General features: G+C 39.9%; 3 protein-coding genes and 2 pseudogenes across 3 annotated transcripts; all 5 read left to right on the plus strand.

Moving 5' to 3' along the window:
* Window positions 1-938: 938 nt before the first annotated feature.
* On the plus strand, window positions 939-1,982 carry LOC130885683 (vomeronasal type-1 receptor 4-like). The gene has a single exon (XM_057787381.1). The coding sequence runs from the start codon at window positions 1,044-1,046 to the stop codon at window positions 1,980-1,982; it is 939 nt and encodes a 312-aa protein (XP_057643364.1). The 5' UTR covers window positions 939-1,043.
* A 14,410-nt stretch (window positions 1,983-16,392) lies between these two features.
* On the plus strand, window positions 16,393-17,509 carry LOC130885660 (vomeronasal type-1 receptor 4-like; annotated as a pseudogene).
* A 10,974-nt stretch (window positions 17,510-28,483) lies between these two features.
* LOC130885666 (vomeronasal type-1 receptor 4-like) lies at window positions 28,484-29,422 on the plus strand. The gene has a single exon (XM_057787365.1). The coding sequence runs from the start codon at window positions 28,484-28,486 to the stop codon at window positions 29,420-29,422; it is 939 nt and encodes a 312-aa protein (XP_057643348.1).
* Window positions 29,423-40,314: 10,892 nt separating this feature from the next.
* LOC130885505 (vomeronasal type-1 receptor 4-like) lies at window positions 40,315-41,390 on the plus strand (annotated as a pseudogene).
* An 11,343-nt stretch (window positions 41,391-52,733) lies between these two features.
* On the plus strand, window positions 52,734-53,660 carry LOC130885667 (vomeronasal type-1 receptor 4-like). The gene has a single exon (XM_057787366.1). The coding sequence runs from the start codon at window positions 52,734-52,736 to the stop codon at window positions 53,658-53,660; it is 927 nt and encodes a 308-aa protein (XP_057643349.1).
* The last annotated feature ends 18,429 nt before the right edge of the window (window positions 53,661-72,089 follow it).

The raw sequence follows: 72,089 nt of genomic DNA on the forward strand, positions 1-72,089 counted from the left end.
CAAATGGCACCATGAACTATTAGATAGTGGAACACCTGCTCACACCAGTTACCCCAAGTTACTGTGCTACATGCAGTTGACACTGAGGAATCATGACTCAAAATGCACTCATGTCATGACAGTATATAATCCCTCATTAATCCCATTAATAATCAGGATCCCCTGGTTCAGAGCTGTTCCATATTCCCTTAGATGTCCCGAGGTAACTCAGTGGGGTACAGATGCCGTGAGTTATCTGCTAGGATTACAGTTCTCTGCTGGCCTCTGTTCTAGGAAGCAATACAAGGTTCTGCTAGTCACCATCCCTAGCTTCAGTCTGGCAGTTACATGAAAAATTTTCAGGTTATATTTTAATAATTCAGTTTTAACTGTAGCACCCTATCTAAAGAAGTTGTGCGATTGAACTTGACCTTGAGAACTACATTTTAAAAAGACCAATAAATATTCATATTGAGTGAAATTATAGAATGGTCAACATACAAATTTTAAAAATATTAGGATGTAGAAATTGAAGTTATAAATCTTTGAAGCCAAATGCAAATCTAGACATTGTTACAGTAATTAAGATACAAATAAGAAAGAAACCTGTGTGTTTGGAAATTCAGTGGGGGAAATATGATGAAATAGAGAAAGAAGAAGAAAGAATTTGGTTGAGGAAATTTGCAGTACAATTCAGTTGTGTTGAAAGTTAAATTATTAATCCACGCATGTACATAGACAGACAGACAGGCACACACACGAATACACATTTTAACAAGTCAATTTTGCTAGTATAGAACTCAAACATATCTCCTTTAAAACTTTAGGGTTTCATTCCAGTTACCAAGCTCCCCTGTCAGAGCACACACATAACTCAGAGTCCACAGGGAAGAGGAGGAGCTCAGGGCCACAGTCTACAGCAGCACATGTGTCCATCACTGACTCGTATACCAGAAAATGCTATTATGCAAAATGTTTTTCAGATAAATGTCTAGCATTATTGATGCCTTCCTGGAAAACTCTTTGTATCCTGAATACAAGATTTTCTACCCAGAAAGGAAGAAATGCTTTTAAAATTTATTAAGCAAATAATTTTCCTCTTCATGACTATGTTTGGCACTCTGGGGAACATTTCTGTTTCTGTGAATTATATGTTCAGTTGGTGCGGAGGGCCTGAGAAGAAACCCATACACCTTATTCTCATCCACTTGGCTTTTACAAACATCATAATCCTTCTTGCAAAAGGATTGCCAAAGACAATGGCAGCTTTTGGTTTGAGAAACTTTCTAGATGACAGAGGATGCAAGATCCTCATTTACCTGACAAGGGTGGCCCGTGGAGTTTCCATCTGCACCAGCGGTCTCCTCACTGTGGTCCAGGCCATCATCATCAGTCCCAGAGCATCTGGGTGGAAAAGGCTCAGACCAAAGTCTGCATGGCACATCCTTCCATTCTTTTCATCCCTTTGGATACTCAATGCTTTAATAGGTATGAACCTAATCCATTCCATCACAAATACAAGCCTGAATATATCACAGTTTATGAGTGAAGACAACTATTGTTATTTTATGCTAGAAAATCAGAAAACAAAATGGATTGCTCTCCCTCTCATGGTCCTGAGAGATGCTGTGTTTCAGGGAGCCATGGGAGGGGCCAGTGGCTACATGGTACTTCTTCTCCACAAGCACCACCAGCATGTCCTACACCTCCAGAACTCCAAACTTCTCTACAGAACTCCCACTGAGCTGAGAGCTGCTCAGAGTGTCCTCCTTCTGATGGTCTGTTTTGTTTTCTTCTATTGGGCTGAATGTGTTTTTTCTCTACTTTTAAGTCTTTCTTTAGCGGACAAATCCTTGATGTTAAATATTCAAGAATTTATAATCCTTGGTTATGCAACTTTTAGCCCTGCTGTGTTGATTCACAGGGATAGACTTCTCCCTGAGTGTTGGCATCCTCAGTGGGAGAAATTGAGAAAATGTTTCTCTCCTTTATTCGTTCAATGAATTTTATAACATCCTAGTTTTATAATACTTTATGTAAGACAAAAATCTCACAAAGCATTTTAAGCGTGTGTTTATTCTCACACATTCTTCCTAGTAACTCACAGCCTTGAGCTGAGAGAGAGATCTCAGTAAACTACAGTGATATGTGAATCCTTAATCTCCACTTTTCCTCTCTTTTGAAGGGATTTTTAAAAAAAAAATTTTTTGTATTTGTACTGTGTATGGATAATTTACCTTCATTATGTCCTTGTAACACATACATGCTTGGTGCCTATAACAAGTAGAAGAGATAATCAAAAGCCTGTGACTGACTGGAGTTAGAGAGGTTGCTCTGAACTACAGTGTGGTTGCTAGGAATTGATCCTGGGTCCTCTGGAAGACAAGCTAGTGCTCTCAACTACTGAGTCATGTCTCCAGCATAGAGAAAATGGTCTTAATTATATTTCATAAAGCTAATTTTACTATTACCAAGATGGGGAGCACACAGATGAATTTATGTAAAAGGAGACTGAAAATTGTTTTACTGGCTGCCCTGAATAAATAATCACAGAGAAAATATATCAATTGCAACACTTTTTCCCTGATGGCTCAGATAGATTTCTAGCTAGCTCTTACATCTTAAATTAACTAATTTCTATTAATCACCACCAAGGTATGGCCTTCCAGTACAGTTCCGGTGCCTTTCTCCTCCAGCAGCTACATGGCAACTGCCTTACTCCGCCTTCTTATTCCCTTCCTTAAGTATAGTTTTCCCACCTAGCTCTATTGTTCCCTGCCATAGGACAAAACAGTTTTTTATTAACCAATGGTAATAAACCATATTCACAGCATACAAAGGGGAATCCCACATCAAATTTGATTTATTTTATCAATTTTATAGTGATTTATTTAATCATGTTATTCAAAAAAATCCATATCCTGTACCTGATGCTGCACTAAAAACTGCACTCATATTCCCAAATATAGATTATAAATGTTCTTTTACATTTAAAGGGGAATATGATACAAATATGAATAATTTGCATTGGTATGGATTTTAAGGTCAATTTTGTTATATGTATATGTATTTGTGCACTTGATTAAGGTTTTGTGATTGTGTAGTTCACTTAAAAATGTAATGTATATAGGTTGTTAATGGATAATCATCTATAGTAGTCAAATTTGTAGTCATGTTAGATTTTCTAGATATATAGAGATATATTTCAGTTTGATAGAGATTCTTCATATCTTTCAAAGACTGAAGAATATGGCATTTAATGTTTTAATAACTTAGGAATTTTCATGATAATGAGACACATCTGCTCCTGGCAGCACCAATCTACTTCATGAAGAAGATGGGCATCAAAGAGGCTCCTTATGGAGTTTGATAGCCATTTGGGCAAGAAACTGCTCTTTCAAAGACTGTTGCATAAACTGGACACAGAAAACCCACAGAGAGAGAACTGCTAAACTTGCCTACAGGTGAGATGGTCTTTCAGGGTTCCTGATTCATGAAAGAGTCTGCGAGACATTCTACAGGACACAACAAAAAGTGACTAAACCGTCTTTAAATTTTCCTGCTTCATGAAAATGTCTGCTGGATACTATGGGCCTGTAAGCCAAAGATGGATGACCCAATGGTACAGAGGAACTTTGGATGACTGTACAGGCAGCGAGATGTCTCTGTTATTTCAAGAGTTTTGGATTTCTTGTTTACTTAGGTAATATTATATCCTTCTGGAGTCTTTGATGGAGTTAAAGAATGGTTAGTTATAGTTTTCCTTAGTTATGATAAAGGATAAAATAGATATAAATATTGTAACTGTAATTCTTGCTTGATAACTTTTGTTATATGTAATTTTACTATGTTAAAGTTAAAGCCTTTCTTTTTTGTTTAAACAGAAAAAGGGGGAATGATGTGGGATTCTTGTTTTGTGTTGACTTCATTGGTTAAATAAAGAAACTGCTTGGCCTTTGATAGGACAGAAAATTAGGTAGGTGGAGTAAAGAGAACAGAATGCTGGGAGAAATAAGCCAAGTCAGGCATTTGCCATGATTCTCGCACTCCAGACAGACGCAGGTTAAGATCTTTCCTGGTAAGCCAGCTTGTGGTACTACACAGAATAATAAAAATGGGTTAGATCAATATGTAAGAGCTAGCCAATAAGAGGCTAGAACTAATGGTCCAGGCAGTGTTTAAAATAATACAGTTTCTGTGTAATTATTTCAGGGCATAAGCTAGCCAGACGACCGGAGCTGGGGTGGCAGGGAAGAGGTCCATTGCTCCTTACAACAGTTAACTATGATGCAGTTTTGAGATTCTTCAAAGTATCTGATTGCTTCCGTCTGTAGAAAACATTTTACAGAATTGTGAAAAATGCTACAAACTACATCCACTTCCTGGAATCCCAATGCACAAATCACAGAACTTAAATGCACTGAAATGTTTCTTTGGTTTTATATTCATGAAGGTTCTCTGCAGGAATTAAGATTTTTCATATGGGATAAACGGGATAAGGAATACACGGTTAAGTTTCATTTTATCTCCATCTACAGATTCTATGTTGATTAAAAAATGTGGATTGTCATTTTGCAAGATTAATATGCAGTGTGATTGAAACAGACTGAGGCTTGTTTGCAGCTGCCCTTTGTTAATGCCTGGTTGCTCTCCACAACATTATCCAGCTGTTTGTCATCAAAGAGCTGCAAAAGGATCTGATTCTACATCCATTTAAGTGAAGGATTCACTATTTCCTTTCTTAAAATAGATCCACAAAATAAGATAGTGACATGGTTCTACGAATCTGTTAGACACATTCTTAAAAATTGTAATTGATATAATCATTGAACATGAAAGTGTAGACTCACTAATCACCAGTTTTATGCCATATTTAAAAGAATGCTCTGTCCTATCTGACTAAACACCTGTAACATATTGGGTACATCATGGCTCTACTTCACAATGATGTATACCTTTTTATATTTTGCTTGGTTGCGCTGTATATACAAAACATTAAAGTAAGTGATGTGTATTTTATTCTGTTACAGATTATTAAATATCTTGTTCTTCTAGTATTAGGATTTATTTTATGTATGTGTCTCTGTGAGTGTGTGTCACGTTTGTACAGTTCCCCACACAGACCAGAAGAGGACACTGACCACAGGGAGCTAGGGCTACAGGCAGTCATGAGTCCTAGATGTGAGCGCTGGGTAAGGAACCAGGGTCCTCTGCAAGAGGAGCAGGTCTCCTAACCGTCCCTGCAGCTCCTTCTCACATTTCCCATGTAATATGACGTGTTTGTAGGGAACATCCACTACTTCTCTGAGTCTCACCCTCTTCTGTTACAGACATTTTCTCATAACAGAGAACCAGACTAATGAAAACTTTCTCAGACACTTTGTGTAATTTGACTCAAAATGAAGTGATGTAAGAACACGGAGAAGGAGAGAAGAAAGATGTGTTACATCTCAATGATGAAAAGTTCAAGGTTAAGAATAGATACAGGTCTTAAGAGATGCCTCAATGGTAAAAGCATCTGCCAACAGGTCAGACAATCTGTATCTCTAATGAATAAAACTGACTCCCACATGTTGTCCTCTAACCTGCAGATGTGTGCTGTGACACACCATAAGCATATAAAATAAACCGTAGAATACTTTTAGCTCCTTTATCAAAAATTAGGTGTTCATATGTTTGTGGGTTAAAATCAGGGTCTTCTACTCGGTTCCATTGATCGACTTCTCGGTTTTTATGCCAATACCAAGCTGTTTTCAATACTGAAGCTCTGTAATAGAGTTTGAAGTCAGGGATGGTAATGCCTCCAGATGATCCTTTATTATATAAGATTGTTTTGGCTATCCTGGGTTTTTTGTTTTCCCATATAAAGTTGATTAATGTCCTCTCAAGATCTGTGAAGAATTTTGATGGGATTTTAATGGGGATTGCATTGAACCTATAAATTGCCCTTGGTAGAATTGCCATTTTTACTATGTTGATCCTCCCAATCCAAGTACAAGGGAGATCCTTCCATTTTCTGGTATCCTCCTCAATTTCTTTCTTCAAAGACTTGTCAAATAGATCCTTCACTTCCTTGGTTAGAGTTACCCCAAGATATTTTATGCTATTTGTGGCTATCGTGAAGGGTGATGCTTCTCTGATTTCCCTCTCTGCTTCTTTATCCTTTGTGTATAGGAGGGCAACTGATTTTTTTGGAATTGATCTTGTATCCTGCCACTATACTAAAGGTGTTTATCAGCTGTAGGAGTTCTTTGCTGGAGTTTTTGGGGTCGCTTATGTACACTATCATATCGTCTGCAAATAATGAGAGTCTAACTTCTTCCTTTCCAATTTGAATCCCTTTGATCCCCTTATGCTGTCTTATTGCTATCGCAATTTTAACCCAATTTAAAAAATGGGGCACTGAACTGAACAGAGAATTCTCAACAGAAGAAATTCAAATGGCCAAAAGACACTTAAGATCATGCTCAACCTCCTTAGCAATAAGGGAAATGCAAATTAAAACAACTTTGAGATACCATCTTACACCTGTCAGAATGGCTAAAATCAAAAACACCAATGATAGCCTCTGCTGGAGAGGTTGTAGAGTAAGGGGCACACTCATCCATTGCTGTTGGGAATGCATACTTGTGCAACCACTTTGGAAATCAGTGTGGCGGTTTCTCAGGAAATTTGGGATCAACCTACCCCAAGATCCAGTAATACCACTCTTGGGAATATACCCAAGAGATGCCCTATCGTATGACAAAAGTATCTGTTCAACTATTTTCATAGCAGCATTGTTTGTAATAGCCAGAACCTGGAAACAACCTAGATGCCCTTCAACGGAGGAATAGATGAAGAAAGTGTGGAATATATACATATTAGAGTACTAGTCAGCGGTAAAAAACGATGACTTCTCGAATTTTGCGTGCAAATGGATGGAAATAGAAAACACTATTCTGAGTGAGGTGTCCCAGACCCAAAAAGAGGAACATGGGATGTACTCACTCATAATTGGTTTCTAACCATAAATAAAGGACATTGAGCATATAATTTGTGATCCTAGAGAAGCTAAATAAGAAAGTGAACCCAAAGAAAATCGTATAGTCATCCGCCTGGATAGGGGAAGCAGACAATATTGCCGGGCAAAAACTGGGAACTTGCGGGTGAGGTGGCATGGGGCTAAGGGGAAATGGGGTGAGAAACGTGAGAAGGGGAGGATGGAAGGAGCTTGGGGGATTGGGATGGTTGGGATATAGGAAGGGTGGATACGGGAGCAGCAAAGTATATATCCTAACTAAGGGAGCCATCTTAGGGTTGGCAAGAGACTTGACTCTAGAGGGGCTCACTGGTGTCCAGGGAGATGTCCCCAGCTAGTACCTTGGGCAACTGAGGAGAGGGAACCTGAAATGACCCTATCCTATACTGATGAATATCTTACATATCACCTTAGAACCTTCATCTGGCGATGGATCGAGATAGAGACAGAGACTCAATTTGGAGCAACGGTCTGAGCTCTTAAGGTCCAAATGAGGAGCAGAAGGAGGGAGAACATGAGCAAGGAAGTCAGGACCACGAGGGGTGCACCCACCCACTGTGACAGTGGAACTGATCTATTGGGAGCCCACCAAGACCAGCTGGACTGGGACTGAAAAAGCATGGGTTGAAACTGGACTCTCTGAACATGGCAGACAATGAAGACTGATGAGAAGCCAAGGACAATGGCACTAGGTTTCAATCGTAATACATGAACTGGCTTTGTGGGAGCTTAGCCTGTTTGAACACTCACCTTCCTGGACCAGATAGAAGTGGGAGGACCTTGGTGTTCCCGCAGGGCAGGGAATTTGGCCTGCTCTTCAGTATGGAAAGGGAGGGGGAATGGTGTAGGGGGAGGAGAAGAGGAGTGGGGATAGGGGGAAGGGAGTGGGGGGAGGGGGCAATATGTGGGAGGAGGGGGAGGGAAATGGGAAACGGGTACAGATGGAAATTTTAATTAAAAAATAATAAAAATAATAATAATAATAAAATTAAAAAAAACTAGCAAAAATAAAAAAATAAAAAAATAAAATAAACCGTAAAATAATTTTAACAATTTATAAAACAATAGACAGGAGATACATACTTGTTGACACAGCATGCCCAAGGATGATCTGGACTCTGAGTAGTACATATAGTTGCAATTTACAATTTTCCCTCAGAAGTCAGATTAGATAAAAAACAAATTGATCAGAAGATAAATTAGATAATTTAGAACTTTTCATTCATAATGAAAATAGATAAAATCTAAATAAGTCAAGGGTTGTAAAGGCAATCTGGAAATGTGACTCAGTTATGTTCTTTAAGTGGTGTACAAGAGATTTGACAATTGGAATTAGATTAGTATAAACATCATCCCAAACTTTCTAATTTCTTTTTAATAAGACAGAATTTCTTGTTGTGGCCCTGGTTATTCTTGAACTTACTTGTAGACCAGGCTGGGCTCAAGCTCACTGAGGTCTGTCTGTCTCTGCATCCCAAGTGCTGGGAATAAAATTGGTAAAGTGGTAGTCTTTCTTTCTTTCTTTCTTTCTTTCTTTCTTTCTTTCTTTCTTTCATTCTTTCTTTCTTTCTTTCTTTCTTTCTATCTCTTTCTCTCTTTTTTATTTTTTGGATGCATTGCTTATCACTAACATGGACCTGTGGAACATAATGTGAAATAGAATAGCTCAGCTACATGTAGACAAGTACCACATAATTTTACTAATAAGTGGAACCTAAATGAAAAGAGAATAGAGTGTTCAGTATGTGGTGTGCAGTCTACAGTCCTCAGAAAGTCCCTCTGAAAGACCCTCTAAATGGGTGTCACATCTGAGGGATCCCCCTTTACCCAAGACAGAAACCAGGCCACTGGATGCAAAAGCAAGAGGAAGTTTATTGGGTACACAGGCACCTGTGGGCATATCAGTCAGCACAGCTGAGAATGGTCAGCCTGCTGAATGAGCTCATTGGGCTGAGAATACATCATGTATATATAGGGGGTTCAGGGGTTACATAAAAGACGGCATAGCAACAAGCATTTCATTAGTTCCTATATATTGGGTGGGCTAGGGTCAAGTTTAGGACAGGGTTGTTTATCCATTTGCAGTTTTATGGAAAACCATAAAATCTAGATATAGCTAAGTTCAGCTCTCTGGGTATTTTGACAGGCTGTCGCATTGGTTAGCTGTCTTCCTGTCGGCCCAGTTTCTACAGAGCTAGCTGATCGCAGATATCCTGTACAGCTGAGCTGAGCCCCTCTGGTTCTGTAAAATTTGTTTTTCTAAGCTTATGTAGGTGACCTAATTTGAACTTTACTGCAGGCTGGGACGGGGGTCTTTCACCTCCACTTGTGAACCTGAGTGTGGCTGGTTTGTCTATATAATCAGGAATATATAACTGTGGCTACTCAGAGCTTTACAATCTTTACCCTCAGATTCTCCTTGTCACGTGACTTTCCCTAGGACAACATTAAAAGCATCTGTTCACCCAAGATATGGTAAAAACTGTGCAAAGAACTGGTTCTACCCAGGCTCAGTTGAGTGAAGCAGTTTACTTGCATCCCCTGGGCCCATCGTTATTTATAGGCACATGGAAGATATAAAGCTGCATATAGAGAGTCTGGCTCCAACATGTATCATAACCAAAAACCATCCATACAAGAAAAGATCCAAACAATGAAGATCCTAACAATAGTTATTCACACAGAAGTCTACTTTTATTAATGAACACTATTGTGCTTGTGATGGAAAATTATGATGAGTGCTTTAGATGGAAGAAAGAAGGCATGTCATCAAGGAGGGATATGGGGAAGGGATTTTAAGTGGTAAAACCACAAGAAGATCTTCAATATCTACCCAAGCAAGCAAAAACTGGTCTTTCCTGACAAGTTTAAGTGGTTAATGTGTTCAAAACATTCTTTGGGTATCTGGATAAGCAACATACAAAAGCCAAAAAGGCAATTATTCATATAACAACAAGGAATATTGTCACATTTTTGAGTAAGGGGTCACTGAGTCATGGTTACTGGCAACGTATCTTCCCAGTACTGGAGTCAGACACAAAAGGCTATGGGTACCAAGATAGGTGCCTAGATAAAATGGAGTTTCTCTAGTGATCATATTGGCACAGGCTGACCTGGCATCAGTTAGCAGCACAGGCTGATCTTGAGCTGTTGCAGCATCCCAAATGCTGTGATTACAGACCCTTTCCACCACACTTCCATTTTCTTTAATGATGAAATGTATTATGACATTAAAATAAATATTATAACAATACATCTCCTTTTCTTAAGAAGTTTGGCATCTCACAGTCTCAAGAGTAGCTCGGGGAAGCAGGCAGGAAACAGGCAGGTGCAAAGTAGATTTACACCATCTTCCCATTCCACCATTGTTATCATGTGACTTTTAGATTTGTGTGAACACTGGGAAAGTACAGGCAGTAATGCTTCTGTCAGATATGAATATTTCATTTTATCCCCAAAATCAGAGCATGAGAACAACACAAGAAAGTGGAGGTGGAGATGAGATGACCCTTATCTGTGGTGAGTTTGATGGCAGATTGAAGATGACAGTGAGACAAGCAAACATCATAGCCAGCACATTTGATCAACAATTGTGTGACATTGCTAAGTTCCAAAACTAAGAAAACTAGTGTTGATGCTATTGGACAATTATGAACAGGTTAGACATTAGAGTACCACCACAAGAAAGTCTGGAAAACAGAATCTCTCAAATGATGGCATCATGGGTCTGGAGACTGCTCCTTTGTTTCCTGACCTCCCAGATCTGAATAATCACACAGAAACTATATTAGTTACAGAACTATTTGGCCTATTAGCTCAGGCTTCTTTTTGACTAACTCTTACATCTTAAATAAACACATTTCTATTAATCTGTGTATCACCACAAGGATGTGACATATCAGTAGGGTTCTTGGGTATCTTGTTCCTTTGGCAGCTCCATGGTATCTGCCTGACTCCACCTACTCTTCCTCCATATCCCTTCTAACCTGGCTATTTTCTGACCTGCCATTGTCCAAAGCACTATAAAATAAAAGCAACATATATACAGAAGGACATCCCACATCTGGCTTCCCTCTCACCCTGATCTTACACTCCCAATTTTCTCAGGAGACCTTGACTATTTCCTCTTCACAGGGGTATCTATGTATATTTCTCTTAGGGTTCTCTTTGTTACTTACATTCTCTGGGTTCATGGACAAAAGGCGTCTTATTTTTTGCTTTACAGCTAGTAATCATCAATAAATGGGTACAGTGCTCAACTTTCTGGGTCTGGGTTACCTCCCTCAGGATGTTTTTTTTTCTAGTTGCATCCATTTGCATGCAAATTCCTCAGGATGTTTTTTTCTAGTTGCATTCATTTGCATGCAAATTTCAAAATGTAATTTATTTTCCCCACTGAGTAGTACTTCATTATATAAATGCACCGTATTTTATTTATCCAGTTCATTGAGAGGCATGAAGGTTGCTTCCAGGTTCTGGCTATTACAAACAATGCTACTATGAATACAGATGAACAAATGTCCTTGTGGTGTGTTTCAGCATCCTTTGAGTATATGCCCAAGAGTGGTATTGCTGGGTCTTGCAGGAGGTCAATTCCCAATTTTCTGAGAAACCGCCATACTGATTTCCAGAGTGCCTGTATAAATTTGCATTACCACCAGCAGTGTATGAGTGTTTCGCCTTACTCTACATCCTCTCCAGCATAGGCTATTATTGGTGCTTCTGATCTTAGTCATTCTGACAGGTGTAACATGGTATCTCAGAGTAGTTTTGGTTTGCATTTCCCCAGTAGCTAACAATGTTGAACATTTCCTTAAATATCTTTTGGTCATTGATTCTTCTGTTGAGAATTCTCTGTTTAGTTCAGTACCCCCCCCCATTTTTGTAAATTGTGTTATTTAGAATTTAATGTCTAATTTCCTGAGTTCTTTATGTATTTTGGAGATCAGTCCTCTGTCCGATGTGTGGTTGGTGAAGACCTTTTCCCATTCAGCAGGCTGCCTTTTTGTCTTATTGATTGTGTCCTTTGCTTTACAGAAGTTTCTCAGTTATAGGAGGTCCCATTTATTTATTGTTGCTCTCAGTGTCTGTGCTACTGGGGTATATTTACGAAGTGGTCTCCTGTGCCCATGCATTGCAGAATAATTCCCACTTTCTCTTCTGTGAGGTTCAGTGTGGTTGGATTTATATTAGGGTCTTTAATTCATTTGGACCTGAGTTTTGCGTATGGGTATAGGTGTGGATCTATTTGCATTCTTCTACATGCTGACATACAGTTATGCAAGCACCATATGTTGAAGATATCTTCTATTTATTGTATAATTTTAGCTTCTTAGTCAAAAATCAGGTGTTCATAGGTGTGTTGATTCATATCCAGATCTTCAATTCGAGTCCATTGATCACCTCTATAATAGAGCTTGATATTAGGGATGATGATGCCTCCAGAAGTTCCTTTTTTATATAGGACTATATATATATATATATATATATATATATATGATTGTTCCTGGGTTTTCTGTTTTTCCATATGAAATTGAGTATTGTTTCCAGTCCTAAGAAAACCTGTGTTGGGATTTTGATAGGAATTGCATTGACTCTGTAGATTGCTTTTGGTAGGATTGGCATTTTTATTATGTTGGTCCTACTTATCCAAAAATATGTGAGAACTTTCCATTTTCTGGTATCTTTTTCAATTTCCATATTCAAAGACTTACAGTTCTTGTCAAATAGGTCTTTCATTTGTTTGGTTAGTGTTACTCCAACATTTTATGTTACTTGTGACTATTGTGAATGGTGATGTTTCTCTGATTTCGTTCTCAGCTTCTTTATCATTTGTGTATATGAGGGCTACTGAATTTTTTTAGTTGATCTTGTATCCTGCCACATGATACCATAGTTTTCAGTCTCAGTTCTGAACCCACCTTTATTTGTATCATGTTGAATTTGGGATAGGAAGGGCCTCAAGGGAACTAGCTTGAAAAGTACACAGAGGGACCACTCTAGGACACACCTAAGTTAAAGTAGTGCCCTTAAAGTTTTCTAAGTAAAGATTGCTTTTAGAATAAGGCCAATATTGGGAAGGTTTTTATATTTCAAGTCCCACATGATATTTAAAGTATTTAATGGGCAGGAATGAATGAGTCATTTACAGCAAAGTTCTTCACTACAGATGGGCACAGGTAGAACAAGGGACTCTAAATCGTCCTGGTCTGGGTTGGGGACTTGATCTGACAGCAGAATCTCCAGTGCTTAGCATCATTTATTCTAATTCTGTAGAATGAGGGGTTTGAGAAAGAACAGCAAGAGACCTGGTCTATGTGTCAGAAGTAGATTCTGCCCAGGTCACTGCTTGGCACTTTGGGAAGACAAAAGACAGTCAGGAGACGCAGCACAGGGAGCACCATACACAAAAACTTAGTTGTTCATTTTCTCAACTCACATTCTTCCTCTCAAAATAATTAATCTCTAATTAAGCTTGAAATAAGTTCTGAGCAAAACAGATGTAGTAATTGTGGAAAGAGGGAAGCTGTACTTCAGGGACCGGGGCTCTGCAGAGGCCTTCCTTCCCCTGACACCGTGACAACATGAAATGTGAAGTCTGCAATTCCTGATAGAAGCCAAGAGCCCACAAATCCTGAAGTACAAATATGACCTGACAAGTGTCACCTTCCCAGAGCTGCTCCAGATCCTGTCTGCACCACAGAGGTTCAGGTGAGTACATGGAGGTAAGATCTTCCATCCCCTCAGCTGTGCTATGGGGAGTTCCATTAAAGCAGAAGACTCTCTCTGGCTAATCCAGGGAGCAGATGCCACGCTTTGTGGTCCTCAGGACCTCCACTTTCCTTCTGTCCCTGGTGCCAGAAAGATCAAAGGAGACTAGTTCCTGGAGATACTGAAATGGAAAAGAAATGCTGAGGCATCACTATCCATCCTCAGGCAAGAGTATCATGTCAGACCTCTACATGGGTCTTTGACTAATTACCTTTCTAAATGGATTATTAAGATACATAAGATTTTCAGATGTCTGTCAGACCCTGGAGATCATCATGATATATTAATTTAGCTTCAGGACTAGAGAGATTGGAGCAAGGGAATTGCCATTCAGGGCTAGCCTGGTTTACAGAGAGACTGTCAAAAATAACTAGATAGATGAAAGACAAAAAAAATTCTTCTTTTAGGTTTTATAAGTTTTCCAGCATTGTGACTTCACCAGTGGCACTCGTGTTTGTAACACTTGTACTTTTTACTTTTGATGCATTTTTACTTTTCTAATATTGGCATAGGTTACAATAGCCTTCTAACTCCCAGTTTTACGGGTTCCTGTCTAAATCCATCCTTAAAGACTCTTAATTTTCTCACATACTATTATAATATTTGTCTTAAATTCAGTCATTATTTGCCTGGCTGGGTGAAGAATACAACACTCAGTGTAACAGTTATCGTTACCATCTTGAGAACTCTGCTATTTAGGATCCAGGCTGTGGAGGAGTACATCCTGAAACAGCTCATCTTAAGTTTATCCTATGCTAAGCAGCAAAGAGCAGCAATCTCTTTAGTTTTGTCTGTTTGCCTGCTTGTTTCTTTTAGAGATAAACAGAATGGATGGGTGTAACTTACTTCATCAATCTAAACACAAGTCCATCCCGTCTTTTAAATTCATTTCCTTTAGCATTTCACAAATGAAGTGGAAGATGAGACACCTCTTCATCCACTGACAGTGACTTCAGTAGAAAGGAATCAATTATTAGAAGATCAGAGCCTGGTCTCAAATATGACTTAAAGTTTGGAAAGGGAAAGAGAGGAGTAGAAAAGTAGGAATCCCCATGAGCAAGGATTAAAGAAACAGAAAAAATGTTCATATCTTCCCTCAGTATTTGGGTGAACTGATATCAGGGATTCTGGCAGATCCAATCACTGAAAAAACACTTATTTTTTATTTTAAATATGTCAGTGAATGTTGATGTGTTTTCTTTTAATATCTGGAACACATTTCATTTGTACAGATATTTAGATGGTACTGTGATGTCTAGGGCTCACTGAAACAGGCAATACTTGCATCATTGCTAGAGGAACAGTTGAAAGCAATAACTGACATTTCTAGAGTCATGAGACCACCTGATCACAAATCTCAGAACAAGGCTAGGTTGATGAAGGTCACCAGTAAGATCATCTGGACACAGACATGTAAAGTTATCCTGTGAGTTTAACAGGAAGGAGGGCAGTGAATAGAAACATTGCAAGTACTCAGAACACACAAACCGATGCGGTCACTGTAATATTCTGATTTTCATATCCTAGAAAAGATGCCCAAAGCTTACAGCAAATCCCTGAGAAATGAGAATGGAGCTCCAGAACTTTAAGTATTGCATCTTACCTGAGTCCAAGTTCTGGAATCACCTGGTACTGGTAAATAAAAAGCAGCCTGCCTGCAAACAGGTTGGAGGAAAAACAGGCTGCAAAACCAGCTGACAAAATTGCTGCTCAAAAGGCCCCGGTGATGCAAATGTGAACACAAACTCTTACATAGTTGAACCCCTGCTCACACCAGTTGCCCCCACGTACTGTCATACGTGCAGTTGAAATTGAGGACTCATGATCACAAAAAGCACTCATCTCATGGCAGTATATACTCCCTCATTAATCCCATTTAGGTTTACCTCATCAGGATCCCCTGGTTCAAAGCTGTTCCATGTTCCCTTATGTGTCCTGAGGTAACTCAGTGGGCTACAGATGCCCTGAGTCATCTGCTAGGATCACAGTTCTCTGCTTCCCTTTGTTCTAGGAAGCAACACAAGTTTCTGCTAGACACCATCCTTAGCTGCAGCCTGGCAGTTACATGAAAAATTTCAGGTTATATTTTGATGGTTCAGCTTTAACTGTAGGGCTCTTTCTGCAATGGTTTACAATTGAACTTGACATTGAGAACTACTTATTAAAAATAACTAGTAAACATTTATATGGAATGAAATAACAGAATGATCAACATAAAATTTAAAAAATATTAGGATGTAGAAATTGAAGTAATAAATCATTGAAATAAAATGCAAATCTAGAAATTGTTAAACTAAGTAAGATGAAAATAAGAAAGTAGCCTTTGTCTTTGAAACTGGGTGGAGAAATATGATGAAGTAGAGAAAAATAGGAAGAAATTTGATTGCAGAAAGATGGAATTCAATTCACCTATTCTGAGAATTAATTAGAATAATTCACGCCCACATAAAAATGGACACACACATTCAAACAAGTCAATTTTGCTAGTATAAAGTTCAAATATATCTCTTTTAAAACTTTAGAGTTTTATTCCAGTTACCAAGCTCACCTGTCAGAGCACACACATAACTCAGAGTCCACAGGGAAGAGGAGGAGCTCAGGGCCCCAGTCTACAGCAGCACATGTGTCCATCACTGACTCTCGTATCCCAGAAAATGCTATTATGTGAAATATTTTTCAGATAAATGTCTGGCATTACTGATGCTTTCTGGAAAGACTCTGTGTATCCTGAATACAAGATTTTCTACCAAGGAAAGAAAAAATGCTTTCAAAATTTATTAAGCAAATAGTTTTCCTCTTCATGACTGTGTTTGGCACTCTGGGAAACATTTCTGTTTCTGTGAATTATATATTCAGTTGGTGGCGAGGCCCTGAGCACAAACCCATACACCTTATTCTCATCCACTTGGCTTTTACAAACATCATAATCCTTCTTGCAAAAGGATTGCCAAAGACAATGGCAGATTTTGGTTTGAGAAACTTCCTAGATGACATAGGATGCAAGATCACCATTTACCTGTCAAGGGTGGCCCGTGGGGTCTCCATCTGCACCAGCGGTCTCCTCACTGTGGTCCAGGCCATCATCATCAGTCCCAGAGCATCTGGGTGGAGGAGGCTTAGACCAAAGTCTGCTTGGCACATCCTTCCATTCTTTTCATTCTTTTGGATACTCAATTCTTTAATAGGTATGAACCTAATCCATTCCATCACAAGTGTCAGCTTGAATATATCACAGCTTAAGAATAAAGATGACTATTGTTATTTTATGCAAGAAAATAAGAATACAAAATGGACTGTTCTTTCATTTATGGTCCTGAGAGATGCTGTGTTTCAGGCAGCTATGGGAGCGGCCAGTGGCTACATGGTACTTCTTCTCCACAAGCACCACCAGCATGTCCTCTACCTCCAGAACACCAAGCTTCTCTATAGAACTCCCCCTGAGCTGAGAGCTGCTCAGAGTGTCCTCCTTCTGATGCTCTGTTTTGTTTTCTTCTATTGGACTGACTGTGCTTTTTCTCTAATTATAAGTATCTATTTAGCAGACGAATCTGTGGTTGGAAATATTCAAAAATTTCTGGCCCTTGGTTATGCAACTTTTAGCCCTGTTGTGTTGATTCGCAGGGATGGACTTCTGCCTGAGTGTTGGCATGCTCAGTGGGAGAAATTGAGAAACCATCTCTTTCATTTTTCTGTTCAATGAGTGTGAATGAGTTCTCAGTTCTGCAATTTTGTGGGTAAGACAAAATTCTCACAGAGCAGGTTAGGCATGGGGTTATTCTCACACACTCTTCCTGGTGGCCACAGCCTTGACCTGAGAGAGAGAGAGACAGAGAGAGAGAGAGAGAGAGAGAGAGAGAGAGAGAGAGAGAGAGAGAGAGAGATCTTAGAAAAATATGGTGATAAAAGAAATCTTATTCTCTAATTTTCCTGTCTTTTCAAGTGATTTTTTTTAATTCCTATATTTTTGTGTATGGATAATTTACCTGCATTATGTTCTCGTAGTACATCCATGCCTGGTTCCTGTCAAGGGTAGAACAGGTCATTAAATGCCCTGTGACTTACTGGAGTTGGAATGGTTGCTGTCAACCAAAGTGTGGTTGCTAGGAATTAAACATGAGTTTTCTGGAAGACAAGTTAGAACTCTCCGTTACTGAACTGTCTCCAGCACAGAGAAAATGGCCGTAATCATATTTTATAAAATTGGTTTTACTGTCACCAAGACTGGTCAGTTTTATCAATTTCATAGTGATTTAGTCATGTTATCCAAAGAAATCTATATCTTGTACCTGATGCTGTACTTGCTAAATGTTAGTTTAGCTATGATGCGATTTGGGGTTCTCCAAAGTGTCTGCATGTTTCCATCTGTAGAAACTGTTTTACAGAATTGTGAAAAATGGCATGAACTACACCCACTTCCTGGACTCCCAGTGCACCAGTCACAGAACTCAACTGTACTGGAATGTGTCTGTGGTCTTATATTCATGAAGGTTCTCTGCAAGGATGAAGATTGTCCATATGGGATAAACTGGATAAGGAATACACAGTAAAGTTTTATTTTGTCCATCTATAGTTTCTACGTTGATTTAAAAAATGTGGATTTTCCTTTTTGCAAGATTAATATGCAGTGTGACTGAAACAGACTGAGGCTTGTTAGCAGCTGCCCTTTGTTAATGCCCGGTTGCTCCCCACAACACTATCCAGCTGTTTGTCATCAAAGAGCCGCAAAAGGATCTCATTCTACATCCATTAAGTGAAGGATTCGCTACCTGATTTCTTAACTTAGATCCACACAATAAGATACCGACATGGTTCTAAGAATATTATAGACCCATTCTTAAAAATATTTATTGATATAATCATTGATCATGAAAGTATTGAATTGCTAGAGGTGGGTTTATGCCTTATTTAAAAAAACTGCTCTTTCATATCTGACTAAACTGTAACACTTTGGATTCCTCATGGCTTTACTTTACAATGATGTATAAGTTTTATATTTTGCTTGGTTGCAGTGTATATACAAATTATTTAAAGAAGTGATGTGTATTGTATTGTGATACAGATTATTAAATACCTTGTTCTTTTAGTATTAAGATTTATTTTATGTATGTGTCTCTGTGAGTGTGTCACGTTTGTACAGTTCCCCACACAGACCAGAAGAGGACACTGACCACAGGGAGCTAGGGCTACAGGCAGTCATGAGTCCTAGATGTGAGCGCTGGGTAAGGAACCAGGGTCCTCTGCAAGAGGAGCAGGTCTCCTAACCGTCCCTGCAGCTCCTTCTCACATTTCCCATGTAATATGACGTGTTTGTAGGGAACATCCACTACTTCTCTGAGTCTCACCGTCTTCTGTTACAGACATTTCCTCATAACAGAGAACCAGACTAATGAAAACTTTCTCAGACACTTTGTGTAATTTGACTCAAAATGAAGTGATGTAAGAACACGGAGAAGGAGTGAAGAAGGATGTGTTACATCTCAATGATGAAAAGTTCAAGGTTAAGTATAGATACAGGTCTTAAGAGATGCCTCTATGGTAAAAGCACCTGCCAACAGGTCAGACAATCTGTATCTCTAATGAATAAAACTGACTCCCACATGTTGTCCTCTAACCTCTAGATGTGTGCTGTGACACACCATGAGCATATAAAATAAACCATAAAATAATTTTAACAATTTATAAAACAATAGACAGGAGATACATACTTGTTGACACAGCATGCCCAAGGATGATCTGGACTTTGAGTAGCACATTGAGTTGCAATTTTCAATTTTTTCTCAGAAGTTAGATTAGATAAAAAACAAATTGATCAGAAGATAAATAACATAAATTAGAACTTTTCATTCATAATGAAAATAGATAAAAATCTAAATAAGTCAACGGTTGTAAAGGCAATCTGGAAATGTGACTCAGTTATGTTCTTTAAGTGGTGTACAAGAGATTTGACAATTGGAATTAGATTAGTATAAACATCATCCCAAACTTTCTAATTTCTTTTTAATAAGACAGAATTTCTGGTTGTAGCCCTGGTTATTCTTAAACTTACTTGTAGACCAGGCTGGGCTCAAGCTCACTGAGGTCTGTCTGTCTCTGCATCCCAAGTGCTGGGAATAAAATTGGTAAAGTGGTAGTCATAGCTTCTTTCTTCCTTCCTTCCTTTCTTTCTTTCTTTCTTTCTTTCTTTCTCTTTCTCTCTTTTTTATTTTTTGGATGCATTGCTTATCACTAACATGGACCTGTGGAACATAATGTGAAATAGAATAGCTCAGCTACATGTAGACAAGTACCACATAATTTTACTAATAAGTGGAACCTAAATGAAAAGAGAATAGAGTGTTCAGTATGTGGTGTGCAGTCTACAGTCCTCAGAAAGTCCCTCTGAAAGACCCTCTAAATGGGTGTCACATCTGAGGGATCCCCCTTTACCCAAGACAGAAACCAGGCCACTGGATGCAAAAGCAAGAGGAAGTTTATTGGGTACACAGGCGCCTGTGGGCATATCAGTCAGCACAGCTGAGAATGGTCAGCCTGCTGAATGAGCTCGTCGGGCTGAGAATACATCATGCATATATAGGGGGTTCAGGGGTTACATAAAAGACGGCATAGCAACAAGCATTTCATTAGTTCCTATATATTGGGTGGGCTAGGGTCGAGTTTAGGACAGGGTTGTTTATCCATTTGCAGTTTTATGGAAAACCATAAAATCTAGATATAGCTAAGTTCAGCTCTCTGGGTATTTTGACAGGCTGTCGCAGTGGTTAGTTGTCTTCCTGTCGGCCCAGTTTCTACAGAGCTAGCTGATCGCATATATCCTGTACAGCTGAGCTGAACCCCTCCTGGTTCTGTAAAATTTGTTTTTCTAAGCTTATGTAGGTGACCTAATTTGAACCTTGCTGCAGGCTGGGACGGGGGTCTTTCACCTCCATTTGTGAACCTGAGTGTGGCTGGTTTGTCCATATAATCAGGAATATATAACTTGGCTACTCAGAGCTTTACAATCTTTACCCTCAGATTCTCCCTGTCACGTGACTTTCCCTAGGACAACATTAAAAGCATCTGTTCACCCAAGATATGGTAAAAACCGTGCAAAGAATTGGTTCCACCCAGGCTCAGTTGAGTGAAGCAGTTTACTTGCATCCCCTGGGCATATCGTTATTTATAGGCACATGGAAGATATAAAGCTGCATATAGAGAGCCTTGCTTCAACATGTATGATAACCAAAAACCATCCATACAAGAAAAGATCCAAACAATGAAGATCCTAACAATAGTTATCCACACAGAAGTCTACTTTTATTAATGAACACTATTGTGCTTGTGATGGAAAATTATGATGAGTGCTTTAGATGGAAGAAAGAAGGCATGTCATCAAGGAGGGATATGGGGAAGGGATTTTAAGTGGTAAAACCACAAGAAGATCTTCAATATCTACCCAAGCAAGCAAAAACTGGCCTTTCCTGACAAGTTTAAGTGGTTAAGGCGTTCAAAACACTCTTTGGGTATCTGGATAAGCAACATACAAAAGCCAAAAAGGCAATTATTCATATAACAACAAGGAATATTGTCACATTTTTGAGTAAGGGGTCACTGAGTCATGGTTACTGGCAACGTATCTTCCCAGTACTGGAGTCAGACACAAAAGGCTATGGGTACCAAGATAGGTGCCTAGATAAAATGGTGTTTCTCTGGCGATCACAGTGGCACAGGCTGATCTGGCATCAGTTAGCAGCACAGGCTGATCTTGAGCTGTTGCAGCATCCCAAATGCTGTGATTACAGACCCTTTCCACCACACTTCCATTTTCTTTAATGATGAAATGTATTATGACATTAAAATAAATATTATAACAATACATCTCCTTTTCTTAAGAAGTTTGGCATCTCACAGTCTCAAGACTAACTCGGGGAAGCAGGCAGGAAACAGGCAGGTGCAAAGTAGATTTACACCATCTTCCCATTCCACCATTGTTATCATGTGACTTTTAGATTTGTGTGAACACTGGGAAAGTACAGGCAGTAATGCTTCTGTCAGATATGAATATTTCATTTTATCCCCAAAATCAGAGCATGAGAACAACACAAGAAAGTGGAGGTGGAGATGAGATGACCCTTATCTGTGGTGAGTTTGATGGCAGATTGAAGATGACAGTGAGACAAGCAAACATCATAGCCAGCACATTTGATCAACAATTGTGTGACATTGCTAAGTTCCAAAACTAAGAAAACTAGTGTTGATGCTATTGGACAATTATGAACAGGTTAGACATTAGAGTACCACCACAAGAAAGTCTGGAAAACAGAATCTCTCAAATGATGGCATCATGGGTCTGGAGACTGCTCCTTTGTTTCCTGACCTCCCAGATCTGAATAATCACACAGAAACTATATTAGTTACAGAATTATTTGGCCTATTAGCTCCGGCTTCTTTTTGACTAACTCTTACATCTTAAATAAACACATTTCTATTAATCTGTGTATCACCACAAGGATGTGACATATCAGTAGGGTTCTGGGGCATCTGGTTTCTTTGGCAGCTCCATGGTATCTGCCTGACTCCACCTACTCTTCCTCCATATCCCTTCTAACCTGGCTATTTTCTGACCTGCCATTGTCCAAAGCAGTTTTAGTCATTATACAATAAAAGCAATACATATACAGAAGGACATCCCACATCTGCCTTCCCTTCTCACCCTGATCTCATGCTCCCAATTTTCTCAGGAGACCTTGACTATTTCTTCTTCACAGGGGTATCTATGTATATTTCTCTTAGGGTTCTCTTTGTTACTTACATTCTCTGGGGTCATGGACAACAGCCGTCTTATTTTTTTGCTTTACAGCTAGTAATCATCAATGAATGAGTACAATGCTCAACTTTCTGGGTCTGGGTTACCTCCATCAGGATGTTTTTTTTTTTTCTAGTTGCATCCATTTGCATGCAAATTTCAAGATGTAATTTATTTTCCCCACTGAGTAGTACTTCATTATATAAATGCACCATATTTTATTTATCCAGTTCATTGAGAGGCATGAAGGTTGCTTCCAGGTTCTGGCTATTACAAACAATGCTACTATGAATACAGATGAACAAATGTCCTTGTGGTGTGTTTCAGCATCCTTTGAGTATATGCCCAAGAGTGGTATTGCTGGGTCTTGCAGGAGGTCAATTCCCAATTTTCTGAGAAACCGCCATACTGATTTCCAGAGTGCCTGTATAAATTTGCATTACCACCAGCAGTGTATGAGTGTTTCGCCTTACTCTACATCCTCTCCAGCATAGGCTATTATTGGTGCTTCTGATCTTAGTCATTCTGACAGGTGTAACATGGTATCTCAGAGTTGTTTTGGTTTGCATTTCCCCAGTAGCTAACAATGTTGAACATTTCCTTAAATATCTTTTGGTCATTGATTCTTCTGTTGAGAATTCTCTGTTTAGTTCAGTACCCCCCATTTTTGTAAATTGTGTTATTTAGAATTTAATGTCTAATTTCCTGAGTTCTTTATGTATTTTGGAGATCAGTCCTCTGTCCGATGTGTGGTTGGTGAAGATCTTTTCCCATTCAGCAGACTGCCTTTTTGTCTTATTGATTGTGTCCTTTGCTTTACAGAAGTTTCTCAGTTATAGGAGGTCCCATTTATTTATTGTTGCTCTCAGTGTCTGTGCTACTGGGGTATATTTACGAAGTGGTCTCCTGTGCCCATGCATTGCAGAATGATTCCCACTTTCTCATCTATGAGGCTCAGTGTGGTTGGATTTATGTTAGGGTCTTAATTCATTTGGACCTGAGTTTTGCGTATGGGTATAGGTATGTATCTATTTGCATTTTTCTACATGCTGACATACAGTTATGCAAGTACCATATGTTGAAGACGCTTTCTTTTTTATTGTATAATTTTAGCTTCTTTGTCAAAAATCAGGTGTTCATAGGTGTGTGGATTCATATCCAGGTCTTCAATTCGAGTCCATTGGTCAATCTATCGGTTTTATACCAATACCAAATAGTTTTCATTACTGTATCTCTACAATAGAGCTTGATATTAGGGATGATGATGCCTCAAGAAGTTTTATATATATATATATATATATATATATATATATATATATATATATAGGCTTGTTTTTGGTTTTTCTGTTTTTTTATATGAAATTGAGTATTGTTTCCAGTCCTATTAAAACCTGTGTTGGGATTTTGATAGGAATTGCATTGACTCTGTAGATTGCTTTTGGTAGGATTGGCATTTTTATTATATTGGTCCTACTTATCCAAAAATATGTGAGAACTTTCCATTTTCTGGTATCTTTTTCAATTTCCGTATTCAAAGACTTAAAGTTCTTGTCAAATAGGTCTTTCATTTGTTTGGTTAGTGTTACTCCAACATTTTATGTTACTTGTGACTATTGTGAATGGTGATGTTTCTCTGATTTCGTTCTCAGCTTCTTTATCATTTGTGTATATGAGGGCTACTGAATTTTTTTAGTTGATCTTGTATCCTACCACATGATACCATAGTTTTCAGTCTCAGTTCTGAACCCACCTTTATTTGTATCACGTTGCATTTGGGATAGGAAGGGCCTCAAGGGAACTAGCTTGAAAAGTACACAGAGGGACCACTCTAGGACACACCTAAGTTAAAGTAGTGCCCTTAAAGTTTTCTAAGTAAAGATTGCTTTTAGAATAAGGCCAATATTGGGAAGGTTTTTATATTTCAAGTCCCACATGATATTTAAAGTATTTAATGGGCAGGAATGAATGAGTCATTTACAGCAAAGTTCTTCACTACAGATGGACACAGGTAGAACAAGGGACTCTAAATCGTCCTGGTCTGGGTTGGGGACCTGACTGACAGCAGAATCTCCAGTGCTTGGCATCATTTATTCTAATTCTGTAGAATGAGGGGTTTGAGAAAGAACAGCAAGAGACCTGGTCTATGTGTCAGAAGTAGATTCTGCCCAGGTCACTGCTTGGCACTTTGGGAAGACAAAAGACAGGAGACGCAGCACAGGGAGCATCATACACAAAAACTTAGTTGTTCATTTTCTCAACTCACATTCTTCCTCTCAAAATAATTAATCTCTAATTAAGCTTGAAATAAGTTCTGAGCAAAACAGATGTAGTAATTGTGGAAAGAGGGAAGCTGTACTTCAGGGACCAGGGCTCTGCAGAGGCCTTCCTTCCCCCGACACCGTGACAACATGAAATGTGAAGTCTGCAATTCCTGACAGAAGCCAAGAGCCCACAAATCCTGAAGTACAAATATGACCTGACAAGTGTCACCTTCCCAGAGCTGCTCCAGATCCTGTCTGCACCACAGAGGTTCAGGTGAGTACATGGAGGTAAGATCTTCCATCCCCTCAGCTGTGTTATGGGGAGTTCCATTAAAGCAGAAGACTCTCTCTGGCTAATCCAGGGAGCAGATGCCACGCTTTGTGGTCCTCAGGACCTCCACTTTCCTTCTGTCCCTGGTGCCAGAATGATCAAAGGAGACTAGTTCCTGGAGATACTGAAATGGAAAAGAAATGCTGAGGCATCACTATCCATCCTCAGGCAAGAGTATCATGTCAGACCTCTACATGGGTCTTTGACTAATTACCTTTCTAAATGGATTAATAAATTACATAAGATTTTCAGATGTCTGTCAGACCCTGAAATCATCATGATACATTAATTTAGCTTCAGGACTAGAGAGATTGGAACAAGGGAATTGCCATTCAGGGCTAGCCTGGTTTACAGAGAGACTGTCAAAAATAACTAGATAGATGAAAGACAAAAAAAATTCTTCTTTTAGGTTTTTTTTTATTTTATTTTTTTTTTGTTTTTAGAACTTCTCATTTTTTTTCTTTTTTTATTTATTTTTATTCTTTTTTAATTAAAATTTCCACCTGCTCCCCGTTTCCCATTTCCCTCCCCTCCTCCCAAATATTGCCCCCTCCCCCCACTTCCGTCCCCCTATCCCCACTCCTCTTCTCCTCCCCCCACACCATTCCCCCTCCCTCTCGATACTGAAGAGCAGTCCAAATTCTCTGCCCTGCGGGAAGACGAAGGTCTTCTATCTACTTCCAGGAAGGTGAGCGTCTAAACAGGCTAAGCTCCCACAAAGCCGGTTCATGTATTAGGATCGAAACCTAGTGCCGTTGTCCTTGGCTTCTCATCTGCCTTCATTGTCCGCCATGCTCAGAGAGTCCGGAATCAACCCATGCTTATTCAGTCCCAGACCAGCTGGTCTTGGTGGGCTCCCAATAAATCAGTTCCACTGTCACAGTGGGTGGGTGCATCCCTCGTGGTCCTGAATTTTTGCTCATGTTCTCCCTCCTTTTGCTCCTCATTTGGACCTTATAAGTTTTCCAGCATTGTGACTTCACCAGTGGCACTCGTGTTTGTAACACTTGTATTTTTTACTTTTGATGCATTTTTACTTTTCTAATATTGGCATAGGTTACAATAGCCTTCTAACTCCCAGTTTTACGGGTTCCTGTCTAAATCCATCCTTAAAGACTCTTAATTTTCTCACATACTATTATAATATTTGTCTTAAATTCAGTCATTATTTGCCTGGCTGGGTGAAGAATACAACACTCAGTGTAACAGTTATCGTTACCATCTTGAGAACTCTGCTATTTAGGATCCAGGCTGTGGAGGAGTACATCCTGAAACAGCTCATCTTACGTTTATCCTATGCTAAGCAGCAAAGAGCAACAATCTCTTTAGTTTTGTCTGTTTGCCTGCTTGTTTCTTTTAGAGATAAACAGAATGGATGGGTATAACTTACTTCATCAATCTAAACACAAGTCCATCCCGTCTTTTAAATTCATTTCCTTTAGCATTTCACAAATGAAGTGGAAGATGAGACACCTCTTCATCCACTGACAGTGACTTCAGTAGAAAGGAATCAATTATTAGAAGATCAGAGCCTGGTCTCAAATATGACTTAAAGTTTGGAAAGGGAAAGAGAGGAGTAGAAAAGTAGGAATCCCCATGAGCAAGGATTAAAGAAACAGAAAAAATGTTCATATCTTCCCTCAGTATTTGGGTGAACTGATATCAGGGATTCTGGCAGATCCAATCACTGAAAAAACACTTGTTTCTTATTCTAAATATGTCAGTGAATGTTGATGTGTTTTCTTTTAATATCTGGAACACATTTCATTTGTACAGATATTTAGATGGTACTGTGATGTCTAGGGCTCACTGAAACAGGCAATACTTGCATCATTGCTAGAGGAACAGTTGAAAGCAATAACTGACATTTCTAGAGTCATGAGACCACCTGATCACAAATCTCAGAACAAGGCTAGGTTGATGAAGGTCACCAGTAAGATCATCTGGACACAGACATGTAAAGTTATCCTGTGAGTTTAACAGGAAGGAGGGCAGTGAATAGAAACATTGCAAGTACTCAGAACACACAAACCGATGCAGTCACTGTAATATTCTGATTTTCATATCCTAGAAAAGATGCCCAAAGCTTGCAGCAAATCCCTGAGAAATGAGAATGGAGCTCCAGAACTTGAAGAATAGAATCTTACCTGAGTCCAAGTTCTGGAATCACCTGGGACTGGTGTATAAAAAACCTGTCTGCCTGACAAACAGGTTGGAGGAAAAGCAGACTGCAAAACCAGCTGACATAATAGCTGCTCAAAAGGCCCCACAGAAGCACATGGCACCATGAACTCTTAGTGGAATCCCTGCTCACACCAGTTGCCCCCACGTACTTTGCTATGTGCAGTTGAAATTGAGGACTTGTAACTTTTGGCAGTATATAACACCTCCCTAATCCAATTCTTAGGTTTACCTCACCAGCATCCCCTGGTCCAGAGCTGTTCTATGCTCCCTTACATGTCCTGGTAACTCACTGGGGTTCCAGATGCTCTGCAGTCATTCACTGGGATCATAGTGACTTCTGTTTTCTCCTCTTCTAGGAAGCAACACAAGTTTTCTGTTAGACACCATCCCTAACTGCAGTCTGGTAGTTACATAAAAAATTTCAGGTTATATTTCGATGATCCAGCTTTATCTGTAAGGCTTTATCTAAAACGGCTCCACAATTGGACTTGACATTGAGAACTAATTTTTAAAAATAACTAGTAAACATTTATTTGGAGTAAAATCACAGAATGATCAACATAAAAATTTTAAAAATATTGGGATGTATCTCAACTGACCTTCTGAAAAAATGTTGGGATGTAGAAATTGAAGTTATAAAGCTTTGAAGCCAAATGCAAATCCAGTAATTGTTACATTAATTAAGATGCAAATAGGAAAGGAGCCTGTGTCTTTGGAAACTGGCTTTGGAAATATGATAACATGAGGAAAAAAGAAGAAATTTGGTTGGAGAAATTTGCAGTTCAATTTAGTCATGCTGAGAGTTAACTAGGATAATCTGTACATGTAGACAGATAGCAAACAGACACCAAATACACACTTGAACAAGTCGCTTTTGCCTTTACAGAGCTTAAACATATCTCCTTTAAAACTTTAGTTTTTTTTTCCCAGTTACCAAGCTCCCCTGTCAGAGCACATATAACTCAGAGTCCACAGGGAAGAGGAGGAGTTCAGAGACCCAGTGTACAGCAGCACATGTGTCCACCACTGACTCTCGTATACCAGAAAATGCTATTATGTGAACTGTTTTTCAGATAAATGTCAAACATTACTGATGTCTTCTTGGAAAACTCTTTGTATCCCGAATACAAGATTTTCTATCCAGAATGGAAGAAATGCTTTGGAAATTTATTAAGCAAATAGTTTTCTTCTTCATGACTGTGTTTGGCACTCTGGGGAACATTTCTGTTTCTGTGAATTATATGTGCAGCTGGGTGGGAGGCACTGAGAAGAAAGCCATACATCTTATTGTCATCCACTTGGCTTTTACAAACATCATAATCCTTCTTGCAAAAGGGTTGCCAAAGACAATAGCAGTTTTTGGTTTAATAAACTACCTTGATGACTTAGGATGTAAGATCATTGTTTACCTGGAGAGGGTGGCCCGTGGACTCTCCATCTGCACCAGCAGTCTCCTCACGGTGGTCCAGGCCATCATCATCAGTCCCAGAGCATCTGGGTGGAGGAGGCTCAGACCACAGTCTGCATGGCACATCCTTCCATTCTTTTCATTCTTTTGGATACTCAATGCTTTAATAGGTGTGAACCTAATTCATTCCATCACAAGTACAAGCCTGAATATATCACAGCTTAAGAATAAGGATGACTATTGTTATTTTATGCTAGAAAGTAGGAATACAAAATGGATTGTTCTTCCCTTTATGGTCTTGAGAGACGCTATGTTTCAGGCAGCCATGGGAGCTGCCAGTGGCTACATGGTACTTCTTCTCCACAAGCACCACCAGCATGTCCTCTACCTCCAGAACTCCAAGCTTCTCTACAGAACTCCCCCTGAGCTGAGAGCTGCTCAGAGTGTCCTCCTTCTGATGCTCTGTTTTGTTTTCTTCTATTGGACTGACTGTGCTTTTTCTCTTTTTGTAAGTCTCTCTTTAGTGAACAGTTCCTTGATGGTAAATTTTCAAGAATTTATAACACTTGGTTATGCAACTTTTAGCCCGCTTGTGTTGATTCACAGGGATGGACTTCTGCCTGACTGTTGGAATGCTCAGTGGGAGAAATTGAGAAAATGTCTCTCTCCTTTATCTGTTCAATGAATGTGAAAGTGCTCTCAGTTTTATAATATCTTAAGTAAGCCAAAAAGAAAAACTCACAAAGCGTTTTAAGCGTGTGTTTATTCTCACACAATCTTGCTAGTAACTCACAGCCTTGAGCTGAGAGAGAGATCTCAGTAAACTACAGTGATATGTGAAACCTTATTCCCCACTTTTCCTCTCTTTTGAAGTGATTTTTAAAAATTTCTATAGTTGTACTGTGTATGGATAATTTACCTGCATTATGTCCTTGTAGCAATACATGTCTGGTGCCTGTAAAGGGATCAAAAGCCCGTGACTGATTGGAGTTAGAGAGGTTGCTCTGAACTACAGTGTGGTGGCTAGGAATTGATCCTGGGTCCTCTGGAAGACAAGCTAGTGCTCTCAACTACTGAGTCATGTCTCCAACATAGAGAAAATGGTCTTAATTATATTTTATAAAACTGATTTTACTATCACCGTGATGGGAAACACACAGATGAATTTATGTAAAAGCAGACTGAACATTGTTTTCCTGGCTGCCCAGAATGAATAATCACACAGAAACTGTATTAATTTCAACAGTGTTTCCCTGAAGGCTCTTACATCTTAAATTAACCCATTTCTATTAATCACCATGAAGGTATGGCCTTCCAGTAAGGTTCTGGTGCCTTTCTCTTCCAGGGGCTACATGGCAACTGCCTGACTCTGCCTTCTTTCTTCCTTTGTTCAGTTTAGTTTTCCCACCTAGCTCTATTCTACCCTGCCATAAGATAAAACAGCTTTTTTTATTAACCAATGGTAATAAACCATATTCACAGCATACAGAGGGAAATCCCACCTCAAATTTGATATATTTTATTAATTTCATAGTGATTTAGTCATGTTATCCAAATAAATCCATATCGTGTAACTGATGTTGTTCATGCTAAATGTTAGTTTAGCTATGATGCAGCTATGATGCTATTTGGGGTTCTTCAAAGTGTCTGTATTTTTCCATCTGTAGATAATATTTTACAGAATTGTGAAAAAATGCTATGAACTACATCCACCTCCTGGAATCCCAATGTATCAGTCACAGAACTAAAATGCACTGAAATGTTTCTGTGGTGTTATATTCATGAAGGCTCTTTGCAGGAATGAAGATTGTCCATATGGGATAAACTGCATAACAAATACACAGAAAATTTCATTTTATATCCATCTATAGATTATATGTTGATTAAATAATATGGATTTGCCTTTTTGCAAGATTAATGTGTAATGTCATTGAAGCAGACTGAGGCTTGTTGGCAGCTGCCCGTTGTTAATGCCTGGTTGCTCTCCACAACACTATCCATCTGTTTGTCATCAAAGAGCTTCAAAGGGATCTGATTCTGCATCCATTTAAGTGAAGGATTCACTACCTGATTTCTTAACTCAAATCCATACAATAAGATATCGACATGGTTCTAAGAATATGATAGACGCATTCTTAAAAATAGCAATTGATACAATCATCGAACATGAAAGTGTAGAACCACTAGAGGTAGTTTATGCCATGTTTAAAAAAATTCTCTGTCACATCTGCCTAAACACCTGAAACATTTTGGGCGCATCATGGCTCTACTTTCCAACGATGTATACATTTTTATATTTTGCTTGGTTGCACTGTATATACAAAACATTTAAGTAAGTGATGTGTATTGTATTGTGATACAGATTATTAAATAGCATGTTCTTCCACTATAAAGATTTATTTTATGTATGTGTCTGTGTGAGTGTGTGTCATGTTTGTACAGTTCCCCACACAGACCAGAAGAGGACACTGACCACAGGGAGCGAGGGCTACAGGCAGTCATGGGTCCTAGATGTGAGCGCTGGGTAAGGAACCAGGGTCCTCTGCAAGAGGAGCAGGTCTCCTAACCGTCCCTGCAGCTCCTTCTCACATTTCCCATGTAATGTGACGTGTTTGTAGGGAACATCTACTTCTACCCTCTTCTTTTAGGGAAAATTTACAATAGCAACTCTGTACGCCATTCAGAATCCAGACCGTCCTAGTTGTTGTTGTGTTAACAGATACATATCCTGTCTGTGTTTTTTAAAATTTTAAATTAAAGTTTTCATGTGTGCATTGCTACTTCTCTGAGTCTCACCCTCTTCTGTTAGAGCTGTTTTTTCAGAAACAGACATGAAAGGTGAGAATAACAGACACTTTCATGTCATTTGACTCAAAAGGAAGTGATGTAAGAACATGGAGAAAGAGTGGAGGAAGTTGTGTTTAAGCTGAATGAGGGAGAGAGTGTTCATCATTAAGAATAGAGTGGGATCTTGAGAGATGCCTCGATGGGTAAAAGCACCTGCTGACAAGTCAGACATGATCCATTTCTGAAGAAGGAAACTGACTCCCACATGCTGTCCTCTGACTTCCATATTCATCCTCAGCCATATAATATGAATGCACACATGAAAACTTTAATTTAAAAATTTAAAAAAGAAAGACAGGATATATATATATATATATATATATATATATATATATATATATATATAAATCTGTTGACACAACATGAACTAGGACGGTCTGGATTCTGAGTGGTGTACAGAGTTGCTATTGTAAATTTTCCCTAAAAGAAAAGAGTAGATTGGAAAAAATAGAAAATAAAAGTTTGATCAGAACATAAATTTTAATGTATGGTGAAAATTCTAAACAAATAGAGGATAGCGAAGACAAATGGAAATAGTTATGCCTTTCCATATAAATCACATGGGATTGGACAGATGGATTAGTATAAATGACTTTATCATTTCCTTATGCTGGACACATTGGTTGTCATTAGCATCGACCTGTGGAACATTATGCTAAATGATATAGGTCAACTGCATGGATACAAATTCCTCTTGATTTTACTACTATGTGGAATCTAACAGAACAGAGAACAGAGCCTTCAGAGTGTGGTGTGCAGCCTACAGCCCTCAGAAACTGCTTCCATTTGTGAACCTGCTGCTGAATAGTTCCTCAATATAATCATAAATATGAAGCTGTGGCTACTCAGAGCTTACCAATCTTCATCTTCAAATTCTTCCTGTCATGTGACTTTTCCTAGGAAGACATTGAAAAATTTTTTTCACCCCTGTTAGGGTAAAAACTGTGCAAAGAATTGACCACCTAAGCTGAATTGAGAGAGAGAGCCAGGTTATTTCGATTACCAGAATACACTGTAGTTTATAGCACATGGGAGATTCAAATGCACCTGCATGACCAGGAAATTGACGTAATATAACATTTGAAGTTCCCAAGAATGACTGCACCCTACAAAAATAAATCTACTTGGCTTGTGGTATTGCCACTAAGTTGACAAACACTATCCAAAGATCAGCGCTGAGTTACAAACTGCTCAGGACATTCAAATCACTAAGTTCATATTAGATTGACAGTAACATTTTACCAGAAATGCTGATCCTACATAGGTGACAACACACACACACACACACACACACAAAACCTGTGAGAAAAGATCCCAAGCCTCAATGCACTTCCCAAGTCAATTAGCGCTATGGCAGGAAGAAGTGGAGACCAGAATCTTAGGCAAAAGGGGGAAAATGGCCTCCATGTCCCCAAGAGATTCTAACTGTCTCATTCCCAGTACCATAGAATATGCTACCACTCTACTGTGCCAAATATATTCTGTGGGCCTTACAGTCACTGCTTCATGGTGGCCAATGGCCATGGACTGGCTAGTTCTGTCAACTTGACACAGGCTAGAGTTACCTAAAAGGAGGAGCGATCCATTGATAAAAGACCATAATAAGATCCAAATGCATGGTATTTTCGTAATTACTGGTTGATGACTAACTGCTAGCTATGGCCCCAGTGAGAGACCGTTATGGTGAGAGACAGCTATGGGGAGACTACTCTGAATGGTAAGGCACTCAGAGGCAAGGACCTAGTGAATACCAGGTTCTCAGCTACTCCAGTGGGATTTTGCTTTGCCCTAACATTTCAGATCATTAAGTTAATCCATGTTTTTAAAAATAGATATGTATATTACCCTGAAACCCAAACCACATAAAGACATTACCAAGAAAGAGAATTACAGACGAATCTCACTCGTGAACATTGATGCAAAAATACTCAATAAAATACTGGCAAATTGAATCCAAGAACACATCAAAAAATCATCCACTGTGATCAAGTTAGCTTCATTCCAGAGATGCAAGAAGGCTTCAACATAATGAAAATCTATCAATGTAACCCACTACATAAACAAAATGAAAAATAAAAAACACATAATCATCTCATTAGATGATGAAAAAAACTTTCAACAAAATACAACATCCCTTTATGATAAAGGTCTTGGAAAAAGCAGGGATACAAGGAACATACCTAAACATAATAAAGGCAATATACAGCAAGCCAACAGCCAATATCAAACTAAATAAAGAGAAACTCACAGTGATCCCAGTGAAATCAGGAATAAAACAAGGTTTTCCACTCTCTCCATATCTATTCAATACAGTGTTTAAGGTCCTAGCTAGAGAAATAAGACAACAAAAGAAGACCGAGTGAATAAAGATTGGAAAAGAAGAAGTCAAACTCTCACTGTTTGCTGATGATATGATAGTTTACATAGTGGCCTCAAAAATTCTACCAAGGAACTTCTACAACTCATAAACACTTTCAGTAATGGAGCAGGACACAAGATTAACTCAAAAAAATCAGCAATCCTCCTTTATACAGATGATAATGGGCTTAGAAAGAAATCAGGGAAAAATCACCCTTCACAATAGCCACAAATAATATAAAATATCGTGGAGTAACTGTAACCAAACAAGTGGAAGACCTGTATGACAAGAACTTTAAATTTTTGAAGAAAGAAATTGAATAAAACACCAGAAAATGGAAATATCTCCCATGCACTTGGGTAGGTAAATTAACACAGTAAAAATGGCAATCTTCCCAAAAGCAATCTACAGATTCAATACAATGCCCATCGAAATCCAGGAAAATTCTTAACAGACCTCAAAAGAAGAACACTCAACTTCATATGGAAAAGAAAAAGCCCCGGATAGCCAAAACAATTCTGTACAATAAAAGAACTTCTGGCAGCATCAGAATCCCTGACCTCAAACTCTATTACAGAGCTACAGTATTGAAAACAGTCTGGTATTGGCATAAAAACAGACAGGAGAGCCAACGGAACAGAACTGAAGACCCAGATACAATCCACACATCTATGAAAACCTGATTTTTGACAAAGAAGCAAAAAATATCAAATGGAAAAAGAAAATAAGTTTAACAAATGGTGCTGTCATAACCTGATATCAACAAATAGAAGAATGAAAATAGACCCATACTACACAGCAAATAATAATAATAATAATAATAATAATAATAATATCTTGAAATTTGCAGGCAAATGGATGGAGCTAGAAAACACAATATTGAATGAGGTAACCCAGACCCAGAAAGACAAATATCATATGTACTCACTCATAAGTGACTTCTATACATAAAGCCTACAATTCACAATCCCAGAGAACCTAGACAACAATGAAGACCCTAAGAGAGACATACATGGATCTAATCTACATAGGAAGTTGAAAAAGACAAGATCTCCTGATTAAATTGGGAGCATCAGGACCATGGGAGAGGGTTGAAGGAAAGGGGAGAGGAAGGGAGGGGAGTGGAGAAAAAATGTACAGCTCAATAAAAACAATAAAAAAATAGGTTTGTATTCTTTTACTTAAAATCTGTACTGGGCATTGTAAGATCTCAGGAATCAAGAAAGCTGGACAGATTCTTCCCCTTTTCACATTTCTTAAGTCCATTCATTCAATGGGTTAATTTTCTTTGCAAATAACTAGACATATTAGAAGAAAGAATATCCAACATGTAATATTTTGAAGGAACAGGAAGCTCATCTTTAATCTCAAAGGAAAATACATCTCAGAGCAATTTTATTTTTTATATTTTAAAATTTAACTCATTTTTATGTTTTTTTACTGTTTTTATTTAAGACAAGTCTTTACTATCTAGCTCTAACTATCCTGGCATTCACTCTGTAGATCAGTCTAGGCTTCTTGCACAGAAATTTGCCAGTTCTGCTTCTGTTCTGGGATTAAAGGCATGCAAAATATACTCAGCATATCTCTCTGATTATCTTAATATTCAATATTTCCAGTACCATGTGGTCAGTATACAATTATATACATACAAGTAATACATAAAATCTGAGCATACTGTATATATATAATTTGGAACATACATACATACTCACACACATGTACACACAAAGCAGAATTAAAGAGAAAGGTTCCAGAGGTGATAAACTTGAAAGAGAACAATGGGCTAGGTATGCAGGAGAATTTAGAGGGAGGAAATAGAAGAGGGAGATTATATGCTTATATTTTAATTTAAAAATTATTACAGAATTGTGACCAAAGACACTATCCACTAGTGAAAGCAAAAACTAAGCAGAAGAGTAGTATTTTGCATGTGGACTTTTGTGGAAGAGCATTCTTATTTCTGACAGATGGAAGGTATGCAAATGATGAGATGGGGATCAGGGCTATCCAACAAAATGTTTGTAATAGACACTATGTTTAGGCTTGGCAATGAGAATAACAGGAAGTCATTGAAGAACTTTCAGTAAAACAATGGCAAATTGCAGCACATTTTAAAAGCCACCCTGGTGTGGGATTTCCCTCTGTATGCTGTGATTACCGTTGATTAATAAAGAAACTGCTTTGGACATATAGCAGGACAGAACTCAGGAAACTAAACTGAATGCTGGAGAGAAAGAGGGAGAGTCAAAAAGAAACCATGTAGCCCCTGTCAGAGATAGACACGGGACAGAACTTACCCAGTAAGCCACAGCTACGTGGTGATAGACAGATTAATAGTGATGACTTAATTTAAGATATGAGTTAGTCAGGAATATGCTTAAGCTATTGGCCAAACAATATTGCAAATAATATGGTTTCTGTGTGGTTATTTCAGTGCTGAACAGCTGGGACCCAACAAGCAACCTCATACAACCAATTGGCACTCCAAAGTTTGCTAGCTAAATCCACATAAAACCTGAGAAATCTTGAAAAGTAATTCTAGACACAAAAGAACAGAATTAAGTATGGCTTCTTGTTAGGCAGCATTTTGCTGGTGTTGTGTCACAGTCCCTTTAAGAGAGGACTTCCTGATTCAGTGATAACAGAAAAATAGCCATGCCATTTTGAAATGGTAGCTTCCTGGTCTGTACTTCCAGTACAAACTCTGACAAGGTTTGGTCATGGAGCATTTAAGTGGGTTTTGTGAGCAGAGTGATACAATTTGCTTAATGACAACATAGACCAGCTGTGTGCCTAAAGATAGGGCAATGTACGTGGCTCTCAGAGGCGGTGAACATGCTGGACTGGGTGGGGAAAGCAGGCAATACTTATTCCCCTTGCAATGCTGCAGCTTAGGTTCTTAGAGAAGTGCTTAGTATTTTAATAAGCCATCCTGGTGAGAAAATATTTACAGAAACACAATAAAGACAGATTCAGACAGATATAGACCTCTAAGTAGGTCACTTCTAATCTTAGCACTGTATATTTCTTTACATCATTTTCCATCTGGGACAGGTAGAGCCTCTTAGGAACTAGAATGGAATGTGAACGGAATGTCTGCCTTTGTGTACACATAAGCATTAGAAATGTCACTGAAGTTTTATGATGAGTAAATATTGGTTCTGGAATAAGACCAAGAAAGTATTCACTTCAAGTCCCATATAACATTCAATGTGAAGGAATGAAAGGATCAGTTACAACAAAGACCTTCACTACCAACGGGAAAGGTAGAACAAAGGACTCTCAACTTGTTCTAGTCCATATGTGAAACTTGCACATGAATTCCCAGGGTTGAGTATCATTCATTCTAATCCAGTCTAGAAATGGATTTAAGAAAGGAAAGCCAAGCTGGGCAGTGGTGGCGCACGCCTTTAATCCCAGCACTCGGGAGGCAGAGGCAGGCGGATCTCTGTGAGTTCGAGACCAGCCTGGTCTACAGAGCTAGTTCCAGGACAGGCTCCAAAACCACAGAGAAACCCTGTCTCCAAAAACAAAAACAAAAACAAAAAAAAAGAAAAGAAAAGAAAGAAAGGAAAGCCAGTGTTGATCTGTGTGTCAGAAGTTGGTCCATGCCAGGCCACAGCTTGACACAAGGAACTCTAAACTTGTACTGGTCCATGTTTGGAATTTACTTAGAAAGCAGAATTCCTAGAGCTGAGAATCATTTATTCTACTCCTGTTTAAAATGGAATTTAAAAATGGACTTTGGCTGTCATTCAAGAGTTGGTGCCTGCCAGACCACAGCTTGGCAGTTTGGGAAGATGAGAAACAGTTAGAGTTGTGGGAAGCTCCGTACACAGAAGCATAGTTAATTGTTCATGTTCTCACCTCACATACTTCCTCTCAAAATAATTAAGCCCTGATTATACTTGAAATTACTTCTGAGAAAAGCCAATGTATTAATTATGGAAAGAGGGAAGCTATGCTTCAGGGACCAGGGCTCTGCAGAGGCCTTCCTTCCCCCGACACCGTGACAACATGAAACGTGAAGTCTGCAAAACCTGATGGTAGCCAAGAGCCCACAAATCCTGAAGTACAAATAAGATCTGGCAAATGTCCCCCTCCCAGAGCTGCTCCAGATCCTGTCTGTACCACAGAGGTCCAGGTGAGTACATGGAGGTAAGATCTTTGATCCCCTCTGCTGTGCCATGGAGAGTTTTTTTGTTTTTTTGGTTTTTTTTTTTTTTTTTTGGTTTTTCGAGACAGGGTTTCTCTGTGGTTTTGGAGCCTGTCCTGGAACTAGCTCTTGTAGACCAGGCTGGTCTCGAACTTACAGAGATCTGCCTGCCTCTGCCTCCCGAGTGCTGGGATTAAAGGCGTGCACCACCATGGAGAGTTTTATTAAAGCAGAAGACTCTCTCTGACTAATCCAGGTAGCAGGTTCCAGGCTCTGTGATCTTCAGGACCTTTACTTTCTTTCTGAACCTGACAAAGCTGGTCCCTGGCTCCAGAAAGATCAAAGGGGATTAGTTCCTGGAGATAGAGAGATGGAACAGAAATGCTGAGGATCACTATCTGTTCTCGGACTTAAGTATCATGACAGAACTCTGGTTGGGCCTTTGATTAAGGTTTCTTACTTGTTTTCTTTTTTTTCTTTTTTAGGAATCAATAGTATATAGAAGATTTTCAGATGTCTGTCAAACCCTGGAGATGATCATGACACACTCCTGTCACGTCGAGACTAGATAAATTGAGGCAAGGTACTTGCTGTTCAGGGCTAGCCTGGTTTACATAGAGAGACTCTGTCTCAAAAAATAGCAAGACAAAAGAAAAATAATTTTCTTGTTTTAACAACTATGTTTGCCAGTCTTGTGACTCATACAGCATTACTAGTGTTTGCAACAGAAAAATGTTAATATTTTATATCAGGATTTAGGGTGAATTATTAAAGGGATTTTTACAGATTCCAAGCTCTGAATAGACACATAATTTTATTGTAAATATGTTAATGAATGCTGAAGTGTTTGGTATTAATGTCTGGAGCATATTTCATCATGTGCAGATATTTGGGGTGCTATTGTGATTTCTAGACTTACCGATAATACAGGCAACAATTACCCCTCTGTCAGAGGAACAGTTAAAAAACAATAACTGACATTTCTAGAGCCATGAGGCAACATAAACCCAAACCTGGGAACATGGCTCAGTTTATACAGGACACAGGTGACATCATCAAGACATAGACATTTGAAACAATCCTGTGAGTTTCACAGGAAGAAGAGCAGTGTGAACAGAGGCATTACCTACTGTACTGTGCGCACCCAATGCTGAGGGGTCATCAGTCATTAACTGCACCCATCTCACAGCTGCACCTAACACCTCATTAATCCTCTTATTCCATCGCCCTCATCTTCTCCCCTGATGGAGAGCTGATCCCTGCTCCCTGAGATGCCCTGAGGTCACTCACAGGAATCACAAATGTCCTGAACTCATCCACTGGAGTCACAGTTCTCTGCTATGCCCTCTCTTAGGAAGAACTACAGGGTTCTGCTAGACACACTCCCTAGCTGCAATCTAGTGGGTCCATGAATTTTTCAGCAAATCTTTTTATGATTCAGCTGTAACTGTCAGGTCCTACCTGGAGAGGTTTTACTATTTGATTTGACATTGAGAACTACCTTAAAAACTGACCAGTAAATATTTATACGGAATGAAATCAGAAATAGAAGTTACAAAGCTTCAACACCAAAGGCAAACCTAGAAATTGTTATGTTAGTAAAGATGCAGATAAGAAAGGAATATCAGAAAAAGAAGGAAGGAGTGTGGAGGGTAAAGTTAGCAGATCTGAGAGAAGTTACAGCTGCTGATCCAGCAGGTTTTCCCAGTGTCTGTGATGTGGGGAAGGCAGAAAGGGTCAGTGTGAACCTCAGATTTTGGGAACTGAGTGGGGAAATATGAAATAGAATGAGAAAAAGAGGAAGAAATTTGGTTGGAGAATCTTGGAGTTCAGTTCAGCTATGCTGAGAGTTAACTAGGATAAGCCATGCACGCAGACAGAAACACACACACACACACACACACAACTTCAAAAAGTCAATTTTGCTAGTGTAGTGCTCAAAAATAAAAATCTTTAAAACTTGACATTTTGAATAGCAGTTACCAAACTCACCTGTCAGAGCACACACAATATTCCAGAGTCTACAGTGTGGAAAAAGGAGGTTTTTCACGGATTTAATCTTCGACATTATATCTGACCATTGCTGCCTCTTGCACACTAGAAAATGCTATTGTGGAAAATGTGGTTTTCAGGTCCAGTTGTAACATTATTGATGCTTTCTTGAAAAGTGTTTGCATCCTGGGCACAAATTCTTCTACGTGGAAAGGAAGAAATGGTTTTGAATTTTATTATGGAAGTGATTTTCTTCTTCATGACTGTGTTTGGCACTCTGGGGAATATTTCTGTCTCTGTGAATAATATGATCAGTTGGTGGAGAGGCCCTGAGAAGAAACCCATACACATTATTCTCATCCACTTGGCCTTTACAAATATCATGATCCTTCTTGCAAAGGGATTGCCAAAGACATTGGCAGATTTCGGTTTGAGAAACTTTCCAGGTAACATAGGATGTAAGATCACCATTTACCTGCAGAGGGTTGCCCGTGGTGTCTCCATCTGCACCAGCAGTTTCCTCACTGTGGTCCAGGCCATCATCATCAGTCCCAGAGCATCTGTGTGGAGGAGGCTTAGATCACAGTCTGCATGGCACATCCTTCCATTCTTTTCATTCTTTGGATACTCAACGCTTTAATAGCTATGAACCTAATCCATTCCGTCACAAGTACATGTTTGAACATATCACAGTTTAAGAGTGAAGATGGCTACTGCTATTTTATGCAAGAAAGTCAGAAAACAAAATGGATTATTCTCCCTCTCATGGTCCTGAGAGATGCTGTGTTTCAGGCATCCATGGGAGGGGCCAGTGGCTACATGGTACTTCTTCTCCACAAGCACCACCAGCATGTCCTCTACCTTCAGAACTCTGAACTTCTCTACAGAATGCCCCCTGAGCTGAGAGCTGCTCAGAGCGTCCTCCTTCTGATGATCTGTTTTGTTTTCTTCTATTGGGCTGACTGTGCCTTTTCTCTATTTTTAAGTCTCTCTTTAGCAGAAAAATCCTTGATAGGAAGTATTCAAAAATTTCTGGCTCTTGGTTATGCAACTTTTAGCCCTGTTGTGTTGATTCACAGGGATGGACTCCTGCCTGAGTGTTCTTGCTCAGTGAGAGAAATAGAGAAACTATCTCTAATTTTTCTGTTCAATAAGTGTGAAAGAGCTCTCAGTTCTGTAATGCTGTGGGCAACACAAAATCTCACCCTGCACTTTAAGCATGTGTTTATTCTCAGACAATCTTCCAGGAGACCCAAGCCTAGAGTGGAGACAGAGGGAGACCATAGCAAATTATAGTCATATAGAAACATCATTCTGTTTATTGCCACACTTGGAAGGGACTTTATTCTTTAAACTTTTTCATGTTTATATTCATTCCTTGTGTATGAATAATTTGCCTGAATTATGTCTGTATAGCTTGTGTGTGTCTGGTGCCTTTGGAGAGTGGAAGAGGCCATCAAGTGCCCTGTTACTACTGGAGTAAGACTTATGGTTCTGAAGTAAGGTATAGTTATCAGGAATTGAACCAGGATCCTCAGCAAAACCAGCTATTGCTCTTAACTGAACCATCTCTCAGGCACTGAAAACAATGGCTTTAATTGGGATTTGTAAAATTGGTTTACTTCTACCATGACTAGAAACATGAAGATGAATTTGGTAAATTTTATCATAATTCATATTAACTTAATCCTGTCAATCCAAGGAACTCCATATCTTGTTCCTGATGTTTTTGATTGCTTAATGTTAGTCCCACAAGTCTATTTTGGGATTCTTCAAAGTGTGTGTAAGATTCCACCCATAGAAAAGATTTTACAGAATTGTGAAAGGCTGACATGTACTATGCAGTCAGTCACTAGACGATCAATGCTCAGTCACTGCACTTAAATGCCCTGAAACGTCTCACTGGTCTTAGACCTGGGAGCATTTTCTGCAGGAATAAACATTGCATGTGTAATAGAAAATTTTATTACTCAACATAGAAACGTGGGACAATGTAGATCAAGGTAAAAAGTGAGTAAAAATCTTTTTAAAAGGGTTCCAAACACACAAAAGCAGGGTCGAGCGTGGCTTCTTGGTAACCACCTTTTCTTTGGTAGGCTTATTGCTAATGGCAATCAGAGGCACAGCCAATTTAAGAGGCCCTGCTACTGAGCACTTAAATGGGGTTTATGAGCCGTTTGCATGTGCTACTTGGTGGTAAAGTAGACACAACAACTTTCCAGAGCTGGAGCAGTAAAGGTGGCTCCTGCTGGTACCTTGGCCATGAGGCTAAATTGACTGTCAGGGAGCCAAGAAGCAAAGAGGCAGCCACTAATGTTCTGTGCTAACACGTGTGGTAAGCTGAGTAGTGCCAGTGACTAACATAGCAGTTTAAGATCATCTCAGGCAATCAAAGAACAATACAGATTCAGATGAAAAAATACTCTAAACAGGTTGCAGGGTGTTTAAAAATATGCATAGGCCTGAGAGAGAAAAGAGAAAAAGTATATGCAGTTATGAAATAAAAAATAGTTTAAAGATGATAGTAAAGTCTTTAGACATTTTTAGTTTAAAACTTTTAAAGTGAAAAAATTAATAATAAGCCACATAAAGATGGGAAATACACAGATTTTCTGAATCCTGCATGTTACTGTGCGAACTTTAGATACTTTGCTTACTAATGAAGGAACGACAGCTGCTAAAACACATTTGATTAGGAAAAGTGCTGGATTAAACTAACCTATATTTTAAAAATGTCAACTTCAAACTGGAATATGCTACTTTGAAGAAGAGAGATGGGTGGGCAGTGGCTACATGGTTCTTCTTCTCCACAAATACCACTGGCATGTCCTCCACCTGCAGAACCCTACGTTTTCCAACCAACGCCCCCTGAGCTGAGAGTTGCACAGTGTCCTTCTCCTAATGTTGTGTGTTCTTTACTTTAGTGGACAGGATGTGGTTTCCTGCATTTTAAGTTTCTCCTTAGACAACAATTCCTTGATAGTAAATAACAAAACTAAATCTCATCACAATAGCTGAAGAAGATTTTTTTTTAGAACAGAATCATGGTAAACTGAAGCTCTGAGCAGACCTAAAGTTCACAGTTAGAGTGAAACAGACACCCCATTCTCCATGCTGCTGCTCCTGAAGTGATTTAATTGTAAATCTTCCAAGTCTCCAGACTGAGTTTTTACTAGTATAGACCAAGAATCATTTGTCAATTTTTTTTTATCAAGATTGGGATTTGTTGGTTCATTTTCCCTGGATCTCCTTTTCTAAAACCTGATCCTCCAAACATGCTTGCTTTGAGAAACACAGCAGGAAATGCTGTAGATGGGAGTCCTCATTATTTCATAGAGATAAATGGCAACAGCAGGGAAGGCATTTGGTTAATTTACAAGGTCTAGGTGGCCAAGTGTGGTGGCTTACACTCAGGGCAAGCATGTGTGATGGTGATCAGGACAATTACCATGAATTTAAGGCCTACATAGCATTATATAGTGAATTCCAGGAAAGCCTGGACTTCAAAATGAGACTCTGCTTTAAAATGGTGGAGGAGGCAGATGAAAGACACACCTATGGGTGAGAGGGTAAAAGAGAAGGGGAACAGGAGGAGAGGACAAACTTAAAAAGAAATCCATATGCATCTTGCCATAAAAATGGATTTTACATTACTTGTAAATTAAAGTTGAATTTAAGTTTTATTATTTGTGGGTAAGGACATGCAGCTGTCTTATTATTTTTTCCTTAAAAATAAATAAACATAAAAAAACACTAAGTCTCACTAGTAGAAACTGACAGGTTTCAACATTGCAGTCATAATGACTCTGCCTCCCACCTGCTTGAATACAGAGGTATTCCATGTATTACACTCAGCCACAAAGCATAATTTCATTCACTAGAACAGCATGCCAGAATAATGGGTTAAAAGTGAAGTGAATCATTTCTATCATGTTAACTGCCATCCCCAAACCTTTCCTCCTCAGTTGATAAGAGTCCTCTGCAGCACTGCACTGGATCCACGGTGCTGGACACTGCTCCTTTCACCCAGGCCAGAGAGGGAGAGGACACGTGACCACACATGACCTTTGGACCAGAGTGTGTAAATGCACTTATTCTTCACAATCTCCAATTTATGAACATCATCCCTGCATACCAGTAGGAATCTGTATCATTTATGGGACCCTTTCTCTCTCTTTCTCTCTCTCTCTCTCTCTCTCTCTCTCTCTCCCTCCCTCCCTCCCTCCCTCCCCCTCCCTCCCTCCCTCCCTCCCCCTCCCTCCCTCCCTCCCTCCTCCCTTCTCTCTTTCTTTCTTTCTTTTTTCTATTTCCAATCCATCCAGTCCAGGATCCAGAACACAACTATGTATATTATCACAGAGAACTGAGTGAAAAATAGGCACAAGGACATACAGTAATACCTTTAGAAAATGATTCTTAAACACATGTTGTTAGTTTACATAAAGAGTTTGTACCCCAGATCATTGAATCTGCAATAGTTGCCAGCATATTATGTGACCGGGCTCCCCCAGGAACAATGTGCATAAGAGAAAAATGAGGAAAAAGAGTTAGGAGATGTCTCTCATTTGGGTCCAGTTTACAGGGCCCAGTGGAGGTGGCCAGAGAAAGTAGCAAACTCTCCAGAGTACAGTGGCCTCCTCTAGGCATTACTTGGTGTTCCTTCCAAAAGTGCTGAGGAAACTTGTAAGGATAAATGAATAAATAATAAAATTCATGTGCATTAAGTCATGAATGATGGTCACAAAATACACAGGAAAGTACAGGGAATAAATTCTTCTCCAAGAATAGAAAACATTATCCTGAGTGAGGTAAGCCAGACCCAAAAAAAAGATCATGGGATGTACTCACTCATAATTGGTTTCTAGCCATAAATAAGGGACATTGAGCCTATAATTCGTGATCCTAGAGAAGCTAAATAAGAAGGTGAACCCAAAGAAAAACATATAATCATCCTCCTGGATATTAACCTTCATCAGGCGATGAAAGGAGACAGAGACAGAGTCCCATATTGGAGCACTGGACTGAAACCCCAAGGTCCAAATCAGGAGCAAAAGAAGAGAGAGCACGAGCAAGGAACTCAGGACCGCGAGACAATGGTTTGTCTATCGGGATGTTCTATCAGGAACTCACCAAGGCCAGCTGGACTGGGTCTGAAAAAGCATGGGATAAAACCGGACTCGCTGAACATAGCGGACAATGAGGACTGCTGAGAAGTCAAGAACAATGGCACTGGGTTTTGATTCTACTGCACGTACTGGCTTTGTGGGAGCCTAGGCAGTTTGGATGCTTACCTTACTAGACCTGGAAGGAGGTGGGAGGTCCTTGGACTTCCCACAGGGCAGGGAACCCTGATTGCTCTTTGGGCTGCTGAGGGAGGGGGAGTTGATTGGGGGAGGGGGAAGGAAATGGGAGGCGGTGGCAGGGAGGAGACAGAAATACTTAATAAATAAATAAATAAATTCTTCTCCAAGGGTACTATGTGGGTTTGATAGTCCAGGTGAGGCTCAAATTCAAAATCCAGCCATCACTCCTCATGTGGAAATATCCCGCACCAACAGACTGCATCATGGGAGCATTGCTGCATAGCTATTTCCTTCAGATTGAATTATTTTCTCTGGATGTGGCAAGAGACACACAAGCCAGGGGAAGCTTACTAAACTTAGCACACTCATAAGGTCCTCTTCCCAGGGAGACATAACAGGAAACATTTGCTAGGGGGAGTGAAACAACTGTCTGCAAATCGGGCAGGAAATGCCTGTGTGATCTTTAGTTTCTTACCAACTTTACACAAACTACAGTCATCTGGGAAGAGGAACCTCAACTGAGAAAATACCTACATTGGATCATGTTATGGGTCTGTGGTCATTCATAGATTCACTAGTCTCACCTATGTAGCTAAGTTTTCCATGCTCCTGAAAAAAACCAGGACTGCTTCTGAGATTCAGAACTCCCAAGATGTAGCAACCACCTTCCTTGGCCAGGAGTTTATAAAGGCAAAACACACAAGTCTGTACTCTGGGTTCATGTTAAGCATTTATCCGCTCTGTTTGCAAGCAGGGGCTCAACTTAGCAAAGAAAAGTCTTGCAATTGCCTTGGTTATCTTGAGCAAGCAGACTTGTTTTACAAAAGCAGAAATAGCCTTTAGTGTTGTGACATGTTATTTTGCATGTATGGCAGTTTTTGGTAAAAGTTTTAGAAGACTATAATTACAGGGATAACCCTTAACATCCCAGGAAAAGTAAAGAAAACTGACAGGACACAGCTTGTACACACTATGGGCTTACAAGCTAAAACCAATTTTCTTTTGCATATCTCCTAAGCACAGTAGTTAAACATTAAGCATAATATGCACTAGGAGAATTGGACTGTAGGCAAGGCAGTGGGTCATTTTCTTGATTAATGATTGATATTCAGCCCACGTTGGGTGGTGCATAATCCTGAGTTATATAAAACAGGAAACTGAGGGAGGAATCAAGAGCAGGCCAGTAAGCTGCATTCTGCTGACGTTCTATGTGTGGAGGCAGGCTGACCCCGTAACTCTATCTCAGAGGTCCTGATGAAGGATGAAGGAAACTGACTCTGTGTAAGTCTGTGTCCAGTAACAGACTTGGCCAGACCTGTCTGACACTGGAGCCAGTGTTTTGCAGGAGTCAGGGCTGTGACTTTTGGAAACTCAACTCTTTTCCATGGGCTGTGGCCATCAATTGGAGGGCAGCTGTGTCTGAGGTATCTTGTAAACATTGTCAGTGGAATAGAAAATATCACATCTCAAACACAAGGTAAGGAACTGGATAATTCAGTCAAAGAAAATGTTAAATCAGCAAAATAAAAATAGAGTGAACTCTGGGACAGTATAGAAAGAGCAAACACATACTTCATAGGTGTAGAAAGAGAAGAGACCCAAGTCTCATACCAAGATGGTATCTCAGAGTAGTTTTGATTTTATTTCCCTGATGGTTAAGGATGAGGAACATTTACTTAAGTGTCTTTCAGCCATTTGAAATTGTTCTGTTGAGAATTCTCTGTTTAGATCTATACTCCAGTTTTTAATTAGGTTATTTGATATTTTGATGTCTAATTTTTCAGTTCTTTATATATTTTGGAGATCAGTTCTCTGTCTGATGTTGGTAGGTAAATATATTTTCCCATCTAGTAGGATGCTTTTTTTGTCTTTTGATTATGTCCTTTGCTTTACAGAAGCTTCTTAGTTTCAGGAGGTCCCATTTATTTATTGTTGCTCTTAGTATCTGTGCTACTGGGGATATATTTAGGAAGTGGTCTACTATGCCCATGCATTGAATGCTACTTCCCATTTTCTCTTCTCTCAGGTTCAGTGTGGTTGGATTTATATTGAGGTGTTTAATCCATTTGGACTTGAATTTTGTACTTAGGGATAGTATGTATCTATTTTCATTCTTCTACATGTTGACATCCAGTTGTGCCTGCACCATTTGTTAAACATGCTTTCTTTTTTCCATTGTATAATTTTAGCTTCTTTGTCAAAAATCAGGTGTTCATAGGTATGTGTATTAATATCTGTATCTTCAATTTGATTTCATTGACTAATCTGTCCATTTTTTTCCAATACTAAGCTGTTTTCATTGTTGTAACTCTATAATAGAGCTTGATGTCAGGATGGTGATGCCTCGGGAAGTTCCTTTATTATACAGGATCGTTTTGGCTATCCTGGGTTTTCTGTTTTTCCATATGAAGTGCTTATTGTTGTTTTGAGTCCTATAAAAAACCAAAATAATCACACAGAAACTGTATTATTTAAATCACTGCTTGACCCCTTAGCTCTAGCTTCTTATTGGCCAGCTCTTACATATTAATTTAACCCATTTCTATTAATCTGTGTATGGCCACGTGGTTGTGGCTTACTAGCTAAAATTCTATCTATCTCTGGCAGGGCTACAAGGCTTTCTCCCAGCATTCACTTTAGTTTTCCCCACCTAGTTCTGTTCTTTTGCCCTACTACAGGCCAAGACAGATTTTTTATTCATTAACCAATAAAAGCAACACATAGACCTCGATGACCCAGATGTCTGAGTTCTACATCCAGAACAGATTCAAGACTGCTTCCTGAGATGATCAAGCCTCACAGGATACTCCAATCATGACTTGGTCATAATTATAAATTTTCTTTAGGTCCCCATAAGTTTATCAAAGCCCCCAATCAGCAGGAAGTAGACTGGAAAACTATGCCCACATTCCCAAAAATGGACTATGGCTATTTTCCTCTGTTTAGAATGTTGGTTACAAGTTGTTATGGATAATGGTCAGGAGAAAAGCTAAACAAAAAATATAGATTCAGAGTTCTTGTTTAAAAAAGTGGGGGGGGTGCTGTGGGACAATGGTCTTTTATCTTGTCTCTTGTATTATTTTTAATAAAATGCTGATTGGCCAGTAGCCAGGCAGGAAGTATAGGTGGGATGATCAGGCAGGAAGTAGAGGTGAAGCAATGAGAATTCTGGGAGGAGGAAAGTTTCCTTCTGTAGTTGTGACCCAGATGCAGAGGAAGCAAGATATGTCTGGCTCACCAAGCCATGTGGCTAACATAGACAAGAATAATGGGCCAATTTAAGATGTAAGAAGTAATTAATAAGAAGCCTGAGCTACTAGACCAATCAGTTTATAATTTATGTAGACCTCTGTGTGATTTCTTTGGAACTTAACAACTGCGGGAACCGGGCAGGACAAAAAACTCAGTCAACACTGCATATCCAAGAGTATGGGGAAACTTTCCATTTTCTGATACCTTCTTTAATTTATTTCTTCCAAGACTTAAAGTTCTTGTCGAATAGGTCTTTCACTTCTTTGGTTAGTGTTACCCCAACATATTTTATATTATTTGTGACTATTGTGAAGGATGATGATTCTCTGATTTCTTTCTTAGCTTCTTTCTCATTTGTATATAGGATTTTTTTGAGTTGATCTTGTATCCTGACACATGATACCATCATTTTTAATCTCAGTCCTGAACCCATGTTTATTTATATCATGTTGCATTTGGGATAGGAAGATCCACCTAGGAACTAACTTGAAAAATACACAGAAGGACCACTCTAGGACACACCTAAGTTTTTAAAAAGTGCCCTTAAAGTTTTCTAAGTAAAGATTGCTTTTAGGATAAGATAAGTATTGGGGAGGCTTTTATATTTCAATTCCCACATGATATTTAAAGTATTTAATGGGCAGGAATGAATGAGTCATTTACAGCAAAGTTCTTCACCACAGATGGGCACAAGTAGAACAAGGGATTCTAAATCGTCCTGGTCCATGTTTGGAACTTTCTTAGTAAGCAGAATCCCTAGAGCTGAGAATCATTTATTCTACTCCTGTCCAATGAGGGATTTAAGAAAGAACAGCAAGAGACTTAGTCTATGTGTCAGAAGTAGATTCTACCCAGGTCACATCTTGGCACTTTGTGAGGATGAAAAACAGTTAGGAGACGCAGGGAGCTCCATACACAGAAACACAGTTAGTTGTTCATTTTCTCAACTCACATTCTTCCTTTCAAAATAATTATTCCCTAAGTAAGCTTAAAATAGGTTCTGAACAAAACAGATGTAGTAATTGTGGAAAGAGGGAAAGTTGTACGTTAGGGACCGGGGCTCTGCAGAGGCCTTCCTTCCCCTGACACCGTGACAACATGAAATGTGAAGTCTGCAATACCTGATGGAGGCCAAGAGCCCACAAATCCTGAAGTACAAATATGACCTGGAAAGTGTCACCTTCCCAGAGCTGCTCCAGAGCCTGTCTGTACCACAGAGGTCCAGGTGAGTACATGGAAGTATGATCTTCGATTCTCCCAGCTGTAACATGGAGAGTTTCATTAAAGCAGAGGAATCTCCCTGACTAATCCAGGGAGCAGTAGAGAGGCTCCGTAAATCTCAGGACCTCCACTTTCCTTCTGTCCCTGGCTCCACAAAGATCAAAGGAAACACGTTCCTGGATATACTGAAATGGAACAGAAATGCTGAAGCATCAGTATCCATCCTCAGGCTGGAGTATCATGATTGATCTCCGACTGGGTCTTTGACTAAGGCTACCTTTCTAAATGAATTAATAAGACAGATAAGATTTTCAGATGTCTGTCAAACCCTGGAGGCAATCATGATACATTACTGTAACATCAAGATTAGAAAGACTGAGGCAAGGGAATTGTCGTTCAGGGCTAGCCTCGTTTACAGAGTCTCTCTCTCTCTCTCTCTCTCTCTCTCTCTCTCTCTCAAAAATAGATAGATGAAAGACAAAAATTATTTCTTTCAGGTGTCAGTTTGCCAGCACTGTGACTTCAACAGTGTCACTAGTATTAGTAACAGTTGTATTTTTCTCTTGTGATGCATTTTCATTTTTCTAATATTTGGCATAGTTTTTACAATAGCCTTCTAACTCTGTTTGATGGGTTTTCATTTGTATTTATCTTTAAAGGCTCTAGATTTTATCACATACTATTATGTAATACTTGTCTTAAATTCAGTCATTATTTGCCTGAATTTATGAAGAATATAACACTCAGTGTACAGTTATCATTACCATCTTGAGAATTGCATTATTTAGGATCCAGGCTGTGGAGGAGTACACCTTGAAACAGCTCATCTTAAGTTTATCCCATGCTAAGCAGCAAAGAACAACAATCTTTTTAGTTTGGTCTGTTTGCCTGCTTGCTCATTTCTTTTAGAGAAAAACAGAATGAGTGGATATAACTTACTTCATCATTTTAAGCATAAGTCCATCCCACCTTTTAAATTCATTTTTTTTAGCATTTTCCAAATAATAGGGAAGATGAGACACTTCTTCCTCCACTGACAGTGACTTCAGTAGAAAGGAATCAGTTATTAGAAGATCAGAGCCTGGTCTCAACTACGACTTAAAGCTTGGAAAAGGGAAGAGAGGACTAGAAAAGCAAAAATCCGTATGAAAACAAGGATTAAAGAAACAGGAAAATGTTAATATCAGTTGAGTGAACTGATAGCAGGGATTTTGACAGATCCCAATCTCTGACAAAACAATTTTTTATTCTTAATATGTCAGTGAATGCTGATGCACTCTCTGGTAATATCTGGAACACATTTCATTTGTACAGATATTTAGATGGCGTTGTGATGTCTAGGACTTACTTCCACAGACAATAATTACCTCTTTGCTAAAGAAACAGTTGAAAGCAATAACTGACGTTTCTAGAGTCATGAGGCCATCTGGACACAAATCTCAGAACAAGGCTAGGTTGATGAAGGTCACCAGTAAGATCATCCAGACATAGACATGTAAAGCTATCCTGTGAGTTTAACAGGAAAAGGAAAAGGAACAGAGACATTGCAAGTACTAAGAACTCTTAAAACCCTTGCAGCCACTTTAATGTTCAGATTCCTCTTATCCTAGAACAGGAGCCCAAAGCTTACCACAAATCCCTGAAAAATGAGAATGGAGCTCCAGAACTTGAAGAATAGCATCCTACCCAGAACCAAGCTCTGGAATCACCTGGGACTGGTAAATAAAAAGCAGCCTGCCTGACAAACAGGTTGGAGGAAAATCAGGCTGTAAAACCATCTGACATAATTGTTGCTCAAAAGGCCCCACAGAAGCAAATGCTAACACGAACGCTTACATAGTGGAATTCCTGCTCACACAGGTATGCCAGTACTTACTGTGCTACAAACAGTTGGTATTGAGGACATATGACTCAAAAACTGCACTCATCTCATGGCACAATATAATCCCTCATTAATCCAATTCTTAGGTTTACCTCATCAGCATCCCCTGGTCCAGAGCTGTTCCATGTTCCCTTATGTGTCCTGAGGTAACTCACTGGGGTACAGATGCCCTGAAGTTATCCACTAGGATCACAGCTCTCTGCTAGCCCCTTTCAAGGAAGCAACACAAGGTTCTGCTAGACACCATCCCTAACTGCAGCCTGGTAGTTCTATGAAATTTTTCACATTTTATTTTGATGATTCAGCTTTAACTGAAGACCTCTATCTAAACAGGTTGTGCAATTGGACTTGACATTTAGAACTATTTATTAAAAATAACTAGAAAACATTTATATTGAATGAAATCATAGAAGAGTCAACATAAAAACTTTAAAAATATTAATATGTAGAAACTGAACTTACAAAGCTTTGAAGCCAAATGTATATCTAGAAACTGTTACACTAAGATAAAAATAAGAAAGGAGCCTTTGTCTTTGAACATGGGGGGCGGTATGATTAAATAGAAAAAAAAGGAAGAAATTTGGTTGCAGAAAAATGAAGTTCAATTAAGGTATGCTGAGAGGGAGTTAGCATAATCCATGTACACAGATAAACAGGGACACACACACAAACACAAACACACATATTCACAGAAGTTAATTTTGCTAGTAGAGAGTTCAAACATATCTCCTTTAAAACCTTAGAGTCTTATTCCAGTTACCAAGCTCCCCTGCCAGAGCACACACATAACTCAGAGTCCACAGGGAAGAGGAGGAGTTCAGGGCCCCAGTCTACAGCAGCACATGTGTCCATCACTGACTCTCGTATTCCAGAAAATGCTATTATGTGAAATGTTTTTCAGATAAATGTCTAGCATTACTGATGCTTTCTTGAAAACTCTTTATATCCTGAATACAAGATTTTCTACCCAGAAATGCAGAAATGTTTTTGAAATTTATTAAGCAAATAGGTTTCCTCTTAATGACAATGTTTGGTACTGTGGGAAACATTTCTGTTTCTGTGAATTATATGTTCAGTTGGTGTGGAGGGCCTGAGAAGAAACCCATCCACCTTATTCTCATCCACTTGGCTTTTACAAACATCATAATGCTTTTTGCAAATGGGTTGCCAAAGACAATGGCAGCTTTTGGTTTGAGAAACTTCATAGATGACATAGGATGCAAGATCACCATTTACCTGCAGAGGGTTGCCCGTGGGGTCTCCATCTGCACCAGCAGTTTCCTCACTGTGGTCCAGGCCATCATCATCAGTCCCAGAGCATCTGGATGGAGAAGGCTCAGACCACAGTCTGCATGGCACATCCTTCCATTCTTTTCATTCTTTTGGATACTCAACGCTTTAATAGGTATGAACCTAATCCATTCCGTCACAAGTACAAGCCTGAATATATCACAGTTTTCCAGCGAAGACGGCTACTGCTATTTTATGTTAGAAAGTCAGCAAACAAAATGGATTGTTCTCCCTCTCATGGTCCTGAGAGATGCTGTGTTTCAAGGAGCCATGGGAGGAGCCAGTGGCTACCTCATATTTCTTCTCCACAAGCACCACCAGCATGTCCTCTACCTTCAGAACTCTGAACTTCTCTACAGAACTCCCCCTGAGCTGAGAGCTGCTCAGAGTGTCCTCCTTCTGATGCTCTGTTTTGTTTTCTTCTATTGGGCTGACTGTGCTTTTTCTCTATTTTTAAGTCTCTCTTCAGCAGAAAAATCCTTGATGCCAAATGTTCAAAAGTTTCTGGCTCTTGGTTATGCAACTTTTAGCCCACTTGTGTTGATTCACAGGGATGGACTTCTGCCTGAGTGTTGTGAGAAATTGAGAAACTGTCTCTTTCATGTTTCTGTTCAGTGACTGTGGAAGAACTCTCACTTCTGCAACATTGTAGGTAAGACAAAATTTTCATAAACTAGGTTAAGCATGTATTTATTCTCACATATTCTTCCTGGTGACTCACAACCTCGATCTGAGAGAGAGAGAGAGAGAGAGAGATCTTAGTAAATTACAGTGATAAAAGAAACCTTATTCTCCAATTTTCTTCTCCTTTGAAGGGATTTGTTAAATTCTTATATTAGTATTGTGTATGGATAATTTACCTGCATTATGTCCTTGTAACACATACATGCTTGGTGCCTATAACAAGTAGAAGAGATAATCAAAAGCCCGTGACTGACTGGAGTTAGAGAGGTTGCTCTCAACCAAAGTGCGGTTGCTAGGCATTAAACCTGAGACCTCTGGAAGACAAGCTAGTGCTCTCAACTAAGGAGTCATGTCTCCAGCACAGGGAAAATGGTCTTAATTATATTTAGTAAAACTGTCACCATGACTGGAAGCGCACAGATGAATTTGGTCAATTTTATTAACTTCATAGTGATTTAGTCATGTTATCCAAAGAAATTCATGTCTTGTACCAGATGTTGTACTTACTAAATGTTAGTTTAGCTATGATGCTATTTAACGTGTCTGTATTTTTCCATTTGTAGATAATATTTTACAGAATTTTGAAAAATGGTATGAACTACATGCACTTCCTGGAATCCCAATGCACCAGTCACAGAACTCAACTGTACTGGAATGTTTCTGTGGTTTTATATTCATGGAGGTTTGCTACAGGAATTTACATTGTCCATATGGGATAAACTAGATAAGGAATACACAATAAAGTTTTATTTTATATGCATCTATAGTTTCTATGTTGATAAAAAACTTGGATTTGCCAATTTGCAATATTAATGTGTAATGTGATTGAAACAGACTGAGACTTGTTAGCAGCTGCCCTTTGTTAATGCCTGGTTGCTCTCCACAACACTATCCAGCTGTTTGTCATCAAAGAGCTGCAAAAGGATTTGATTCTTCATCCATTTAATTGAAGGATTCGCTGCTTGATTTCTTAACTTAGATCCACACAATAAGATACTGACATGGTTCTAAGAACATAATAGACCTATTCTGAAAAATGCTTATTGATATAATTATTGATCATGAAAGTATAGAATTTCTAGAGGTGGATTTATGCCTTTTTAAAAAAAGAAACTGTTCTGTCATATTTGACCCTTGAAACATTTTCGGTTCCTTATGATTCTACTTTACAATGATGCATAAGTATTTATATTTTCCTTGATTGCATTGTATAAATATGCAAAATATTTAAGTAAGTGATGTGTGTTGTGCTATAGATTATTAAATAGCTAGATTTCTAATATAAAGATTTATTTTATGTATGTGTCTCTGTGAGTGTGTGTCACATTTGTACAGTTCCCCACACAGACCGGAAGAGGGCACTGACCACAGGGAGCTAGTCATGAGTCCTAGATGTGAGTGCTGGGTAAGGAACCAGGGTCCTCTGCAAGAGGAGCAGGTCTCCTAACCGTCCCTGCAGCTCCTTCTCACATTTCCCATGTAATGTGACGTGTTTGTAGGGAACATCCACTACTTCTCTGAGTCTCACCGTCTTCGGTTACATAGAGAACCAGACTAATGAACAATTTCTCAGTCAGTCTGTGTGATTTGACTCAAAGGGAAGCTATGTATGAACATGGAGAAGGAGTGAAGAAAGATGTGTTACATCTGAAATTGGCAATGAGATTGTTCAGTGTTAAGAATAGAGAGAGGTGGCAGGGTGGTGGTGGTTAATGCCTTTAATCCCAGCACTCAGGAGTCAGAGGCAGGTGGATGTTTGTGAATTTGAGGCCAGCCTTGTCTATAAGAGTTAGTTCCAGGACAGGCTCCAAAGCAACAGAGAAATTCTTCCTTGAAAAACAAAACAACAACAACAAAAACAACAACAACAAAATAGATGCCTTGGTGGGGAAAAGCACCTGCTGACTGGTCAGAAAAGCTGATCCACCTCTGACAAAGAAAACTGACTCCCATGCCTTGCCCTCTGACCTCCATATTCATGTTGAGACATGCACACGTGAATAAACACACAAAATCTTTAATTTGAAATTAAAAAATAAACAGACAGGAGATACATAACAGTTGACATAGCATGAACTAGGATGGTCTGGACTCTGGCATATAGAGTTGGTATTGTGAATTTTTCTCTAAACAAAAGAGTAGGTTGGGAAATATAAAATAAAAGCTTGATCAGAACATAAATTAAAATTTTAACATATGATGAAAATTGTAAATAAGTAGTAGATAGTAAAGGCAACCGGGAAATCAAATTCAATTATGCCCTTCAAGGAAAGCACATAAGATTAGACAGATGGGTTAGTATAATAACTTCATTATTTCCTTATTCTGGACACATGTTTGTAACTAGCATGGACCTGTGGGTATTATGCTAAGTGAAATCGGTCATCTGCATATAGACAAACACCACGTGATTTTACTAATAAGTGGAACCTAATACAACAGAGAATAGAGCCTTCAGAGTGTGATGTGCAGCCTACAGTCCTCAGAAACTGCCTCATATTTGTGAGGTGTTTGTGCTTGTGTCTGGTTCCTCCATATAACCGAAAATATGAAGGGGTGGCTACTCAGAGCTTGCCAGTCTTCACCTTCAAATTCTCCCTGCCATGTGACTTCCTAGGAAGATATTTAAAAAAATCGTTCACCCTAGATCAGGGTAAAAACTGCCTGGAATTGGTTCCATCTAAGCTGAGTTGAGTGGGCCAGTTTACTTGGATATCCAGATTACATTGTAATTTATAGGTCATGGGAGACTCAAACGCACCTGCATGACCAGAAATTCTGGCTCCAACATAGGTGACAACCTACAAAAAAATCTGTATGAGAAAAGATCCAAAGCCTTGATAATGATTCTGCCTCCTATGTATTCCCCCTAATCAATAAGCAGCTATGGCAGGAAGAAGTGGAGACTGGTGTCTTAAGTGAAGCTGTGAAGACAGGCTCCACCTCTCCAAAAGATTCTAACCGTCTCATTACCAGTACCATAGGGCAGCCTACCACTCTGCTGTGCCAAACCTATATACTGTGAGACTCACAGTCACTGTTTCATGGTGGTCAATGATTCTGTCAACTTGACACAGGCTTGAATTACCTGAAAGGAGGAAACCTCCATTGGAAAAACACCACCGTCATATCTAAATGTAGGGTATTTTCTTAATCACTGATTGAATGAGGAGTTCCCAGCCTTTGTGGATAGTGCCATCTTTGAGCAAATGGTCCCGGATTCTATACAAAGGTAGACTGAGCAACGATGGTGAACAAGCCAGTAAGCAGCATCCATCCATAAACTCTGCATAAGCTCATGCCTCCAGACTCCTACATTAGGTGAGTTCCTATCCTGGTACCTTGATGATAAACAGTGATGTGGAAGTGTAAGCCAAACCCTTTCCTCCATTTAAGAACATGACCCAGGAGTGGAGTAATTTGAGAATTCTGAGTGCTTGAAGAAACACTCCAAGAAAACTGGACAAAAATCTTCTCTTTCCGTTTGTTCAAATCACAGAACTTTTCTTGGAATGTGTTTCCATGCTCCATCCAGGCATAGCAGAAAGGAGTGGGTTTATTTCTGATTGCCGCTTACTGCTTGTTATCAATAATCACTTAAATGTTTAAAAAGTCCTTTGTGTGATTCTGTGAAGAACATGATTTTGTCATGCTCAGCTTGTCTTTGCCCTTGTATACAGCATGACCTCACGTGAACTTTCTTACCCTTAGGGTATAACTTGTCTGCTGCTCTGAATAAAGTTGGCTGTTGCATGAGACTCCAGTCCACCTCATTCTCCCAGGTCCCACTACCTCTGGAGGGTGACAAGTGATGCCTGAAAAGGGACCTGAAATTGGCTCTGAATCAGAGAGTAGGGACCCTCATGGAAGGAGATGAGTGAGAATAACAGGGCATACACCAGGGAAGGCTTTGTCTTACGTTGAGTTTCTGCTTCATTTTTTAAAGAAAGAAGGAACACCACTATCAAAATCACAGCTATTAAGTTGTTTGTGAGTACAAACCCTGGCTTTTGGAAGAAGAAACTTTACATGAGGAAGTATGGGACAGAGTCCCAAAAACACGTTGAAAAGACATATAAACAAGATGAAAAGATCCCCGATCAATTCTGGGTCACTTGGGCATTAATCTGAACAGTCGTAAAAATACCTAGAGAAAAATGAGGATGTTATTAATCATGAGAAAAAGATAACTAATTCCTTTCATGACTATAAGCTGGATAATGAAACCTTAAAATTGATTTTCAAAAAACAAAACAAAAGAAGATTTTTCCCATTCAGGAAAAATTGAAAGTGAAAATGCCCCACTGACAACTCTGGGGGTGATTGCTCCCCAGCTCCCTTACTGGAGCCTCTTTCAGATATGTGCCCTCCCTTGTCTGAAGATTTCCCTAAAACATGGGTGAGGAATTTGATGATCGATCTAATCTTGACATTTCTTAATGAGGATTTAGGAGAGCCTGTGGAAAAGCTAAGTCTAGAACTCAGGGAAGCCAGGAGACCCAGGTAAAAGAAATTCATTTACCAATTCCTCTCCAGCCTCATGAGCTGAGCTTGGTATTTCCAGTTCAGTTTCAACAAAGTCAAAATGTATGTCAGTGACTGAACTTGGACATAAGGAAAGATTTATGTAAAGGCCTATGCTTCCTATGGGACTATTCCATACTGTTATGAATATCTTACTGGTTACAATAACATTACACAATGATGACCATGATTTTTTTTGTTTATTTCTATTTTTTATTTTTGGGGTTTTTTTATTTTTTTATTAAAAATTTCCACCTCCTCCCATTTCCCTCCCACTCCCCCTACTCGTCCTCCCCCTCCCTTTCCAGACCTAAGAGCAGTCAGGGTTTTCTGCCCTGTGGGAAGTCCAAGATCCTCCCCACTCCATCCAGGTCTAAGAAGGTGAACATCCAAATAGACTAGGCTCCCACAAAGCTAGTACATGCAGTAGAATCAAAACCCAGTGCCATTGTCCTTGGCTTCTCAATCAGCCCTCATTGTCAGCCACATTCAGAGAATCCAGTTTGATCACATGCTCGTTCAGTCCCAGTCCAGCTGGCCTTGGTGAGCTCCCATTAGATCAGTCCCACCGTCTCCGTGGGTGGACACACCCCTCATGTTCTCCCTCCTTCTGCTCTTCATTTGGACCTTGGGAGCTCAGTCCAGTGTTCCAATGTGGGTCGCTGTCTCTATCTCCATCCATCGCCAGATGAAGGTTCTATGGTGATATGCAAGATATTCAACAGTGTGACTATGGGATAAGGCCAGTTCAGGCACCCCCTCCTCTGCTGCCCAAGGAACAAGCTGGGGACGTCTCCTTGGACATTTGGGAATCCCTCTAGAGTCAAGTCTCTTGCCAACCCTAAAATGGCTCCCTTGATTAAGATATCTATTTCCCTGCTCCCATATCCACCCTTCCTCTATCTCAACCATACCATTCCTCCAAGCTCTCCCTAATCCTTCCCTTCTCCCTTCTCCCTTCTCCTTCCCCATCTCACCTTACCCCCACCCTACCCCCACCCTCACGCTCCCAACTTTTGCCGGGCAATCTTGTCTACTTCCAATATCCAAGAGGATGAATATATGTTTTTCTTTGGGTTCACCTTCTTATTTAGATTCTCTAGGATCATGAATTATAGGCTCAATGTCCTTTATTTATGGCTAGAATCCACTTATGAGTGAATACATACCATATTCATCTTTTTGGATCTGGGTTATCTCACTCAGTAAAGTGTTTTCTATTTCCCTCCATTTGCATGCAAAATTCAAGATGTCATTGTTTTTTACTGCTGAGTAAAACTCTAAAGTGTATATTTGCCACACCTTCTTTATTTATTCTTCTATTGAGGGGCACCTAGGTTGTTTCCAGGTTCTGGCTATTACAAATAGTGCTGCTATGAACACAGTTGAACAAATGCTTTTGTAGTATGATTGGGCATCTCTTGGGTATTTTCCCAAGAGGAGAATTGCTAGGTCCTGAAGTAGGTTGACTCCCAGTTTCCTGAGAAACCGCCACACTGATTTCCAAAGTGGTTGCACAAGTTTGCATTCCCACCAGCAATTGATGAGTGTTCCCCTTACTCCACATCCTCTCCAGCATAGGCTATCATTGGTGTTTTTGATTTTAGCCATTCTGACAGTTGTTTTGATTTGCATTTCCCTGATAGCTAAGGAGGTCGAGCATGACCTTAAGTGTCTTTTGGCCATTTGAACTTCTTCTATTGAGAATTCTCTGTTTAGCTCAGTAGCCCATTTTTTAATTGGGTTAATTAGAGTTTTAATGTCTAGTTTCTTGAGTTCTTTATATATTTTGGAGACCAGACCTTTGTCTGATGCGGGGTTGGTGAAGATCTTCTCCCATTCAGTAGGTTGCCTTTTTGTCTTAATGACAGTATCTTTGCATTACAGAAGCTTCTCAGTTTCAGGAGGTCCCATTTATTTATTGTTGCTCTTATTGTCTGTGATACTGGGGTTCTACATAGGAAGTGGTCTCCTGTGCCCATATGTTGCAGACTACTTTCCACTTTCTCTTTTATCAAGTTCAGTGTGGTCAGATTAATATTGAGGTCTTTAAACCATTTGGACTTGAGTTTTGTGCATGGTGATAGATATGGATCTATTTTTATTCTTCTACAGGTTGACATCCAGTTATGTCAGCACTATTTGTTAAAAATGCTTTCTTTCTTCCATTGTATAATTTTAGCTTCTTTGTCGAAAATCAGGTGTTCATAGGTTTATGGATCAATATCTGGGTCTTGATTTGATTCCATTAGTCAACACCGCTGTTTTTGTGCCAGTACCAAGCTATTTTCATTACTGTAGCTCTGTAATAGAGTTTGAAGTCAGGGATGGTAATGCCTCCGGAAGTACTTTTATTGTATAAGATTGTTTTGACTCTCCTGGGTTTTTTGTTTTTCCATATGAAGTTGATTATTGTTCTCTCAAGGTCTGTGAAGAATTTGTTGGGATTTTGATGGGGATTGCATTGAATCTATAGAATGCTTTTGGTAAAATTGCCATTTTTACTATGATGATCCTCCCAATCCAAGAGCATGGAAGACCCTTCCATTTTCTGATATCCTCTTCAATTTCTTTCTTCAAAGACATAAAGTTCTTGTCAAATAGATTTTTCACTTCCTTAGTTAGAATTACCCCCAAGATATTTTATGCTATTTTTGGCTATCATGAAAGGTGATGTTTCTCTGATTTCCTTCTCTGCTTCTATGTTCTTTGTGTATAGGAGGGCAACTGATTTTTTGGAGTTGACCTTGTATCCTGCCACATTACTAAAGGTGTTTACCAGCTGTAGGAGTTCGTTGGTAGAGTTTTTGGAGTTGCTGATGTACACTATCATATCATCTGCAAATAACAAAAGTTTGACTTCTTCCTTTCCAATTCGAATCCTTTTGATCCCCTTATGCTGTCTTATTGCTATTGCTAGGACTTCAAGCACTATATTGAAGAGGTATGGAGAGAGTAGACAATCTTGTCTTGTTCCTGATTTTAGTGGGATGGTTTTGAGTTTCTCTTCATTTTATTTAATGTTATCTGTCAGCTTGCTTTTATTATATTTAGGAATGAACTTTGTATCCCTAATCTCTCCGAGACCTTTATCATAAAGGGGTGTTGAATTTTGTCAAATGCTTTGTCAGCATCTAATGAAATGATCATATGGTTTTTTTTCCTTCAGTTTATTTATATGATGGATTACTTTGATAGATTTTCATATGTTGAACCAGCCCTGCATCTCTGGGATGAAGCCTACTTGATTATAATGTATAATTTTTTGGATATGTTCTTGGATTCGGTTTGCCATTATTTTATTGAGAATTTTTGCATCGATGTTCTTGAGTGAGATTGGTCTGTAATTCTCTTTCTTGGTTAAGTCTTTGTATGGTTTTGCTATCAGGGTAACTATAGCTTCATAAAAGGAGTTTGGCAATGACTCTTCTGTTTCTATATTGTGAAATACATTAAGAAGTATAGGTATTAGCTCCTTCTTGGAAGTTCTGGTAGAATTCTGCATTGAAACCATCTGGTCCAGGGCTTTTTTGGTAGGGAGGTTTCTGATGACAGCTTCTAATTCCTTGCGACTTACAGGTTTATTTAAATTGTTCACCTGGTCTTGATTTAATTTTGGTATATGGTATTTATCTTTAAAAAAATGTCCATTTCTTTCACATTTTCCAATTTTGTGGCATACAGGCTTTTGTAGTAAGATCTAATGATTCTCTGAATTTCCTCTGTGTCTGTGGCTATGTCCCCCTTTTCATTTCTGATCTTGTTAATTTGTATGTTTTCTCCCTGCCATTTGATTAGTTTGTATAGGGGTTTGTCAATCTTGTTGATTTTCTCCAGGAACCAGCATTTTGTTTCACTGATTCTTTGAATTGTTTTTTGTGTTTCTATTTTGTTGATTTGAGCCCCCAGTTTGATTATTTCCAGTCTTCTACTCCTCCTGGGTGAGTTTGCTTCTTATTTTTTCTAGAGCTTTCAGGTGTGCTGTTAAGTTTCTAATGTGAGCTTTTTTTGTTTTCTTTATGTGGACACTTAGTGCTATGAACTTTTTTCTTAGTACTGCTTTCACTGTGTCCCATAGGTTTGGGTATGATGTGTCTTTATCTTCGCTAAAATCACTCTTAGCCCTTCCAAAATTCTCCAATGGTAAATGTATCTTACTTTCATGAAAAGTTTCGGTAACTAGGACTAAGGGATTATTCTGGAAATGCAACATATGAAATGCTGACAGGCGTTGGAAGATGGGTTGCCAGAAATTATCAGTTGCACAATATACCTCCCACAGCCCTTCCACCTGTCAAGGATGTAGCTATAGCTGCCTGGATGAAAACTGATACAGGATCTGACTTCGGGTCTAGTTATATGAAAAAAACTATACTAGACCTTCTCTGAGCCTCTGCTGATTGCATAGGGAGACTCAAAGATGCTATTGAAAACCAAGTAAAGGGGATCAAATTCAAAAGCTTGCCAAGAATTAATCAGGGCTTGGAAGGGGGGGGGGGGAGAGAGAGAGAGAGAGAGAGAGAGAGAGAGAGAGAGAGAGAGGAAATGTAGTTATATAAAATGTGGGAACCTACAAACATAAGAGCATAATTAACTGCTTTAGAAACATGTACTGTTCAGGAAAAAATGTCAGCAAAATGTTTCAATTATGGCTGACCTGGCCACTTCAAGAAACAATGTAAATTGCCTTTGTAACAAATTTATGCCCTAAATGCAAAGGAGGAAAGCACTGGTCCATGGAATGCCAAACTAAATTTGATAAAGACAGCAGTTCATTGCCCAGCAACATTAGCAATATCAACGAATAACTGGGGATCCCCGGAGATTTCAGGGGCTTCCACATTACCCATCAAATGATAAGGAAGGAGCAGGTGGATATGGAAACTTAGCTTATCCGTGAGATTTCAAATTTGTATCAAAAGTATGTTTATTGAAGGTTAATTATAAATCAGTTTTATTTTTAATAATGCAAGGGAAAACACAGAAAATAAATAGGCTTTGGATAGAAATGTCAGGTGGGGCACTGCCCTGTCCTTCTCACCACATTGCCCACTCTATAAGAGAGATGGAGGATACACCCTGGAAACACTCACAAAGTTTTTGGAGAGGCAGCCCTTCAGAGCACTGGAAAAAGGTGGATGTTTAGAGTTAGGGTTCCACACACACACAAACACACACACATATAGTTCTCAGCTCAAAAGTTGTGTCTGTGCAATATCGGGAAGATGGTGTCTCAGATTCACGGGCCAAGGAGACCAAGGAACAAACACCAGGATGTTTAGTGTAGGCCAGTGAGGGACTGGGAGTGAGAGGTGGAAATGCCGATGTTAACAACCTATCATGGAGCTCATGGCGAAGACCACTCACAGAAGACCGAGTACGATTGGGGCCACCAGGAATCCCTGCATAGGTGCTGAGAAGTCCCATCTGGATGGGTGAGTGTGTGCTATCCTGGGGCGCACTGTCCCGGTAGAGAGCACAAACGCCCCCCCCCCCCCTGCTGCAAGGCTTTCTTTCCTACACACCCGCCCCCCACCCCCACCCCCAAGCCTGCCTTGTCTGCAAGGTCCTTTACTGTGGAACAGTTTCCTGCCCTTTCACTGAGGCTACCAACCCAGAGTAGTGAGGGCCTGACTAGAGGGCAGGCCTCAAGGTCCCCGCCAGGGAAAGCGGGCCCCCGCTGCTGGGGCTGCAGTCTCTGCTGTGATCTCCTGGACCTGCTCTGCCTGCGCCCTACTTCCCTTTGTCCCTGGCTCATTGGGGCATCCAGGAGTTCCTGTGTAGGTGCCGAGAAGTTTCATCGGGACGGGTGAGTGTGTGCTATCCTGGGGCAGACGGTCCCGGTAGAGAGCACAAACGCCCCTCCCCCAGCTCCTGCTGCAAAGCTTTCTCTCCTACACACCCGCCCCCACCCCCACCCCCAAGCCTGCCTTGTCTGCAAGGTCCTTAGCTGTGGAACAGTTTCCTGCCCTTTCACTAAGGCTACCAGCCCAGACCAGTGAGTGCCTGACTAGAGGGCAGGCCTCAAGGTCCCCGCCAGGGGAAGCAGGCCCCTGCTGCTGGGGTTGCAGTCTCTGCTTGTGATCTCCTGGACCTGCTCTCCCTGCCCCCTATTTCCCTTGGTCCCTGGCTCATTGGGGCCACCAGGAATCCCTGCATAGGTGCTGAGAAGTCCCATCTGGATGGGTGAGTGTGTGCTATCCTGGGGCGCACTGTCCCGGTAGAGAGCACAAACGCCCCCCCCCCCAGCTCCTGCTGCAAGGCTTTCTTTCCTACACACCCGCCCCCCACCCCCACCCCCAAGCCTGCCTTGTCTGCAAGGTCCTTTACTGTGGAACAGTTTCCTGCCCTTTCACTGAGGCTACCAACCCAGAGTAGTGAGGGCCTGACTAGAGGGCAGGCCTCAAGGTCCCCGCCAGGGAAAGCGGGCCCCCGCTGCTGGGGCTGCAGTCTCTGCTGTGATCTCCTGGACCTGCTCTGCCTGCGCCCTACTTCCCTTTGTCCCTGGCTCATTGGGGCATCCAGGAGTTCCTGTGTAGGTGCCGAGAAGTTTCATCGGGACGGGTGAGTGTGTGCTATCCTGGGGCAGACGGTCCCGGTAGAGAGCACAAACGCCCCTCCCCCAGCTCCTGCTGCAAAGCTTTCTCTCCTACACACCCGCCCCCACCCCCACCCCCAAGCCTGCCTTGTCTGCAAGGTCCTTAGCTGTGGAACAGTTTCCTGCCCTTTCACTAAGGCTACCAGCCCAGACCAGTGAGTGCCTGACTAGAGGGCAGGCCTCAAGGTCCCCGCCAGGGGAAGCAGGCCCCTGCTGCTGGGGTTGCAGTCTCTGCTTGTGATCTCCTGGACCTGCTCTCCCTGCCCCCTATTTCCCTTGGTCCCTGGCTCATTGGGGCCACCAGGAATCCCTGCATAGGTGCTGAGAAGTCCCATCTGGATGGGTGAGTGTGTGCTATCCTGGGGCGCACTGTCCCGGTAGAGAGCACAAACGCCCCCCCCCCCCAGCTCCTGCTGCAAGGCTTTCTTTCCTACACACCCGCCCCCCACCCCCACCCCCAAGCCTGCCTTGTCTGCAAGGTCCTTTACTGTGGAACAGTTTCCTGCCCTTTCACTGAGGCTACCAACCCAGAGTAGTGAGGGCCTGACTAGAGGGCAGGCCTCAAGGTCCCCGCCAGGGGAAGCAGGCCCCTGCTGCTGGGGTTGCAGTCTCTGCTTGTGATCTCCTGGACCTGCTCTGCCTGCGCCCTACTTCCCTTAGTCCCTGGCTCATTGGGGCATCCAGGAGTTCCTGTGTAGGTGCCAGAAGTTTCATCGGGACGGGTGAGTGTGTACTATCCTGGGGCGGACGGTCCCGGTAGAGAGCACAAACGCCCCTACACTAAGGATACCCAACCAGAGCAGTGAGTGCCTGCCTAGCGGGCAGGCCTCAGCAACCCCCGAAAGGGAGCGCAGGCACCTCCAGCTTGTACTGCAGTGTCGCCTGTGTTCTACTTGACCCCGCCCGACCCCTTGCATTCGGCCTTCTTTACGCGGGTCATTGGAATACCACGCATCCATGTTTTGGTGTTGAGGAGTTCACCTGGAAGGGAACGGTTCCTGCCCCTACACTGAGGAGATACACCTAGAGAGTTAGTCACAGCAAAGACTGGTCCAAGACATCAGGCCTCTCCTGGCTCCATTTGAAGGAAAAGATGGGCAGGCGCCAATGCAAGAATTCCCCCAACAACTTGAAAGGCAACGTGACATCACCAGGATCCAGGAATCCCGAAATGAGAAGTGTACACCCTAATCCAGAAGAATTAGAAGAATTCGACTCAAAAGTGAATTTTATGAAAATAATAGAGGACCTTAAACAGGAGGTGAAAAACTGCCACAACCAATTAGAGATTACAAACAAAAAGGTAGAGGAAATGAATAAATCTCTCAAAGATACCCAAGAAAACCAAGAGAAACAAGAAAAAGTAATCAAACAGGTAAGGGAAACGGTTCAAGACTTGAAGAATGAAGTGGAAGTAATAAAGAAAACACAAACCGAGGGAAGGATGGAGATGGAAAATTTGAATAAACGAACAGGAACTACAGAGACAAGTACCACCAACAGATTACAAGAGATAGAAGAAAGAATCTCAGACACTGAAGATACCATAGAGAAAATAAACACTCTCATCAAAGAAAACAGCATAACCAACAAATTCTCATCACAAAACATTCAGGAAATCTGGGACACAATAAAAAGACCAAACCTAAGAATAATAGGGATAGAAGAAGGAGAAGATCTACAGCTCAATGGTCCAGAAAATATATTTAATAAAATTATAGAAGAAAACTTTCCCAACCTTAAGAAAGATATTCCTTTGAAGGTCCAAGAAGCATACAGAACACCAAATCGACTGGATCAAAAAAAAACATCTCCTCGTCATATAATAATCAAAACACAAAACATACAGAATAAAGAAAGAATATTAAGAGCTGCAAAGGAAAAAGGTCAAGTTACCTATAAAGGTAAACCTATCAGACTTACACCTGATTTCTCTATGGAAACCATGAAAGCCAGAAGGTCCTGGATAGATATACTGCAGAAACTACGAGACCATGGATGCAAGCCCAGACTTCTATACCCAGCCAAGCTTTCGTTCACTATAAATGGAGAAAACAAAATTTTCCAGGATAAAAACAAATTTAAACAATACGTAGCCACAAATCCAGCCCTTCAGAAAGTAATTGAAGGAAAATCACAAACCAAGGAGTCCAACAATGCCCACAATAACTCAGACATCTAATGACCCTTCACCAGCACAACTTGAAGAAGGGAAACACACAAACTCTACTACCAAAGGAAAGAAGGAAAGAAAGGAAAAATGACTGGAGTTAACAACCACTGGTCATTAATATCACTTAATATCAATGGACTCAACTCACCTATAAAGAGGCACAGGCTAAGAGATTGGATACGAAAACAGGATCCAACATTCTGCTGCTTACAAGAAACACACCTCAACCACAAAGACAGACATCTACTCAGAGTAAAGGGCTGGGAAAAGGTTTATCAAGCAAACGGACCTAAGAAACAAGCAGGTGTGGCCATACTAATTTCTAAGAAAGTTGACTTCAAACTAAAATCAATCAAAAGAGATGGAGATGGACATTTTTTACTCATAACAGGAACAATTCACCAGGATGAAGTCTCAATCCTGAATATCTATGCCCCTAATATAAAAGCACCCACTTATGTAAAAGAAACGTTACTAAAACTCAAGGCAGTCATCAAACCACACACACTAATAGTAGGAGATTTCAACACTCCTCTCTCACCAATGGACAGGTCAATCAGACAGAAACCTAACAGAGAAATAAGAGGATTAAGGGAGGTAATGAATCAAATGGACTTAACAGACATCTATAGAACATTCCACTCAAATAAGAAAGAATATACCTTCTTCTCTGCAGCTCATGGAACCTTCTCGAAAATAGACCACATACTCGGTAACAAAGCAAACTTACACAGTTACAAAAAAATATCGGTAACCACCTGTGTCTTATCAGATCACCATGGATCAAAGTTAGAATTCAACAACAATGCTATCCCCAGAAAGCCTATGAACTCATGGAAATTGGACAGTCAACTACTGAACCACACCTGGATCAAGGAAGAAATAAAGAAAGAAATTAAAGTCTTTCTTGAATTCAATGAAAACGAAGACTCATCATACTCAAACCTATGGGACACTATGAAAGCAGTGCTAAGAGGAAAGTTCATAGCATTAAGTGCCCACATAAAGAAAACGGAGAAAGCACACATTGGAGACCTAATAGCCCACCTTAAAGCTTTAGAAAGAAAAGAAGCAGACTCACCTAGGAGAAGTAGAAGACTGGAAATAATCAAATTGAGGGCTGAAATCAACAAAATAGAAACACAGAAAACAATCCAAAGAATCAATGAAACAAAAAGCTGGTTCTTGGAGAAAATCAATAAGATTGATAAACCCCTATCCAAACTAATCAAACGGCGGAGAGAGAATACGCAAATTAACAAAATCAGAAACGAAAAGGGAGACATAACCACAGACACAGACGAAATTCAGAGAATCATTAGATCTTACTACAAAAACCTGTATGCCACAAAATTGGAAAATGTAAAAGAAATGGACACTTTTTTAGATAAGTACCATATACCAAAGTTAAACCAGGACCAGGTGAACAATCTAAATAGACCCGTTAGTCGCGAAGAATTAGAAGTTGTTATAAAAAACCTTCCCACCAAAAAAAGCCCAGGTCCAGACGGCTTTAATGCAGAATTCTACCAGAACTTCCAAGAAGACCTAATACCTATACTCCTTAATGTATTTCACAATATTGAAACAGAGAAGTCATTGCCAAATTCCTTTTATGAAGCTGAAGTTACTCTGATACCAAAACCACACAAAGACACAACCAAGAAAGAGAACTACAGGCCAATCTCACTCATGAACATCGACGCAAAAATACTCAATAAAATACTGGCAAACCGAATCCAAGAACACATTAGAAAAATTATCCATTATGATCAAGTAGGCTTCATCCCAGAGATGCAGGGCTGGTTCAACATACGAAAATCTATCAATGTAATCCATCATATAAATAATCTGAAAGAAAAAAACCATATGATCATTTCATTAGATGCGGAAAAAGCATTTGACAAAATTCAACATCCCTTTATGATAAAGGTCTTAGAGAGATTAGGAATACAAGGGTCGTTCCTAAATATAATAAAAGCTATTTATAGCAAGCCGTCAGCTAACATCAAATTAAATGGAGAGAAACTCAAAGCTATTCCACTAAAATCAGGAACACGACAAGGTTGTCCACTCTCTCCATACCTCTTTAATATAGTGCTTGAAATTCTAGCAATAGCAATAAGACAACATAAGGGGATCAAAGGGATTCAAATCGGAAAGGAAGAAGTTAAACTTTCATTATTTGCAGACGATATGATAGTGTACATAAGCGACCCCAAAAACTCCAGCAAAGAACTCCTTCAGCTGATAAACACCTTTAGTAGCGTTGCAGGATACAAGATCAATTCCAAAAAATCAGTTGCCCTCCTATACACAAAGGATAAGGAAGCAGAGATGGAAATCAGAGAAGCATCACCTTTCACGATAGCCACAAATAGCATAAAATATCTTGGGGTAACCCTAACCAAGGAAGTAAAGGATCTATTTGACAAGAACTTTAAGTCAATGAAGAAAGAAATTGAGGAGGATACCAGAAAATGGAAGGATCTCCCTTGCTCTTGGATAGGGAGGATCAACATAGTAAAAATGGCAATTCTACCAAGGGCAATTTATAGATTCAATGCAATCCCCATTAAAATCCCATCAAAATTCTTCACAGATCTTGAGAGGACAATAATCAACTTTATATGGAGAAACAAAAAACCCAGGATAGCCAAAACAATCTTATATAATAAAGGATCGTCTGGAGGCATTACCATCCCTGACCTCAAACTCTATTACAGAGCCTCAGTATTGAAAACAGCTTGGTATTGGCATAAAAACAGAGAAGTCGATCAATGGAACCGAGTAGAAGACCCTGATTTTAACCCACAAACTTATGAACACCTAATTTTTGATAAAGGAGCTAAAAGTATTCAATGGAAAAAAGAGAGCATCTTCAACAAATGGTGCTGGCAGAACTGGTTGTCAACGTGTAGAAGAATGAAAATAGATCCATATCTATCACCATGCACAAAACTCAAGTCCAAATGGATTAAAGACCTCAATATTAGTCTGAACACACTGAACCTGATAGAAGAAAAAGTTGGAAGTACTCTACAACATATGGGTACAGGAGATCACTTCCTACGTTTATCCCCAGCAGCACAGACATTAAGGGCAACATTGAATAAATGGGACCTCCTGAAACTGAGTAGCTTCTGTAAAGCAAAGGACACTGTCACTAAGACAAAAAGGCAACCCACTGACTGGGAGAAGATCTTCACCAACCCTGCAACAGACAAAGGTCTGATCACCAAAATATATAAAGAACTCAAGAAACTAAACTTTAAAATGCTAATGAACCCAATAAAAAAATGGGGCACTGATCTGAACAGAGAATTCTCAACAGAAGAAATTCAAATGGCCAAAAGACACCTAAGGTCATGCTCAACCTCCTTAGCGATAAGGGAAATGCAAATTAAAACAACTTTGAGATACCATCTTACACCTGTCAGAATGGCTAAAATCAAAAACACCAATGATAGCCTTTGCTGGAGAGGTTGTGGAGAAAGAGGCACACTCATTCATTGCTGGTGGGAATGCAAACTTGTGCAACCACTTTGGAAATCAGTGTGGCGATTTCTCAGGAAATTTGGGATCAACCTACCCCAAGATCCAGTAATACCACTATTGGGAATATACCCAAGAGATGCCACATCAAATGACAAAAGTATCTGTTCAACTATGTTCATAGCAGCATTGTTTGTAATAGCCAAAACCTGGAAACAACCTAGATGCCCTTCAATGGAGGAATGGATGAAGAAAGTGTGGAATATATACATATTAGAGTACTACTCAGCAGTAAAAAACAATGACTTCTCGAATTTTGCGTGCAAATGGATGGAAATAGAAAACACTATCCTGAGTGAGGTATCCCAGACCCAAAAAGAGGAACATGGGATGTACTCACTCATAATCGGTTTCTAGCCATAAGTAAAAGACATTAAGCATATAATGTGTGATCCTATAGAAGTTAAATAAGAAAGTGAACCCAAAGAAAATCATATAGTCATCCGCATGGAGAGGGGGAAGTAGACAAGATTGCAGGGCAAAAACTGGGAACTTGCGGGTGAGGTGGCATGGGGCAAAGGGGAAATGGGATGAGAAATATGAGAAGGGGAGGATGGGAGGAGCTCGGGGGATTGGGATGGTTGGGATATAGGAAGGATGGATACGGGAGCAGCGAAGTATATATCCTATCTAAGGGAGCCATCTTAGGGTTGGCAAGAGACTTGACTCTAGAGGGGTTCGCAGGTGTCCAGGAATATGTCCCCAGCTGGTACCTTGGGCAACTAAGGAGAGGGAACCTGAAATGACCCTATCCTATACTGATGAATATCTTGCATATCACCTTAGAACCTTCATCTGGCGATGGATCAAGGTAGAGACAGAGTCTCAATTTGGAGCAACGGTCTGAGCTCTTAAGGTCCAAATGAGGAGCAGAAGGAGGGAGAACAAGAGCAAAAAATCAGGACCACGAGGGATGCACCCACCCACTGTGACAGTGGAACTGATTTATTAGGAGCCCACCAAGGCCAGCTGGTCTGGGACTGAATAAGCATGGGTTGATTCCGGACTCTCTGAGCATGGCGGTCAACGAAGACTGATGAGAAGCCAAGGACAATGGCACTAGGTTTCAATCCTAATACATGAACTGGCTTTGTGGGAGCTTAGCCTGTTTAGAAGCTCACCTTCCTGGACGTAGATAGAAGACCTTCGTCTTCCCGCAGGGCAGAGAATTTGGACTGCTCTTCAGTATCGAGAGGGAGGGGGAATGGTGTGGGGGGAGGAGAAGAGGAGTGGGGATAGGGGGAGGGGAGTGGGGGGAGGGGGCAATATTTGGGAGGAGGGGAGGGAAATGGGAAACGGGGAGCAGGTGGAAATTTTAATTAAAAAAGAATAAAAAATAAAAAAAAAAAAAAAAAAAAAAAAAAAAAAAAAAGAAGACCGAAAAAAAAAAAAAAAAAAAAAAAAAAAAAAACAACCTATCATGGAGGTTTTAACACAACAATATTCCCCTGAAGCCCTGGTCTGGAGCGAGGCGTCATTTGAGAGAGCCCATTTACCAGAACTTCTTGCAGTG

This window comes from Chionomys nivalis, chromosome 13 (assembly GCF_950005125.1).
Source record: "Chionomys nivalis chromosome 13, mChiNiv1.1, whole genome shotgun sequence".
NCBI classification, from domain to species: domain Eukaryota; kingdom Metazoa; phylum Chordata; class Mammalia; order Rodentia; family Cricetidae; genus Chionomys; species Chionomys nivalis.

Coding starts and splice junctions, on each gene's coding strand:
- LOC130885667 (XM_057787366.1), top strand. CDS start 52,734: ATGTTTTTGAAATTTATTAAGCAAATAGGTTTCCTCTTAATGACAATG.
- LOC130885683 (XM_057787381.1), top strand. CDS start 1,044: ATGCTTTTAAAATTTATTAAGCAAATAATTTTCCTCTTCATGACTATG.
- LOC130885666 (XM_057787365.1), top strand. CDS start 28,484: ATGCTTTGGAAATTTATTAAGCAAATAGTTTTCTTCTTCATGACTGTG.